We start from the raw sequence: 72,089 nt of genomic DNA, 5'->3' as shown, positions 1-72,089 counted from the left end.
AATTTTTGTATTGAATGAGCTCGACGTAACGAACTTCTAAGCACATTCAATATAAAAAAAGATATTTCATTTCAGTTTTCTTCATGCTTGAGATTTCAATTTGTTCATTGAAGCCAACTTTCATTACTTTCCATGTCTTCGTTGACATTTAAGAATTTGGCCAAACTAACAGGAAAGAGGCTACAAGCAAATGAGACACGGGGAAAACTAAGGTACAATCATTTTCGTAGCTCGAAATCCTGCTGCTTAGTGTGACGAGTAGCATTAGTACAAAGCGTTGGTTGTGACTTTCGAATGTATGTCACTCCATGCTAAAAAAAAGAAGAAGAATGATCTCGAAACTGTTCCAGATTTGACCAACATAAGAAACAAACATAGAAATGAGTGACAACATAGATTTCAAAACATATAAGAGGCTTGATCAGCCTCTTAATTTTGTTTCGTACATAGAAACCGTGTTGATCTCGTCATATCCTCAGCAAAAAGCTCTTGTGTTGGACCACCAATAACGGATGTCAACTAAATGAAAGGTTATCATCCCCACCTCCAATTTCAAAATCACTCTCTTCTCCAAGCTTTCGAACCACCAAGTGACGCTTCTATGCCTAATGAATCAAGTTCATATATCCATCATGGAGTTCATCTCTGTTCCAACTCCTGGTAGCAATATTCACCATGACAGTCTTAACCGAAACCCAAAATCCTACAACATCCATTTGTAGATTAATTAATTCGTTTGATAACATTATCTAAAATGAACAAAATGGAAAGAAAAATAATTTTTCATAAGAACCTAACCATAAAATCAGAAAAAACTAATGAACTCCATTCATTCTTGAGGTTTACATATCATAAGGTATGAAAATCTTCTGTTTATAACCAAGACAAGAGTGTACAACAACCCAAAAAAACAAAAAAAAACAAAAAAAAATTCATGGCTATAAGTGCAGGCAGAATTACGAAACCCTTGAGACTTCATTGTTATGGCTAGTTTGGTATTGATGTGCTTTGAAAAAAAAATTACTTCTGCTGTGCTGTGGAAATAAGTAGCTGTGAAATAATGCAGTAATGTATTTGGTAAACAATAGTTATAAAAGTACTTTTGGCAAAAAAAAAAAAAACAATGTTATAGTGTTTGGTAAATCTTTATGTAAAACAGTTGTGAAATGACCAAAAGGACATAGTACTAGATGTGCTATTAATTTAATTGCTTGATAGTTTTTTGGGTCAACACAAACAAAGATCAATTATTAAACATACTTTGCTGTTTTAAAAAAATTCATATCTTAATCTAAATCTATTCTAAAACTAATTAGTACCACAAATTACTTAAAAATATCAAAATCTTTTAAATTGAATATGATAAGATCTTCACAACTAATTTTTTGCTACTTCAGCTAGCCAAATGCCAAAAACTCCAATAACTAATCAATTTATCGTTGGCATCTCCAAAATACCCATCTTTTTATGTTTTATTATCACAATTAAAAGGGAGCCAACCCACTATCTTTCCAGAAGTACCTCTCAAACTCTTTTTCTCTCACGTGTCGCTTTTTCCTTTCCCCTTCTCGTTGTTTCCGCCTTCTTCCCATTTCACATTTTCTTTCTCAATCTTCCTCTCTCCATGTGATCTCTTTCTTAATTGAAATCCTAAAAAATTTCCGTCCGTGCTAGATGGTTCATTGGCGGGTCAGATTGCAGGCTTGAAACCAGGTTGATAATGAAGGAGGAGGGGCTTAGGATAGCTTTGCTTGGTCTTGAAGTATGGCCTCACAATCTTGAATGACCTCAAAAAAATATCCAGTCTCAGCATGGAAGGTGAGTGTTCGAGCTTCAGATTGTTGGGTATTCCATCTAGGTTTTTTGTTAATTCAATTGGGTTGTGGGAATATTACCATCGAAGGTAAATGGGATATACCATAGAGAAAGGCATTTGGAGCTGCTGTGGACATAGAGGGTTGGTATAACTTGCTCGCTACATCACCGCCTCGACTTCGACTGATTCTGAAACAGCTCACCGAAAATAATGGAAGATGATAAAAGCATGTTGTATGATTGTAAATTATTTAATTGCTTAAGGTCATTTTGGGTACGTAAAAGTTTCATTAAGGGCTCAACGTCTCTGGGAAAAGAGATTTGCGCAGAAGCTGAAAAATAGGTTTTTCAAAGCTAGCTTTTGCTGCTTTGAACTTTTAGCTTTTTATTTTTTTCACAAAAAACTGTGAAAAGAAGTTAGTTATAAGACGTTACCAAACGCTGGAAAGATCCCAACTTTTTTTTATAGCCCTTTTTTTTTTTTTTTTTTAAATTTGAGCAGTACCAAACTAGTACTTAGTTTAAAGAAATGAAAGACTTGGGTCCACAGAGCCTAACAAAGCATAATTTAAAGGGAGTTTTAACGAAACACTCTCGGTACTGTTCACTTTTAACGAAAACCCATATTTTTACCTTTCCCTGATACTATTCACTACACCTTTATTTGTCATTTTTCATTAAAACTAAAGTTTTTTTTGGACTTTTCCTTAGTTTTCCTTACTTTAAAAGCCAAAACACCAATATCACTTTTCTCAAGTACCCCAAATAAAGTAACTAGAACTAATAATTCAGTTACGTCGAAAACACATCCAAAATACACCAGAAATCCAAAATTACTTAATAAAAAACATAAACTCTGAATTCTCAGATAAGAATCAAGAAACCCATAAACCAAAAATGCTACAAAATTTTAATTCCAATCATCCCTAACTCATTTTTCAAAATTCAACAACACTCGCACGTTAATTCTCAATTTGAACAGAACCCAGAATTCAGAAACAAAAAAGAGTATTGAGTATGAGAGGGTTGTATTTGTATAGGTGGGGGTTATGGCTGATGGGATGAAGCGTGAAGTAGTATAAGAGGGAGTGGAAGGGACAAGCTCTGTTGGAAAAGATTGATGGGCAATTTAGGGGATAATAGTTGCAATCGGAGGTGGTGAAAGGAAGATTCGATGCTTCAGGAAGCTTAAACACTGGAATGAATTCCTACTTGTGCTCCACCACCAATGTCGTCGAAACTAGGGAGTGAGTGAACCTCTGGTTCCCACGACGGAGGAAGTGCGAGGTCGGCACCGTACCGCTAACCCAATCGGATTATCCATCTCATCTTCAATGGCAAGACACAAGTTCTTTGTAGCTTCTAAAAACAGTGATTTTGTTTAGGCACGCCACTGTTGGCCAAGACCAACAAATTGTTTTTTTGTTTTTTTTTTAAGTTGTTTAATATGCCATTTGCATGTGCGGGTTAAATTCATACTTAGGTTCTTTTATATGCCTTGAAGACAAGGACTTAGTAGAGGCCTAGACGCATCTCCAACTAGTAGTAACCCGATTACCCACTCATACTATGACCCGAACTTATTGACCCATTAAGACCAACTGCAACCACCCAACCTCAAATATTTAAGTACATTAAAAGTTGAAAAAAAGAAAAGTACATTAAAAGAAAGAATTTCTTCTAAAAACAAAGATCAAATTTTAATCTGTGAATAGTGATGTCACTCATCTCTCTAGACCTAAATTTCAAGATTTAAAATATGTTAATTGTTGTGCAATTGCTTTAACACTAACCTTTTTTGTCTGGCTAAATTGGATTAATGGTTCTCGTGGTGAGATGATAATCGGAAGATAGCCCCGTAGTGAAAAAATTCGGATTTAAACCCTCGTGGTGAACTCCGTTAGGATTTAAACCCAAAATTAACATCTTCCTCATCTGTCTGTTAACCCATTCAATCTTCATAACCAAAAGAAAAAAAAAAACTCATTCATCTAGGCTATGAATTCGTTGCCCTTGGCTCCGTCTCCCGCAACCCCCAACTCTGCCAATCTCCACCCCGAAATGGATGCTGATAACTCCTTGCTTCCTGATTTACAGTTTGAGATCTTATTCAAAATACATGAATTCGAATTTCAATGAATCTGCCCTTTTGTTTGCTTTGTTTATTGTTCAACATAATTCAATGAGGAAATTCAAATCATTGATCACATTGGATATATGATTTATGGGCTTTCCAAATTGCTTAGTGATAAGTACATAATCGGCCACATTGTTCATTATATTTAACCCAATGATTTGAAATCTTGTGTAAATGGACTGGATTTGAACAATCAATCTTTTAAGTTGCCATAGATAATAAAGTTAGTGGTTGTAATCCTCCTGCGAACTATTTGTATCGTTATAAGTTGAACATTCTCGTTTTGTATTATTGTGCTGAACGAATTCATAGCCTTAGATGAATGAGTGTTTTTTCTCTTTTGGTTATGAAAGTTAAATGAGTTAACAAACAGATGAGTAATATGTTAATTTTGGGCTTATCTCCTAATCTTCTGATTACCCTCTCACCACAGGGACCATTAATCCAATTTAGATTTTTTTTTTTTTTGTAAGAATTTTTTTACTTTGAATTATGTTATCCTAATTTAATTTTATGAATGTTTTCACCTAAAAATATTTAAATTTCGACAAAATTTTCAAAACCGAACAAATTACACTAACCAATCACTCAACCAACAAAACTTCATCATGCACACCAACCAACCAACCAAACTTCAAAACACATACCAACCAAACTTCAACATACAAACCAACCAACCAACTTCAATATACACCAACCAAACTTCAACATACAAACCAACCAACCAACTTCAATATACACCAACCAAACTTCAAAATTCACCAGTGAAAACTGCCTAAACAATGACAAACTCAACAAAGCAAACTTCAATATACATCAACCAATTCACTAGTGAAAACTACCTAAACAATAACCAACTTAACCAACCAAACTTCAATACACCCATGAACTAAACTTTAATATATAGAAACTAACCAACCAAACTTCAATATTTATTATTCAGAACTACCTAAACAATCACCAAAGAACAAAAAAAAATTTCATTTGAGAAATTGCAACACCAAACCTCACATATAGCTTGATCTTTTTTTCTCCCATTTTGACCACTTGCATTTTGTCCTAAAGACAACTAAAAAAGACGAAGAATAAAAGGATATGAAAATTATGTGAGGAAGAAATTGATTTTGTATAGATAAACGACAAATAAATGAGTATTTATAGAGTTTATGATAATTTTTTTAAAATGAATCTGTTTTAAAATAATTACTTTATTATTTTTGTCGTTGGATTTAAATTTCAGCGTTGAGTTTTCATTTTATCGTTATATAAAAAAGAAGTGTAAGTAGACAATCTCAAAGAATAATAGAATTTGAGTATTACCCTCCACAAAGGGCGAGTTTCGTAGTAAGCAATTATCTACACGAATGGAATCAATGATTTAGTCCCATTTGATTAACTCTTGAGTTCTTCTTACCCACCATATCAATATGCTGTGATATACAAACATATGCACGTATAGAACGCATAATGTCAAAGAAGCTCGAATAAACCGAATAGGCTGAATTGGTCAAGCAAAACAAGAACAAAAAGCCTAACCTGAATACAAAACTAATGTACATACGAGTTAAGTGCTACTTACGGTTATACTGGGCGCACGGGCACGGCAAACTACGAACGCTCTCTCAACGCGACATGAGTTCAGCAAGAGGACTCTGTTGTGCTGTTTTCAACATTTAGCTTCCTAGTCACACCCTCGGGCCCGAAGGAAGGCACGAAAATATTCACAACACTCGTACAAAAAATTAAAATAAGTGCAACAAGATAATATTAGTAGTTAGAGAAATAAAAATCAAACCACACTAACCGTTAAGTTTAAAGTTATCGGTAACAAAATTACGAAACATGATTATGCAGCAGTTTATGTATTGTAAATACTCCTAAAAAGTAAGTATCTAAATTCTTTTAAATAATAGTTACCAACACCACATCACTGGCAACACAATGTTAGCTATTTATATACGATCACAGTATTTTGCTCAAATTATTCCTTATTCATCAAATATAGGAGTAATCCAAACATATACACTACTGAGCTTATCTGTTGGGCTGGGAAGACTAACTTCAAAGCTTATACAAATTCAAGAATGAATTTAAAGTTTCTCATGTTAATAAGGGTTAGTTTGGTATTGCTATACTTTTTAAAAAAATTGTTTCTGCTGTGCTATGAGAATAAACAGTTGTAAAATAAAGTTCTCGAGTGTTTGGTAAACTTTTTTTTTTTTTGGTATAAGTGCTTTTAACAAAAAAATAATGTCCCGAGTGTTAGGTAAACTTTTATATAAATGGCTGTGAATATGTTAAATGCCTAAAAAAAATATAGTAATTAATGTGTTATAATAATGTTCAAACAAAATAATGTAGGGGCAATCATTATAATTTTGTAAAATATAGGGGGGGTATACTTGCTATTTGAAAATTTCATAAATGGCATTGATTACTATGCGTTGAAAAAAAAAAAAAAACACTTTTATTAGAAGCATGGTAGACATGCTTTTGCTTTTCTATTGTCATTGACAACAATTTAAAAAAAAAAATTTTTTTGTTTTACCAAACACATTTGATGTTCCAAATTTTTTAAAAGCCTCTAGCACGATAAATGCAAGCATATATTTTTAATACGATAAGAGTTATTGGCTCAGCCTACCGAGAATGTTAAGCTAAGCTAAACATAGTACATTTTTGTTTTTGAGAATTCCAATTTGTTCATTGCATGTAGCCTGTCACATCCCGGCTCGGGGCAAATCACTTCCCAGGCCCGCTCCACCACCGTAGCACGATATTGTCCGCTTTGGGCTTACCATTCCTTCACGGTTTTGTTTTTGGGAACTCACGAGCAAGTTCCCAGTGGGTCACCCATCATGGGATTGCTCTAGCCCCCTTCTCGCTTAACTTCGGAGTTCCTACCGAACCCGAAGCCAGTGAGCTCCCAAAAGGCCTCGTGCTAGGTAGGGATGAGAATATACATTTAAGGATCAGTCCCCTGGGCGATGTGGGATGTTACAATCCACCCCCCTTAGGGGCCCGACGTCCTCGTCGGCACATTTTCGGCCAGGGATAGGCTCTGATACCAAATTGTCACATCCCGACCCGGGGCGGATCACTTCCCGGGCCCACTCCACCACCGTAGCACGATATTGTCCGCTTTGAGCTTACCATTCCCTCATGGTTTTGTTTTTGGGAACTCACGAGCAACTTCCCAGTGGGTCACCCATCATGGGATTGCTCTAGCCCCCTTCTTGCTTAACTTCGGAGTTCCTACCGAACCCGAAGCCAGTGAGCTCCCAAAAGGCCTCGTGCTAGGTAAGGATGGGAATATACATTTAAGGATCACTCCCCTGGGCGATGTGGGATGTTACATAGCCAACTTCCACGGCTTCATCGCTATTCAAAACTTTAGCGTCATTAACAACAAAGAGGCTACAAGGGAAGGAGACCTTGAAGAAAACTCAAGATACAGTCAATTCTATCACTCAGAATGCTAATGTTAGGCATAACTTGGACTATCAGCCCATGAAATGGGCCATTTATTTGGCCCATGTGAAAAGCCACAGGTGTGGCTAGGGTTTTTAATGGGCAGATGCCTTCTATTGAGAGCAAGAGAGACGTAGGCCTCGTTTGGCAACTCGTATAATGAATCAGATAGGATTAATTTATACAGATTCGGATGTTTGGTGCACTTTGGTATAAAATAGTTGGAGGGATTAATAACACGGTCCAACCTCTTTTGTACGGTCAACACCCGCTTACTAATACTCTCGAAAGGCGAAGGATAATTAGTCCAAACGCTGAATCAAAAACATGATGCTCATTCTCTCTTCCCTCTTTCAATCAGAAACACGCTGTCATTTGGTTCTTCATCTTCTTCTTCAACCCAACAACCTCTTTCTAGGTTCTCAAAGCTTCTCTGTCTCTCTCCTCTTGATCTGAAAATTTCAACAAATTTAGAAATTCTCAACAATTGTCTAACTCCTTGGAAATCCTCTCAAACCATAATCTCTCTCTCCCCACTCGATCTGGAAATTTCTATAAATTAGGACAAATTTCATCTTATTTTATGGTCTCAAGGGATTAAAAGCCATGGAGATGATGGTTTGTAGTCGGTGGTGAAAAGCACAATGGTGGCGATGCTATGCTGTTCTTTTTTTTTTCTGATTTTTTTTTAATTTTTCTTATGTGTAGTTTCCTTTTTTCTTCATTTTACCATCAATCATTATTTAAAAATTATTAAAATAATAATAATTACTTTAGTCTAAAGTAGAAGGGGGAACGACACTGTGCAATTTTACCTCAATTTCATTTTATTTACGAAAGTGCCATCAAGTCTCTCTACCCATTGATTTAATGTTATTTGCAAAATTGCCACTGGGCTTCAGATAGGGTTTTAGGCCTTTTTGGCACTGGGCTTCAGAAAAGCTTTTGGGTCTTTGGGCTGGTATGATAGGAGCCTATTTACGTGACTTTATTATCTTATTTCTTTGCATTTACTTTGTTAATTTCCATTTATTTTGGTAGTTTATGTTATTTTCTTATTATTGCAGGTTCAATTGGTAAAGATGACAATAAATGGTGAAATAGAGCAATTTGGAGCAGTTTTGGACTTTGATTGGATAACAGGCGTGGATAGCATATAGGCTGGACCTTTTTGGTGTTTAAATGGTGCTAGACATGTGCTAAAATTTGGAGAAATTAAAGTTAAGGCTTGGAAAACAAAGAATTACACAAGAAAGAGGAATCCTAATTGGAGAGGAACATTATTTAATCCTATCTTATCTTATCTTATCCTATCTTATCCAATATTATCTTATCTTATCTCCAACTGCAAGGAGGAATCCCAATCACATTCCAACACTTTCTACCTGATTTTTAGAGTCCTAAAATAACTCAAGAAACGCCAAAACCTTTTCCTCCTTGGATTTAGCCATTCCCCTTATATGTATGAAATTCCTACAGAGATTTAGAAAGTGCCATGCCTAGCATTCATCCATTGAAGTTGCTGGAATTTTCAGAGTTCTTTCTATCTTTGTTTTAAGTTTCAATGTTTATTTTAAATTGCTTTTCAGTTATGATGAACATGTGTAACTAAGTTTCTTTTTAGCTAGAGATGAATTCGAAGCTATGATCATATGTTTTATATAAATTGATTACATCCAGTTATTGTTTCATAAAACATGAATGCAATTTACTTATCTACTTTATAGAGAACTTATTCTTAGGGTGCACACTTAGTTTGCATGCCGGGATTTGATGCTAGAATATAAAGGAATTTCACCTAATCGTTATGAACTTATATTTGTAAGTAGTAAAAGTCACTAGTCATGATTGAGTTAAGTAAGTTCTTGGCAGAAGTATCATGCTTTTCATAGTTACGAATGCTTTGTCAATGCTTATGATTTTCACAGAACTTAATGATATTTGAGATGTATCTCTATCATGCTTTTTATAGTTAGGGAACTTGAGAAGAATAATTTGGTTGCGTCGCTGAGTCCAATTCAATGAACTTAGGAAAATCTGAGAGTTAATTAGTGATGTTCACAATTAATTTGGGGCATTGTCATTCATGGTTTATATGCATATGTTTCATGTATGGAGACGAATCCTTTAGCTATCATTTCATTTATATTTCATTCACAACTTAATTTACTTGTTGCATTTTACTTTTGTTTTAATTAAATTCGTCCAAAATCCCCCAGTCATTGTTTTGTTTTTAGTTTAACTTAGTTTTTAGTTTTATAAGTTTACTTTGTGTTGATTAGCATCCCTTCTAATCCCCGGAATAGAACGATCCCTACTTACTCATACTACAATTGTATAATTTATAGGGTTTAATTTATGTGTCAGTTTTTATCACACCAGGATATGGCCTTTCACTCAGGGAGAGAGACGAAAATGGGAACATGAGGGTTGATGTGTTAGAGGGAGAGGATCGCCTGGAATTTTGGCTGGGGGGTTGGTGGGTGTGGCTATAGGTGATGCATCCGTCAGAGGGTCGTTGGGGGAGGAGAAGAGGGGGACAGAGGGACTGACGGGTTGGAGAGAGATGGGAGTTAGGGGTTTCGACTAGGTGTGAGATAGATTTAGGGATTTTGTTGAATTTTTGAGACAAGGATGGAGAGTGAGAGAAATAGGGCATAAAGCATGGTTTTGACTGAGTAGGAGAGATATTTAGAGCTTTTTTCCCACTTTTTGAGGGACAAATGGACAAAGTAAGAAAGAGAGGGCAGAGAACATGCTGTGCATTTTTTGGGGTTAACGGGTTACCCCACTGGGTTGGTGAGCAGAGGATGTCTTGAGGGAGGTATGGGAAAGGAGAAGGTTTTCAGTTTTGTCCTCTGATTCAATAGGCAAAACATTGTTCAGAAATCATTGTTTATTGTTTGGTTTTCCATTTGCTTTGTTAAAACTGATTGACATTTTTTTTTCGTTTTAATAAAATTGTAATGGATGTTTATAACCTGTTTAGTTGGGTGTTAGAAAGATAGGTCTGTTTAGTGCACTGTTTCGTACACTGTTAGAGTCAGATTTATGTCTTTTTAATTTAGGGGGTTGCATTGTGTTCATTTCTGTGTTTCTTCATGCTTTGCTGCTGTTTCCTTCTCAACAAATCAAATTGAGGTTCCTTTTCTGCTTTACATCCTTTGAATATCCCTCTGTTGCTAGGTTGTTTCTCCATGTTTTGTTGCTTCTGTATTAGTGTAATAAGGGTGTTAGAAGGCTGTGTTTTGCTCCTCTATTGCTAGGTAGTATAATTTTGAAACAAGTTTCTTCTCTATGTCGTCAAATGCATCATTGTTTTTCGTTCTTCAATTTCTTTTTCACCATTAGCTATCTTCTGATCGTTGATAGTTTAATAGCACTTGGGAATTCAGCACAAAGAAATTATCTACTCTATTTATTTCTACTGAGCAATATTTCTTTGCCTACTAATATAGTTACCCGTTTCTCTGTTTCTATTATTTTATTTGAGTAAGAACTCATAAGTTGCCTATGTTTGAATGAGTAATTCTCTTTTGATTCTGTGGAGATATAACATCTAATTTAAACTCATATCAAGTTAGCTGTGTTTGTCATCGGTTTTTGAAAATGGTTAGGCTGATTAGAGGTTTTGATGACTTTTGCATGGTTTTGTACAAGCCTCATCGACTTGAGAGCACATCTTCTTTTTCCATTTCCATAACTGATGCATGCTTTTTATCTCGTGAAGTATTGACTTCAGGTGGTTCCACCTTTAGGGCTTGGGTTAGCAATGAAATAGATGAATAATAGCTTGAGTAACTACAAGAAGTAATCTTACGGGTTAACATGTAAATGTGAACGAGTAATAGCTTCTGCTCTTATGATCCAATCGTGCAATTTATAGAAGATATTTATCATAGAATATATCAAATTGAATAAGTTTGGTAGTGAAGGCAAATATAGGTGCTGAGGGAAGATGGTACTGATTAATAGGCCAGTTTTTTCTCCTCAATGAGCTCTTTCACAGTTGCATCTAGCTTTCCCCTTGAGAACTAATCAATCTTGAGTCTTGATTCTTGCAAAAGAGTTGTAAATATGTTGTAAATATGTGTCAGTGGAGTTGTGCAACTGAGATAGGAAATTAACTTTAAATAGATGAAGGAAACAAAATTAAAAATTTCCAATCTTTACAAATGTGAGATTTTTCAGTAGGTGTCTTTTGTAACAAGGTTTTAATCTTTCTCAGAAATATAGCTTTCTCAGTTTTGCAATACTTTGAATGGGTGTATTTTTATCTTTCCTGATTGCTAATTTAATTTGGGTTTTATTAAGAGTTTAGTTTGGAGTTTAATTGAAGGTTTAATTCGGGTTTGTAGTTGGGGTTTAATTGAGGGTTTTACTTTACTTAGCTTAAATTGTAGAATGTGGTTTTTACATTATTTTATGGAATTTCCACTAGGAAGAAATGACATTGAATGTAAGCATATAACTCATGAACAACTAAATCACGATACCAATTTAACCACTCACCAGATGAAGACATTACTGTTTGAGTTAAAGGTTTCTTCTGCAACTCTGCACTACTGGATAGAAGGCTCAATCAATGGGGCTTGAGTATCTGAAAGCTTATGTATTTGTGAGAGCACTGGGACCCTAGCTTTATACCATAAATGATGAAGTTCAATAAGGACACTTCCCATTATGTAATCCTTATCAAACTATCTTTATCACCGTGAAAACTCTAATAAACATATCAGATAATAAAGTCCTAGTTCTATCGAGATTGCTTGAACCTATCATCCTTATTATACAATTTCTGATAAGCCATTCCACATAGCTAATGTTAGTCTCCTTATTATTCCAAAACACTTTCACACGATAAACAAGTGTTTGATCTCTATAGAACTTACATTGAACACATTTAATTGACTGAATGCTAAAATTCTTCCTTAGGCACCAAATTGGATTAGTAAACAGAATCTCATTTTGATGTTCTATTCACTAGTTATTTATTACAAGATGGAACAAAATTAATTTGCCTTTATATCTGAATGTATTCAAGTCATTGTGAGTTGTATGTCATTACTGTTCAATTATGGCCTTGGCCGAGGCCCCTTGCAGTTTACTCAACATTTCACCTAGGCCTTAAGCTTTCGTATTCTTCATTGAACCAAATTAGTTGTGCTGGATTCAAAATATTTGTAAATTTTTTATTTTTTTATTTGTCTGTTTTTGGTCATTTAGCTAAAATTTCTTTAGATTTGCTCTTTAAATTTGAAAGTCTCTAAGTTCCTAACGGATCTACTTTGTTTGCAAATTTCAATAAGTTGGATCGTTCGAGGAAGAAGTTGGTTCCATGCCGTTTTGAGGTATATAATTACACACCATCATTTTTGTTCAAAGCCTATTTAGCTATCTACCTTTTTTTTTATTTATATTTGTGAAGCTTTCATGCTTGGATTTTAAATATATAATTCAATTTTTGTCGTTTGAGCTTATATTAGAATTGAGTTTCTTTCTATTTAGTGTGCGTATCTGTATCTATCCATTTATGTCAAGGTTGAGATAACTAAGCATCCATTTGGTCGTTTGAGCTTAGAATGGAAGTGGGCTTCTTTCTATTTTGTGCACGTATTTGTATCTCACTATTTATGTAAAGCTTCAGATAACTGAGCATGTATTTGTACCAAACCCCGTTCCAATTGAATGGTTGGTGTATTTGTTCCAAAAGCCATTCGAATTGGATGATTGGTTTATTTGTTCTAAACCCCATTAGAATTGTATTTGCTTGGATGGGCTGTTAGTATAGGGATAGTTAGATTAGGAATTTTGTTTGGGCATTTTGTGATTGGGATCTAATTACAGGTTTTGTGTTGCATGTTTTGGTGTCTGTCCTGTTTGTGTAGTTAGTTAGGGCTATTTTTAGATTATTAAATAGTGCTGCTTAATATTGTTTGTAAGGTTATTTTTTCGACTGGGGGAGCAGGGGTACTGTAGCAACTAAACTTAGAGTTGTGAACATAACTGAATTGAAAAGTAAGAAAAGTAGTGGGAGTACTTTCATGGGTAAGAATAAGATCGCCATTTTTTGCATCCTCTTAGCTCAATTTGGTAGTTAGATGTCCATTGAAGACACAATCAAGGTTCAGATTCAATGTGTTTTCTATAATTTTGTTTCTTAGTATTAAACAAGCAAGAAGCCACCTTTCAAGGACTGAAGCATATGTAGGAGAATAAGTAAGGCTGAAAGTCATTTATAATTAAAAAAAGGGACTGATTTACAGGCCCCATGAGATTTTGACGTTCTGATCAAATATGTCATTAATTGTAAATTCATACAAAGCGTACCGTTTATAATTCGGTTTAACTCAAATGTAAAGATAAGGAAATGATATGTACTTGTGAGTTTGAATATCTTTTCCTTGAGTTGCTTTGTACAAGCCTCACAATGCATGTTTTCGAGTTCTGCAGTTACAACTTTACTAACCTAAAGCAAAAATAAACCACCTTTATAAGTCCATTGCTTTAACAAATGTAATTTTCTTGCCTCAGCCACTTGAATTGTGTTCATTTGGTGTAATTGTTAGTCTTCTTTTGTTTACCATAGAGTATTAATTTCATGGATACTTTCTTATCAGACAAGTCGCAAGAATACTTTCAACAAATATGAAGTTTAACACTTTTTATGATCCAGCATCATTTTCCACTGCATAAAGTCCATTTTTAATCTGTGTGTGCATGGGTAAATGGAATGGAAATGCATTTTCAGATTAGCTAGATTTGTATGCAAAAGAAAAATATTTCAGTTAGTCTTAAGAATTATTCTCATGATGCCCTGAGAAAGCACTGTAGCATTTGTTTGTTTCATTGGCATTCGTACATTTTTTGGGAAATGAGTGTTTAACTCTTTATGCACATGGCTCTGTTCAACCAAGGCCTGAAGGGATTCTTGCCGATTGACATATCCAAATTACGTCATCTTCAAAACATGTGAGTTCCTCTCTAAGATTTGCTTTGATTTGCTTTGAACAAATATTAAGTTTGTTAGCTTATGTTTGGCATCTTTGTTTTTTATTCAGTGTGACTTGCTAAACGAAATGGTACTCATTGCATAAAAGAGATTAGAACGAAATCATTCCAATTTTTTGGTGCATTTTTAAGTGAGGTTTGGGATATGGTATATATTTGGCCTGTGTGGGTGACACGCTGCCTAAGGTTTAATTAGCTTATAAATCTCTTTAACCTCCTTAGTCTGTATAAATTTTGATTTAAATAAGGCATTTAGGATTGTTTTTTTAATAATTTTTTTTAAAAAAATTTAGCATATTACTTCCTATGCCCAAAACTTCTTTATTCCAAGTTGTTTGCTTTCAAAGAATCTGTTGTAGAACCAACTACCAAGGAAAAGTATGAAGCAGTATCTACAAACTCATTAGTACCTAAACAAGAGAATAAGCAATCCATCACCATAGAGTATAGTTGCATTCACCCGTAACTTAGTTAACTATACTGCTAGGGCAAAGGAAGCTTGATAGGCTTTCCAGTTTCCATTTACTCACCAAATTTTAAAGGTAGTGGATTGAATTAAAGGCTGGTTTATTTTCCATTGGCTATCAATCAGGCTAAGAAAAACATTTAATTGGGTCATTACACAACGCTGATATAGAACGCTATACCAAATGAGCTCGAAGAGGACTCAACAATCATAGCCTGATCAAATTTGATGATAGGTATTTGAAACTTAGGAAGAGTATTTACGAAACGATACCGAGATATACAATGGAAAATTAACTACAAAAAAGTTGAAAAAAATATCTACTCCATATATAATGTCACATCCTGGCCTGGGCGGGATCACTTTCCGGGCCCGACTCCATCGTAGCACGATATTGTCCGCTTTAGGACCCCTGCACACCCTCATGGTTTTGTTTCTGGGAACTTACACGAGAACTTCCCAGTGGGTCATCCATTATGGGAGTGCTCTCGCACGCTACTCGCTTAACTTCGGAGTTCCAACAGAACCAGAAGGCAGTGAGCTCCCAAAAGGTCTCGTGCTAGGTAGAAATGAGAATATACATATAAGGATCACTCCCATAGGCGATGTGGGATGTCAAAATCCACCCCCCTTAGGGGCCCAACGTCCTCGTCGGAACACCACGGCTAGGGTTAGGCTATGACACCAAATTGTCACATCCCGGCTCGGGCGAGACCACTTCCCGGGCCCGACTCCACCGTAGCACGATATTGTCCGCTTTAGGCCCCCAGCACACCCTCACGGTTTTGTTTTTGGGAACTCACACGAGAACTTCCTAGTAGGTCATCCATCATGGGAGTGCTCTCGCGCACTACTCGTTTAACTTCGGAGTTCCAACGGAACCCGAAGCCAGTGAGCTCCTAAAAGGCCTCGTGCTAGGTAGAGATGGAAATATACATATAAGGATCACTCCACTGGGTAATGTGGGATGTCACATATAATGTATGACAATGATTAAGGAACCCCTAGAAGATAAAACTTATATAAAAACTAATGATGTTCCAGATTGGTTTTTTTTTTTCTTTTTCTTTTTTCCACTACATTTCATGTCACGGGCTCAATACATTTTATGGGTGGGGATGAGTGGTATAAATGTTTGGTTTTAGCACATTTTTGTGTTTGTTGGAAGGTTTCAATAACTTTTTGAAAGATAATCTATCATCTCAGATGGAACAGTTGAATGCAAATACAGTCATGCTAACAAATGATACATTCCCGTGATTAGTTACTTTCCTTTTGTGAAATGTGATTCTGTCGTACATTAAGTCTGTTGCACTGTTACAGATTGAGTCCATTGCATTGTTACAGATTGAGTTACTTTTCCTACGTTTCTTTGTTTGCACTTCGAATTCTTACTCTAAATCTCGCTGTTTTTCTTGCAGATTAGATCAGACTATCATCACAACATCGTGATCAACTGTTGCTACTGCCATTAAAACTAAGGGTTATGAGGCATTGCATTTGAATCAAGGCTTCGGTATGTCACTTGAACTTCAATGAGTTCTTTTCTGGTGCTTTTCGTTTCAGACAACGCAACTTGACGAATTTTTTATTTATTGTTCAATTCGATTGCCTTATATTATTCATTTGGTTTCTGCTTTGTTTCTTTTTATTGTTGTCTCTATGATCCTCTGATTGTCCAGAGGTTGGCTGGTTTGTTTGTTTGTTTTTTATTTTTTTATTTTTATTTTTAATTATGTATGTGCGATTCTGTTAAGGTTGAAGGTCCCTTACTATCTTTGTGATCCTAGTTTACGCCAGTGTTCTTGATTCTTTATTAATGTTGTTAGACATTTTATCTTTGTGATTCTGTTATTGGTTGGTTGGTGTTTTCATTAGGTTTCTCCGATAGTTAAATGTCTCATCCTCCCCGAAGTGCTTTAACATATGCTATTCATAATTGCACTTTCCCAACAAATCAATTTTTTTTTTTAATATAAAAAAAAAAACCTGTGTTTATGAAAATGAGTGGCCTTTTAACAGTGCATGAATGCATCTTAGATGTTCAGAAAAATTCATGGATATTTACATTCAAACTGCAAGATGCATCAACTTATAAATAATTAGGTTATCTATCTTCTTTGTCGGCTATCACTTCAAAATTTGATCTACAACACTATTGAAATGCTTTTTGATTGTGTTTTCTTCAATAATTATCTAACTTTCGCAAGCTCTTATACACTTACTTTATTAATTTGAGTTTTAAACATTTATGATAATGTTATTCTTTAACCTACAAGCTACAAGATATTTCAAAAAAACATCAATATTGATGCTATACTTAATTTCTGATTTAGGGTAAATAAAATGGTGAATGAGCTTGATCGAAAAGAACAACAGATTCTAGGAGGAGTTTTGGTAAAAAATTTAAGGGAACTGGTTAAGGCTCGAAACGATGAATGAAATCGAGGGACATTAGTGAGGTATTTTGACACTGGCCCAAGACCTAGTACAAAGAAAGCAGTTAAAATAGAAAAAAAGGATGGGTTTGAGTGCTTATGGTAAGGGTGCAAACCAAAACAAGTTGGTGGTCCATAAGTTCTGTTGAATGAAAATGTTTTGCGACGATTTTTGGGGTTTTTCAGTGGGATCTACAAGTTTGGTAGCTGGAAGAAGGTTGAAGTTTTGTTGCTCTTGCTTGCCTCCACTGCAACAGCCTTTTGGGTTTTAAATGTCTAGAGACGGGATGGGTCTTAGATAAGATAAGGGCAGTGTAAACTTTTTTGTTTGGTCATAAGGGTAATAATGTAAACAATGAACCCTTTAACCATTGTAAACATCAAGTGTTGTTAATACTCTTTTTTGCACCTTTTTGGTACACTTCTATCTTGCTAATTAATGTTTTTTAGTGAAACATATCTCGGTGGAATTAAATATATGACGAGGTTACCCGATATTGTAATAATTGTTGATCAGCAAGAAGAATATATAGCTCTTCGAGAAAAATGGGCTTGTTGGGAAGAAAGATGGGGTGCGGCCTGTAGAGCACATGTAACAGATAGTCGGGTTGCTCGCACAGCAGATCTCTCTCTCTATCTAAAGATATCTAGAGAGAGATGTGAAAGTTTTACTTGAATCTTCGTCCATAATGGTACGGAACAATAGCTAAATAATTTCTTCTTCTTTTTTTCCTATTATTTTTTAGGACAACCAAAACAACTTAATAAATCAAAGAAAATAAAACATGAGTGGTTTTGTGTGATAGGAGCATATTTATGTGACTTTGTTAGCTTGTTTTATGCAACTTAATAAATCAAAGAAAATAAAATGGGGCAAATCGCAGAATTCATGGGGCAAATTCAAGAACAAAGTGAACTCTCCAACTCAACTATTGTAAATTCAATGGGAGATTGTGAAATCACTGAAACTATCACCTTGGGAAGTAGTATAGAGGTTGGAGCTGACCCAAAAACATCCAAACATAGCTTGAACGTGGATGAAAAGTTGCTGCTCGAGGAAGAGGAGGATGCCAAAGCCATGGCAAGGGTAGCACCACCCTTGCCGCAACCTTCTAAGGCTCATACGCCATCCAATTCAGGTAAGGTTGTTCCAAGTTCAATTCTTCCTAACCCCATTCCACCAAATGTCCCTATTCTGTGCAGGTTCATGATTTCCAGGGAAGAAGAGAGTGAAAAAGACATCTTGGAAGCCCTTCCAAAGGTGCAAAGAAATCAAGTTCCAGAATGTGTTGAATTGTCCAAAGAACTTTGTACAACAAGAAGAATAATTCAAGAGAAAGAAGTGGCTGGGGAATGTCTAGAATTCATCAAAGAAGATATACTTGAGACAACAATTCCCAAAGAAGTTGGATTTTATGACACGGGACAAGTCATAACTGTCAAAACACCAAATCAGGCTAAATTTTCTAGTCCTACAACTTTCGAAGGGGTGTTTATTCTTGAGTTCATGTCGGAGCACACAAGTAAGCCACCTCCCCGAATTTCAATTTTGTTTTATACTAATATGTTGTTAATGATTTAGTCACCCACTCTAGAATTTAAACAATTACTGGATCATTTCAAGTATCACCTCCCATTCAAAGATCAATTCCATGCCGTGGGCACTAATGGAGCTTAAAAGGAGGTATCGTCCAACTGGAAGATGTTAAAGCAAGCGCTTTTTGGGAGGCAACCCATTTATTCAAATAAAGAAGACCTAGGAATCTTTGGCTCCAAAACCAGATTTGCTCTCTTTTACCCTACTCTTTATTGCTTTTACTTTGCCATAATTGTCATGTTTGTTAGTTGTGTGTTTGATTGTTTGCATGTGAGTCTATGTTTGAAACATTGAGGACAATGCTTGATTTAAATGTGGGGGGTAAACAAATGATTTTCATTGATTTTCGTGGAATTTTATCACCTATCACTTCTAAAGTTGTTACTCATTATTTTTAAGTGTTTTTAGTGTGTTTGAAGTGTTTTAATGTTTCCTATAACAGAAAATCTGAAAATTTGAAAAACAAAAATTGAAAAAGAGTGTTTGAAAAACACAAAAAGAGTTGTTTTTAGAGTCGTTTTTGTTTTTGTGTGTTGTGTCTTAGGATACCTTACAACACAATGATGAAGATTTGGTTTTTGTGTGTTGTGTCTTAGAACCCTTTAACTAAACATCAAGTGTTGTTAATACTCTTTTTTGCAACTTTTCGGTACACTTCTATCTTGCTAATTAATGTTTTTTAGTGAAACATATCTCGGTGGAATTAAATATATGACGGGGTTACCCAATATTGTAATAATCGTTGATCAGCAAGAAGAATATACAACTCTTTGAGAAAAATGGGCTCGTTGGGAAGAAAGATGGAGTGCGGCATGTCGAGCACATGTAACGCACAATAGGGTTTCTTGTGCAGCGGATCTCTCTCTCTCTCTCTCTCTCTCTCTCTCTCTCTCTATCTAAAGATATCTAGAGAGAGATGTGAAAGTTTTACCCGAGTCTTCGTCCATAATGGTACGGAACAATAGCTAAATAATTTCTGCTTCTTTTTTTCCTATTCTTTTTTAGGACAACCAAAACAACTTAATAAATCAAAGAAAATAAAACATGAGCGCTTTTGTGTACACCCAATTTACTCTAGACATCCAAAATTATACATATACTGAAAGGCATCGGAAAATCACAGTTCATTTTGTGAGAGAGTGCACTGTTCATCAACAGTGAAATGGCGAATATGGCCCTGCTTGATCTCTTTCCACGTAGCATCGTCATCAGCGCTCCTTTTGCTTAGGTGTACACGTGTTGTCATCGTGGATTAGGAGGGAATGGAAAATAGCTTTTGCATCTGGTTCTAGAAAACACTGGCCATTGCCTGCACCAAAACCCGAAAACCACGAGATATTCAAGTTCTGCTGCCGATTCACTGTTGAAGTAAGCTATTTATTTCAATTTTTTGATCTGGTAATTTTGATAGGTATTACGGAATTAGAAGCAAGAAGTTGATGAATTTTTTGTTTTATTTTATTTGATTGATTTTATTAGGATGATTCGTGTGCGGCAAAGGGTAAGGCAGCTGTGGAATTTATAGGCAGTGGAAGATTCGTGGCTGCCATTCTATGATGATGTAGGTAAAAAGTTGATTTTCTATTTTTACAGGCTATAGCTACTGTTAACGCTTAAGCGAATAAGTATGGGGCTGGCATTCCAAGAAAAGGTATGTAGAGCTTCTTTTTTACTGTAAATACCCTTTTGGAATTGATTCAATACATGTAGTGTAGCAATATACAACTCTCTGTTGTCTTGCAGTGATCTATGAACAGCAGCAGGAGTCGTTGCTGCAACACGAAACCTAACTTTTGACCATCCGCTGACATCTCTCTGAAGGTTTGTGTATTGTCTTATGTGGAATTAGGATGGTATAAATTTGAATATTTATGATACATGGTAATAGGGAATGTGATTTATCTAGAAAATATAAAATGATCCGTTGTAATTTTGGGTGATTTGCTTCTGTTTTTCGTTTCAGCACATGTTGCTCTTCGTTTTTTGGAATTTTGTTTTTGTTGGAGAAAAGGCTCAAAGAAAAAAACTGTAATTATTTACCTTGAGCATAAAGCGCTTCAAAAGCGGCACACAAAAACCCATAAAAACGAAGAACAAATAGATGAGAAGAAGTAGAATTCATTTTCATTAAAGAAAGTGAGAAATTAACCTTGCTGAATTATACTTCTTGGTTGTTTTGATGAAGTTGGGAAATAAAGGGCATAATAATTTGATTTGGTTTCCCTCTGTACATTGTGTGTTTCTAATGGCAATTTCGAACCGTTTCTTTTCTGTTTCTAAATTTTTATGCTTTATAGGTTTTTTAATGGCACTTTTGAGGAAAAGCATACCAAAGGATACTACTACTGCAATGTCTGAGTGCCCTATCCTTAATATGGTCAAATGGGGGTGCAAATTTCATATTTTTCTTAATATGGTCAAATGGTATGCAAATGAGATTGGGTTAAGCTTTTGGGTTTAACTCTCTCACTCTCTTTGTGTTTGGGTTCCATTTATGGTTTTCGTTCTTCGTTTCTCTATTTCAGTTGTCCTTTGGTTGTAACCCATCTTTGTTATTTTGTTCATTCATCTTTAACTATTATTGGCATATCATGAGGTCTAGAGCAAACTGAGAAATTGAAAAACTTTTGAATACTCAAAGCTTGCCCTGTTAGACAAATAAGGAATATGGTTGGAGTCCTTGTGTAATTGTATATAATATTATTCACTAGCCGTCCTACAGCCGTCCTACCTTGTCCTACCTACACACTAGCCGTCCTACAGCCGTCAAGCCGTCCTACAGCCGTCAAGCCGTCCTACAGCCGTCCTACCTTGTCCTACCTACACACTAGGATGGCTACCTTGTCCTACCTACACACTTGTATCATGTATATATATCCTTGTAATCTTGTAGAGAAAGATAATGAGAAAAAAAGCATTCTCTTCCATTTTTCTACATTCACGTATTAATAACAAATATATTTTTTAGCCTACATACCTTTTTCTACATGGTATCAGAGCAGGTTTATAACCCTAGCCCTAATTTTTTTTTCGGCAGCTTTCTCTGCCGTTCCCATGGCTGACTCTTCTTCTTCCGATGGTGTTTTTTCCCTTCATCATTCCGACCACCCGAATCTTGTCCTTGTATCCAAGAAGTTGAATGGTGATACCTACACATCCTGGGCCCGTGGCATGCAGCTTTCCTTGAGTGCCAAGAATAAACTTGGTTTCATCACTGGCGATATCCAAGAACCTTCTTCCTCCGACGACCCTGATGCTCACGCGGCTTGGTGTCGTTGCAATGACATGATTCTCTCTTGGCTTCTGCATTCCTTGGAACCTGACTTTCAAGAATCTGTGCTTTTTTCCACCTCTGTCCAAGCTGTATGGGATGATCTTCGCGAACGCTTCTCTCAGAGTAATGCTCCACGCATCTTCCAACTCAACCGGGAACTTGCTACAATTTCTCAAGGTTCTTCTTCTATCTCCGCCTATTTTACTCGCCTGAAAGCTCTCTGGGATGAGCTTGCTTCTTATAATGATGGCTGCACGTGCTCTTGCAACGCGAAGCATGACCGTCAACAACTCATGCAATTTTTAATAGGCCTCAACGAATCCTTTGCTGCTGTTCGTGACCAAATTCTTTTAATGAATCCCCTTCCCACTGTTCGTCAGGCCTGTTTCTCGGTGTCTCAAGCTGAAAAACAACGCTCCTTGGGCGTCCTCCGCTCTGTCGATCAACCTGCTGCCATGGCTGTTCGTGGTGAAGGAAAAATTTTGTCCTAGCTAAGAACATGTAAGAACATTTGAATACATATGCAAACTAATAACACTTTAAAGTAGGCATGCATTAAAAAACAATTTATAAAACCCATGACTTTCAAAGCCTAGTATATGGTGAACCATAAGACTCTTTAACAAAATTAAAGAGAATAAGAATTTAGAGATTCTTTACCCTTGAAGCTCATCCTTGATTGCACAAGGGATTCACCCAAGTGGAGGGCCTTCAAGTCACCTCCTTGCTCCTTGGATCTTCCTTGTGATTTTCTCCCTTTTAGTGCTCCTTTTTCTTCTTTGAGGATTTGAGGATTTGTTCTCCAAAACACCAAAAGTTTGGTGTCTCTAAGTCTCCACACCAAAGATGTTGTGTGAAGATGAAATGGATGACTTAGGGAAGAAAGATTACTAGATGTTCCTCCCCTAAGGTGAAAATGAGAGAATAGGTTTCACCCAAATTCAATTAGAAACCCTTAGGGTGAAATGGCTATAAAGATGTCTTTATACCACCTCACAATGGAGTGGCAAACTTGCAATTAAGCCAAGTTCACTACCCTTGAAGCTTATGGCCGGCCATATGTTGTATTTGGGCTTAATTGCCCATTTTGTTTTAGTTGTCATACAACTTAAACATAATGGGCCTTGTGGACCAAAACGTTTTTATGCCCCGAAGCCCAAAACTAACTTAAACGCCCAATACGAACGTTTCGTATAATTAATTAACTATTTAATTAATCTTGACCATTCTTCAATTAAACCATTTAATTGCTTATCCATTTCATATAATTTCTTCACTTATATCTTTACTCGGTGTACGATCCATTAGGTTCCAATTAGCGAGGTAGTGGGCGATGTTACTCTTAACAATCGATTGTGAATTGAAACCACATTTCAATTCTCCCTTAAATTAGTGTTTGCTAATCTTTAGGGCTTCCACAAACCATGGGTGACGCCTAGCAGCATGTCATGGTTACCCAAGCTAAGTAGAAGTGGTTGGAGAACCTATCCAGTTACAACTACAATGCAATACGGTCATTCTCTAATACAATACTCTTAATCACATTGTTTAAGTGATAGTTTGTTTCATGTCTACTATCCAATGTGATACTTCTCTATATGATTCAATTGAATAAGATTTGGAACATCTTCCTTAGTTATATTCATATGCTTTGGCCAAAGACTCTCGAATCATATCTTAGAGTATTCTCCTTCCATCATGGAAGGTTAGAGATCCCTTGTTGTACATTCATATGCCTACATGACTAGATAGCTTGACCCCAACAATGCCGTGGACACTCCAATGGAATGCCGTTGACATAATCAAAGATCAAGGACCTAACCATTAGACATCAATGATCCTCAGGTCAAAGGACTACTTTGCATATTGCAACTATTGAGTTCTCACATGACATGTATGTTCGAACTCTTGTTTGATCGTTGTTCAGTGTACTCGATTACTCTTTCGAGCACCTATGTGTTTGCCTTAGTGTCCAACACCAAATGACTTGAGACTAGTTCATACTCACGCTTGAGTCGACATAACACATGCTAACCTTAGCGGATTGTCAATGCCCAATTGGCAATCCTATGGCTAGGAACGTTTTAGGAATGAACATAAGAGAAAGGTCTCGTTAATTTAACTAACTTAAATCACTTGTCTCTTAGATCAAATACATTCCTTGGATTCCCTTATTGCTTAAACACAAGATACTATAAATAGTGATTAACAATAAGCTTTGCCTTTCTATTAAACATATAAAAGTTTAACACAATAAGTATTCCAAAAAGCTATTACATCAAATGAGTGGCTTTGTGGGCATACTTCCAACACGTGGCCCATCCCGTCCCTCCTCTGCTCGTCCTCCCCTCCACTGCACCTACTACAATTTTGATTATCATACCCGAGACACCTGCCATAAACTTCATGGCTATCCTGTTGGCCATCCCCTCCATGGCCAACCGTGGCGACCACCGCGCCGTGCCACTGCTTCCAGTTCTTCCCACAGCCATGCACCTTCCAGTCCTCCCCGGCAGCCACGGTTTTCTGCTTCCCGGCCCCATAATTTCACCCAGGCCCATCACGTGCAAGGCACCCAGGCCCCCGCCTCCTCTTCTACTCCAGCGACCCACCAAGTGCACGGGGCCCAGCCCACTTTGCATGACTTGCAGCTTGCCATGCCTGACCTCTCTGCCGAGCAGCACTCCCGTGTTCTAGCTGCTCTACGTGACACCACCACCCCTCCTCAGGCCAATGCCGTGCCCACTACTGATTTTGCCCAAGGTTTGTTACCTGTCACCTCTCGTCATGGTCAATGGATTCTTGACAGTGGTGCTACGGATCATATTACTTCTTCCGCCTCATGTTTGGTTAATCGTTCTCCTTCACATTTGGCGCCTGTTTCTTTGCCTAGTGGTGCTTCCGCTCTCATTACTTTTACCGGCACTCTTGCTTTAAATTCATCAGTTACTTTGAAGGATGTTTTATGTGTCCCTAATTTCCGAGTGGACCTTTTATCGGTTGGTAAACATTCAGATGGATTATCGTGTTTCATAACCTTCTTTCCTTCTTGGTGTGTTTTGCAGGACTTGATTTCGAAGGCGATGATTGGTGTGGGTAAGCGATGTGGCGATCTGTATTACCTTGTGGCCCTTACCTCTTCTCTCCCCACCCGTCAACCTCTCTGCAACATCATTACCATCCCCTCCTCCCTCTGGCATAGGCGTCTTGGTCACCCCTCCTCCACTCGTTTGCAAGCTTTAGCATCTAGCTCTCTTAATTGTACTTTTGATTCTAGTCATATTTGTGATGTTTGTCCGTTGGCAAAACAAACTCGTCAACCTTTTCTTTTGAGTTCAATTTCATCAACTTTCCCTTTTGCTTTAATTCATTGTGATATTTGGGGCCCGAATCGTCAATCTTCTCTTTCTGGTGCTCATTATTTCTTAACCATTGTGGATGATTTTTCTCACTTTACGTGGGTGTTCCTCATGAAACATAAATCCGACACTCAACAATTAATTAAGGATTTTTTTGCTTATGTCACTACCCAATTCCGCACTACCATCCAATGCATTCGTACTGACAATGGTGGTGAATTTTTATCTCTTCATAGTTTTTTCTCTGATCATGGGGTGCTTTTACAAACTTCTTGTGTTTATACCCCCCAACAAAATGGCGTTGTTGAAAGAAAACATTGTCATCTTCTTGAAACCGCTCGCGCCCTTCGTTTTCAATCCCATCTTCGTATCAAGTTTTGGGGGGAATGTGTTCTTACCGCTACTTATCTCATCAATCGTCTCCCTACCCATCTTCTCCATCATAAATCCCCATTTGAGGTTCTCTTTTCGAAAACCCCATCTTATGACCACTTCCGCGTCTTTGGTTGTCTGGCATATGCTACCTCTGTCACTCCCACCACCAAATTTTCCCCTCGGGCTCATCGTTGCATTTTTCTCGGTTATCCTCATGGACAAAAGGCCTATACCCTTTACGATCTCGACAATCACCGCATTTTCACTAGTCGAGACGTCATCTTTCATGAAACTACTTTCCCTTATGCCGTTTCTCACCCTCCTATCCCATCCTCTTCGCCTACCCTACCCATCCCACCCCCTCTGGACTTTACATATAACCCACCTTTTCCTGCCCCGATGCCTCACCCTCCTCCACCTTCCTCCCCTTCCACGCCTCTCACAGATTCCCTTGCTGCCCCATTACCCGTTCCTCCCCATGCCCCTTTAGCCACGGACATCCCTATCCCCCCCACTACCTACCAATCCTCCCCTTCCCCGTACCTCTTCCTGTGCCCATAAACCTCCATCCTATTTAAAAGACTACGTTTGCTCGCAGGTGATTCTGCCATCCCACCCATCTTCGACTTCGCAACCCGGTTCTACACAAGGTACGCGATATCCACTTTGTAATTTTCTCTCTTATCACCGTTACTCTCCCAGACATTTTTCTTACATTAACTCTGTCAGTCGGACTGTGGAGCCTTCCTCTTTTGCCGAGGCTGCCACTGATCTCAATTGGCAACGTGCTATGACTGAGGAGCTTCAAGCTTTACATGCTAATGGTACTTGGACTTTAACTTCCTTGCCCCCTGGCAAAATTCCCATTGGTTGTAAGTGGGTGTACAAACTCAAGCACAATTCCGACGGCTCTATTGACCGCTACAAAGCTCGTTTGGTTGCTAAAGGCTTCACTCAGGTTGAAGGTATTGATTATCATGACACTTTTTCTCCTACTGCTAAGATGATTACGGTGCGTTGTCTTCTTGCTCTTGCTGCTAGTCAGTCTTGGTCTCTTCATCAGCTTGATGTTAATAATGCTTTCTTACATGGTGACTTACATGAAGAAATCTATATGTCTCCTCCTCCTGGTCTTCGGCGACAGGGGGGAGAATCTTGTGTGTCGCCTTCACAAGTCACTTTATGGTCTTAAGCATGCTTCTCGCCAATGGTTTGCCAAATTCACTAGTGCCATCATTTCTGCCGGTTTTCAACAATCCAAAGCTGACTATTCATTGTTCACTAAAAAGTCTGGTATTTCTTTCACAGCTTTGCTCATTTATGTGGATGATATTGTGATTACAGGCAATGATGCTAGTGCCATTAATTCTCTGAAGTCTTTTCTCCGTGATCATTTTCGGATAAAAGACCTTGGTGATTTAAAATATTTTTTGAGTATTGAGGTTTCGCGTTCCAAACAAGGGATTTATATTTCTCAACGCAAGTATGCATTAGAGATTCTCAAGGACTATGGTTTTTTGGGAGCACGACCCATTGCTTTTCCTATGGATGACACAAAATTATCTGATAAAGGAGAACTTCTCAAGGATCCTGAAAAGTATCGACGATTAGTAGGTCGGTTAATATATCTCACTATCACTCGGCCGGATATCACCTATTATGTGCATGTTCTAAGCTGTTTTATGCACGAGCCAAGGATATCTCATATGGATGCTGCGCTTCGTATTGTTCGTTATTTGAAGGCTACTCCAGGTCAAGGTTTATTATTTCGTTCTGACAACCAGACCAAGTTAACTGCGTTTTGTGATTCTGATTGGGCAGGTTGCCCTATCACTCGCCGTTCGACTACTGGGTATTGTGTATTCTTGGGCGGTTCTTTGATTTCTTGGCGGATGAAACGACAGAAAACCGTTTCGCTCTCTTCAGCAGAGGCGGAATATAGGACCATGGCAGGTGCTTGTTGAAAGATAGTTTGGCTTCGTTTTTTGTTGAAGGATTTGAACATTCCTTTGGATGGTCCTTCCATTTTATTTTGTGATAATCAAGCAGCGTTACATATAGCTGCCAATCCTGTTTTTCATGAACGAACTCGTCACATTGAGATGGATTGTCACTTTATACGAGATAAGATTGTAGATGGCACAATAGAGACCAAGCATGTGGGTACGGCACAACAGTTGGCAGACTTGTTTACCAAACCTCTTGGGAAAGAAAAGTTTTCGGGTATGTTACGCAAGTTGGGAGTTCTTGACATCCACTCTCCAACTTGAGGGGGAGTGTTAGACAAATAAGGAATATGGTTGGAGTCCTTGTGTAATTGTATATAATATTATTCACTAGCCGTCCTACCGCCGTCAAGTCGTCCTACCTTGTCCTACCTACACACTAGCCGTCCTACAGCCGTCAAGTCGTCCTACAGCCGTCCTACCTTAGCCGTCCTACAGCTGTCAAGTCGTCCTACAGCCGTCCTACCTTGTCCTACCTACACACTAGCCGTCCTACAGCCGTCAAGTCGTCCTACAGCCATCCTACCTTGTCCTACCTACACACTAGGACGGCTACCTTGTCCTACCTACACACTTGTATCATGTATATATATCCTTGTAATCTTGTAGAGAAAGATAATGAGAAAAAAAGCATTCTCTTCCATTTTTCCACATTCACGTATCAATAACAAATATATTTTTTAGCCTACATACCTTTTTCTACATGCCCTTCTGTCTAATGCGCTCATCAAAAAGTCTCATGGCCACGAGGGGAGTATATAAGACTAATGAGGGTCAAGTATCCATATATAAAGCTATAAAAGGATTGTGTATCCAATTATTCGGAATATTAAAAAAGAACAATAATTTACTATTATGAAAGGTTTTGACAATTAGTTTTGAGCCGTGATCCAGATTAGTAGTTTTGGACAAGTAACATATTCTCTTTATTAGAATGATGATTGATATAATATTGTTTAAACCATTATCTGCTTATCACAAAATATTTGAGTGCAATACTAATAATTTCACTGTGAATGAGAACTTTATCTGGGATTTTCTCTTGTGTTATCACTTCTGATTTTACTGATTGATGTATTTCTTGAAGGTGGTGATGTAAGCATAAGAAAAAAAATCAAGTTCTTTAGTTCATTGCAAGTCGGCCCATTGCCAGGTATCTCTCTCTCTCAAGATATTACCAATTAGGTGTATTTATACTCTTATTGGATGTGAATTTTAGTGTAACGGCATGATAACCTATGCATCGTTTGGAGTTTAAATATAACACTTAAATTGTGGGCAAATGTAAATGTGAAAGTGATAAACTTAATCTCATCCATCATTTATTTGAGAGATCACTCAAGTTGTGAAGAAATGTAACTAGCCTTTTTATGAAGATTATTAGCACTTCATGTGCATTTGTATTGCATAATTTTTGTGAAGAATATATTTATCAGCTGAATGTGCTTTAAAGATAAAAAAAAAAAAAAACCAGTTTGTAAAGTAGGAGAAACAGCCAAGTGCCACTGTGTAAGATTCTAGGGACTGCTGAAGGAGAAACGATATTCATCGGGATCACTAATAATGTTTTTTTTGTGTGTATGTATCTCATATGTTGAAGGCACCCTAATATTAGCGGTCAAAATGGAGCAATTTGTCTGGATATTTTGAAAGACCAATGGAACCCAACTCTAACATTTAATTGCAGAGATTGTTGGGATCTGAAAATAAGAAAATGGAGAATGTAGCACCACACTACTACTCGAAATTGGCTTTGGGTAAGCTTCCACTCTCTTCTATTTATAATCTCTTTGAGAAGTGATTTTGGTTGCTGGTTTTGAAAGAGATAATGTCAAATTCATGTATGAACTAAGAAAATAATATGCATGTATAATGAAGTGGAAATTTTCCTAGTATTATTTACATGCATGTTATAAATTTAGTTGTTGATCTTGACTTGGCATGAAGAATGGCATGAAAAAAACTGAAAAACTAGAGCTACTCTACTGTTTATGCATCGAGCAAAGGGAAGGAAAGGAAAAACAGTTAATTTAGTGCTCCCTTTTCTCAGTCACTCCCCATATTTTCTGCAAGCTGAATCGTTCATATCTTGCAAACTAAATAGTTTTTACTTTTTTCTGTATATATTCTGTCTTGCATTCTTTTATTAGTTTTGAAACTATAACCGAGTATATCTTAGCACTACAACTTTCCATAAAGTGGTTCCAATAATATAGTTTCATATAATATACTCTTACACTCTCTTTTACTAATTTTTGTTACACTATCAATCACTTACAGGTCATGCTATTCATAGAATGGTTCGAGGGATTCCAAGAGTTTCATTCATCCAATTTTTGCTCTTTATGTAAAAATTCTTTCAAAAAGCTCAAACATTTTTCAATGTAAATACACGTGAACCTTCTTTAATAATCTCTTATAGCTTTGAAATATATATATATTTTTTTCCATATGGTTACTAATCCTGCAGCAACGCGTGGGCCATATTTCTAGTAATTTACTAAACTTCCAAGTATACCCTTCTTTTACTTTTTATGAATTTATTTTTCTCTCAAGCACCTATTTTTCATTTTCTTTAGACACCCATTTTCCTTGTATTATTAAGAAGGCTTTCTCTTCAACTTGACAATTTTCGCCGATGGCATAATTCTTTGTTCTACATGTGACTACATGGTTGTTTCATTTCATGAACCAAAAATTGCACTGTAATCACACTATAAGTAACAGTCCCGAAGTTTAGATAAGCACGGTAAAGTGAAATTCAACAGTCACATATATGGTGAGTTTCGTACTTAATTATTATAAATGATCCATTACAAGACTTGTACACATTGTCAATTATGTGCATCGTGTCAATGATTTTGTCTTATTTGATTAACTCTTTGAGTTCCACTGTATGTTATGATATGATATATAAATATACAAGCTCTTTATGCAAAAGGATTCTCATTTTTTTTCAAAAAATGGGAATTAGGTGTGGGATCCACACCACAATTGATATTTAACGATCCGAAACATTTATTTTGTAAGTTTCGATTCATAGATCATTTTTGCAAAAATTCAATTTAATACGAATCCCTTTACCTATATAATTATCAAGATAAAATTTCATTGTTTCTTTTATAACAAAGTATTCGTTAATTTCTTTTAACTCAATTTGATGTCTTAAACATTTCTGATTTGGCTAATATTTTGTAAGGATGATCTATGAGGTGCAACTTGAAAAATAGATTGTTAAAGTTCGATGTGGAGTGGACCCTACAACTAATCCATCCCTTTTCTTAAAGGTTTCATACAAATATATGCACATGAAGCACAATGTCAAGAAGCCCGAATAAACTGAATAGGCTGAACTAATCAGGCAAAACAAGAACAGAAAGCTTGACCTGAATACAAAACTAATGTACATACGAGTTTAAGTGCTATTTACGTGTATACTGGTTGCGCGGGCACGGCAAAACTGCGAACATGCTCTCAACGTGACATGAGTTAAGCAAGAGGACTCTGTTGTGCTGTTTTCAACATCTAGCTTCCTAATCACACCCTCGGGCCTGAAAGACGAGGTTTCAGTCCTCCATGTATGAGATTGCAAAGTCCTTAATGCGTTGCTTAATGCGCTGCAGGAAGACACGAAAATATTCACAACACTCGCACAAAAAGTTTAAAACTTAAATGGTAAGTGCAACGTAGATAATTTCTATGACAAACTCCAACTACGACGAGGAAAGAACGAATCACCTTCAATTCTTCATGAAGTACCACAAATATTCTTTTCAGCCTCTTATGTTTCTGCAAGCGACGATATTATTTGACTCAAACCGAAAAGCTCAACAAGATAACATTAGTTATTAGAGAAAGAAAAATTAAACAAAATCAAGAAAAAAAAATTCTGAAACATTTTATGTATTGTTAATACTCCTGAAAATCAAAACACAATGAAAAATAATATAAGAATCTAAATTCTTTTTTCAAATAATAGTTACCACATCACTAGCAACACAATGTTAGCTATTTATATATGATTATAGTATTTGTCCCAAAATTTTCCTTATTCATCAAATACAGATTAATCCAAACACATGCACTACTGAGCTTATCGGTTGGGCTGGGTAGACCGAACTTCAAAGCGCACCGTTCATCTATAAAATTTTCACTTGTATGTTTATTCAAGCCAAATTGGAATGCATGCAAAACAACACTGGGCAAGGGGAATCATGAAAACAAAAGTAAGTACAACTGAAATTGCATAATCAAACTATTACATCTGACCAAGAAGACAGTGAGACAATGTCTCGCTGAATTACTTCACAGTTCAATCATCTACAGACTTTATAAGAATCGAGAACAGAGCATACCTTTTCACATCCACGATATGATTCCTTGACCTGCCCCAATATGTTATAATATTTCTCCGTGCCTTGAGTAACATAATCAAGGTCCTTTCCTAGCTTTTCAAACTCATTCCTACATTAGAAGGAATAAATTGTTTTGAGACACAATTCTGGATAAAATCAACACAAAGCAATTAATCAAACAAGTATTAAAAAGTGAAACAGCATTGCCTTCAAAGAAGTGAAAGGAATCTTCAAATTACCTGTAACTCTCTAGGGTTTTGTTCAACGAGCAATAGCTATCATACTTATCACGATATTCTTGCACATACTCTTCGTACCTAAGATAAGAAAAGGAAAAAGTATAATGTAATTCAGACGTCAAAAACCAGGATTAAATACAACACGGCCAAAGCCTGGTCAGATGGTTTTCACTATTGTAAAAGCTTGAATATGTTCACTTACTGAGAGAGATTATTTATTGGTCCCTTGAGCTCGGGCTCATTCTTCTCATACTTAGAATAGGAACAACTATTCTCATCTGAAGAAGAATCCCTCTTTTTTCTATCAGTGTCATTGCAGTCTGCCACCATTGATTTCTTTCGTACATCAGTCGAATCCACAATTATATTGGATGCATGTCTTTTACTTTCTTGTATGGGGTGGGAAACTAGCCCTCGTTTTGAGTCATGCTGCTGAGGAGCACTTGGGATTGCTTTCTTATTGCTTTCTCCCTGTCCAGCCACACCAATTGCTTGTCTGCCTCCAGCTTCATTCTGTCTAGATTTACTACTAAGACCCACTGTTTTGCTAAACGAACGCCCCAAATCAGGATGATCTACTCGTGATGGGTGTTGCGACTCAGACTGCACAGCTCTCTGTTGAGACCTTGTTAAATCCTCAATGCGATCTTCGTAGTTCCTCTTTTTATTCAAGCCTTCCTGATTACTTGGAAACTTAGAGTTTAAATCTGGAGAGGATGGCCTTCCCGAATCAAAATTTTCCTTTCCTGCACGTTTCACTTTACTGAATTCAGAAACCTGGTTCTCTGAAATGCTCTTTTTGTCATCTGACTGCTTAAAAGAACCTTTTCTCTCAAATTGCTTATTAACTGTTGTTTCCTCAGGCAAGGGCTCACGAAGTTCGCCCAACTCCAAGTCTGAAAACTCTCTTTGGAGTATACTGCCTTTGCCATTAACGACATGGGATGCGGCTGCACCATTTCTGCTATTATCCTTTGGTGAAGAACCCAGTAACAGGCTGGAAACTTGTGCACTTCCCTTGATCTTTCCAGCCATATCACCATCTTTCTGGTAGTGGGGATCCAAGGGCACTGACTGTTTGCCTCGGGTACCACCTTCCTTAGAATTTCTTGGAACCTTTCTCTCATTAGCATAACCGTCCTCATTTTGAGTATCTCTATGAAATTTATCTTTTTGCAAGAGGAAACCGTCATGCATTTGAGAGCTCTTTTCAGAGTACTTCCTGCCGTGCCCTAAACTCTCTGCATATCTATCTGGTCTTTCTGCTGAATCAGGAACCTTTGTCTGTAAATTATGATAAAAAAACTGCTGACTTGATTGTTTAAACTCTGAAGTGTATCTGCCAGAAAATGCTTGGTTGCACGCCTTGAGTGATCCAGATTCAATATTCCCATCCCTATCATCTCTATCCATCATTTGAGAGACAGGGTCCTTATGAGAGCCTTCAACAAGTCTATCAGGAGACAAATTGTGAGAAGCCTCTGAAAGATGGACACCTTTACCCGCAGAAATAGAAGATTGCCGTGATATTTCTGTTTTTAATCTTTTATTGTGTTCAGATTTCTCATCAGTGTGCTTTACCTCAGAACCTCGTTTGGATGTACCTTTAGATATCTTCTCAGAACTGTCAGACTGCTCATCCCTGAAGTCATCCTTGGCTAAACTCTCCCCTCCATACACAGGGTCTACCAAACTTTGGCGGCCTTGCAGCTCACCATGCTCAGGTGAAAAGGGTTTTGTTTCTTCAAGAGGTTCACTTTTATTACGATTAGAGTTACTAACTACAGCCAATTCAGCAACCTGATCAGCATCAAGCAACTGTTTTTCAATCTCAACTGCGTCAACTTCAAGATCATCTTGCTTCTCATCAATCCCACTCTGCACATGCTTGCCGTCAGGAGTTCTCCATGGGACGGGCAAAGTAGAAAACCCTCGTTCAGAGCCTTGCAATTTATGTTTCAGTTCTTTCTCATCGTCACTTGCCATAATATCCACATCCTCATCAAAACCTTCCTTGCTATTAGAAGATGCATCACTTTCACTATCACTACTACTTCCACTCCCATTTCGTGCTGAACTTTTGCTTCTGCTATGACTTCCACTGTCACTTCCGGTATCACTGCTGTCACTATCACTGTCACTGGCACTCCCAGTATCGCTAGAGCTTCCTCCTCGTGCTTCATTATCGTCGGGGCCCCTTTTTTCACCACAAAAATCAGGGGAATGCTGTTGGTAATCAATTTTAATCAATGCACTTGAATCCTGACCTACTGTAGCATCCAATCGTTCGTGAACCTGCTCCTCCAACTCATTAGGAGAAACTTTCTCCTCAAAGTGTGGTGCTTGAACAGGCAATTCACGGTTACCACCAGGAGCAGGTTTCTGGCAAAGTTTATCCTCGGGAGAACTGAGAATAAACAAATGCACATTATGACAGACAGAGACCAACAAGAGTGATCAAAATATAATACACCGTGATATAACTTGCATCAATATATATAGTAGAAAACCCTTGCTCAATCCACTGTTAATCAGTTTTTACAAAAGCAGATACAAGTACAAGTACAACAGACTATAATCAAAAACCATAGTTCGTGGATCTTTATTGGTAATGATTGAGCCATCAAAGTAAATAAAAAACATGTACTTTTGAGATATTCTAAATGATCCTAGGTAAAGTAGTTTGGGATCAGAATATCTCGAACAAATTGTACAAAATTTGAAGGCACCAAAATCCTTAAATAGAGAAAAAAAAAAAAAAAAAAAAAAAGAGATGGCATAAGGATATAAAATTCAAAACCCTCAACTACAACTTTCAGATTAAGAATTGAAAACCATTCAGACAGAAAAACCAAAGATTCATAAAACTTAGAATACAGATCAGAATGATTGGAGTTAGCATGCAACACGATATAAATAAATTCTGTGTGACAAACCAAGGAGATAACTTGTAAAGCATCTCCAATGATATTATGCATGCTCAAAGAGAATTTGAACGGCCTAAAGGATGCCCATTTTCCTTCTATATTTCTACAAATTAACTTTAATACTATTGTGTATCAGGAATATATTTATTCCTTCTATATTCTTAGATATTTTGGCTTATTATTGTGTCAAGTCATCTATTTCCTGAGGACCAAGATTCCATACAAGCTAAAAGACAGAGTAACCGGACAACATGTTTGCCACCAATTGACTTGATCATGCAGAGTAAGCCTTTAGTTAAAGCATGAGTAACGGGAAAACTTGTTTGCCACTATTTGACTTGATCATACAGAGTACGCCTTTGGACAAAAAGTAGATTACCTTCCACTTTCAGACACAGGTTTCTTTAAGCTTTCTAACTCCACTCCTGATTTCAAGACGTATCTCCCTGGAGCTTGATAATTAGCAATCTGATGTCCAAATTGAATGAGAAGATATAATATCACTTAATGTTATTAGAATAATAGCATCAAGGATTTCCATCACTTACCTTCTTTATAATGGGCTCAATTTTCTTTATAGAGTTGGGATATGAATCTGCAATAGCTTTCTCTAAATCCTATTAAAAAAGCAAGATCCAGAGAGATAAGTACCAGAAGTAGAAACCAAGACATTGTATGAATTTATAACAGAGTTGCATTTTTTAGAATTCCAGATGCACTATCATAATATCCAAAGTTGTTTGATTGTTTCCCTCACCATTTCTATTTAACATAATTTAGCTTGGAGAAAAAAGTTTTAAATTCCGTCTCTCCTAGCTGCACTCTTACACCCTCCCAACAACTGGCATTCATTTTTATGCTCCACTCAAAGGATTCCTTTAAGCTCAATACTTAGTCTATCATTTACCTTTTATAATGTCTGTAACACCATCAGACCTATAGAACTTTAATCACACCAAACCTTATAAGCAAGGGATGAATATAAAATAATGTATCAGCTTTTAGTACGCCCTGTTAAAACAGTAACAAATGCTGTAGGAAACTAACATGCTGCACAGTTGGCAATAGGAGAATAACTACAGCGTGCTTTGATGAAAATGCTTTTCGAATCAAAGTAGGGGAACACACACTCACACTCGCTCTTAGATATTAGTTTCATTATATGATTGCCTATTATTATGCATGAAAAACAATAGTTCATGTACGACACTGTTGATGTATGCTGGTTTTTTCTCTTGAAAAAGATTTTAAAGTGGTTTTTATGTTTTTTTTTTTCTTTTGAAAAAGATTTTAAAGTGGTTTTCTATTGTTCAAACGGATTGAGAAATAACTTGTTTGTCATAAGAATAAAACTATTTTAGTTATAGTTTGGAATGAAATAAGCATGCAGAGCATAGTCAAATTTATGAAAATCCGATGGTTTCAGAACTGTTTAGGCAAAACTGATTTTCCATATATTGAGATAAATTTGGGTTTTAGGGTACTTAAAAACAGCGACTGCATAAAAATATATATGATATATGAATCTATGATGCAGCTTTTATGGCAAAGCCCAGGGGTTCCCTTAGATATCCTGCATCAGGTTAACTAGAACTCTCTTCCACTCATATTATGTGAAGTGGTGGGATGAGTTATATGTCCTGTTTGGGAATATATCATTTACAGAGTGGAATTTGTCCACTTGGAATAATGTCATGTCTAAAATATATCAACATAATACGACCTTATAAGATTGGACGATTTAACAGTAGACATAAGGCTATTATCAAATATATTAAATGTCATTTATTAGTTCATACCTTTATTCTCATGCCTTTGGGATTCTCCGTGAGCAAAGCAATCAACATACTCAGCAAATCTGTAGCGTTAGCTCCACTATTGCCCTTGCCCACTGTTTCTCGTGGTGCAATACTGGTCCTGATTTGGATTTCTTTATCAGAGCTTGGAGCAGGTTTGTCTTTTTTAATCACTTGAAAGGGTATAATATCTTCCGCACTTGCATGACTCTTCAAATTATTTCTAGTTCTTAACGGAGATGATAGAGCACCGGATTGCTCAGGTGGAGTTTGAAGAGGTGATGATGAGTACTTACCCTTTGCAGTAGTTGTTGATGACACTCCAGTTTTAAATGTAGATTTAGGGGGAGCTGAAAATTCAAATAAATAGACGATTCAATAAAAAATTTAAACTCAAATAAAACAACTTCAAAGCTGTAAGCCTGGAAGAAGAAAGAATTTAAAATAGTGAAAAGGAGGGAAGAGGGATAGTGATGAGGATTACTTTGGCTGGGGATAGTGACAAGGTTAAATAGATGGGGCAATTGTAAGAGAACTTTTATGTAAAAGCTTATTGTAATGAGCTTGGGGAAGTATAAGAGGAAACCTAGAAGCTTGATATTAGGGTGTTCCAACGAAATAGTTTTTCTTGTATGGACAGTGGCACAAGATAAGTGTCTAATTGTGGATCATTTAGGTAGTAGAGGTATGGGTCTAGAGAATCACAGCATCATGTGCAAAAAGGCACAAGAAACAGCCGACCACCACCCCAAAAGAAAAAAAGGTTAGAAAATAAAAGCTTCTACAAGGCTCCACTCACCTTGAGGCGGTTCAACTTTCTGCTTCTTAAAGGGGGGCTCTTTCTTTCGTTTGAAATTCCTCCAAGGTTGATTAGCTGGAAACAAATGAGGTATCAGATACGTTAGTTATGTAGTTCATGTTGTGAATATCACGTTTAAGAATGGGAAAAACAGAAAAAATTCGGAAATGGAAAACAAAAAAAAACAAAGATAAATAACACCAAGAATTTACGTGGTTCAGCTATGCGCCTACATCCTCGGAGCAGCAACAACAAACTTTCACTATATCAATAATGAGTACAATGAATAATCTTGTCAACCCTCTAGTGTTAAGACTTGGAAGAGAACCTGAAAGAACAAGAACAAGAACAAAAAAATGCACTCTTACCTTTTTTTCTTTTCTCTTGCACACATTTTGCCCTTACATTATTCTCTCATTCAAACTCCTTGAGTGGTATACAACTTATTGTTTTGCACAATAAAGGTGTTCTTTAATAAGGATTACTAATCCTAATTGGAACCTAGTTATGAATCCTTCTCCAATTGAGAAACCAACTCCAATTGGGAAAACAACTCCAACTGGGTAAACAATTTAATCCTCTAAGACTATAATTCCTAATAGACTTAGGGCAACTCATCACGGGGTGGAAAAACCCAACAGTTCAGTAGTTTTAGTTGTAATCTTTCAATAAAAATAAAAAAGTAGCAAACAGTAGTTAACTGAACATATACGAACAGCAGCCGTTTAAACAAAACCAGAAGAAAAAAACAATTAAAAATTTTCATTGACATATAACACATTAATGTTTTTCAATTTAGACTATGCGCTAAAATTTATCGATCCTCATGTGCATTTCTAGCTAGTTCAATCTGATTTTCTTATAAGGCAATGTAGACTATAGTGGAAAACTTTACATTAATTACACATTTCAAGTTCAGTGTTTTCCTACTTCGCACTAAACTACTAACTTCTAGGCAAGTAAGAAATTGACTGTATTATACTGAAAATATGAAAATATATGAAACTCAGATTGAAAACCTTACCAGTTGTAGTATCATATTGCTTTAACTGATTCTTCGTCTCTGTACATTGTTCTAACACAATGGCCCTGTTTTCAGAAACAAAAAACAAATTAAATGGATAAGATAACAGTCGGAACAACTCAAAGGCATAACACAGTTGACGGTTGCAACACAACAGACTTCAACCTTCTGATAATTGTACTAAAAAAAAAGTCTTGAAACTAGTCATGAAATAAAAAGCATCAAATTAATTTTAGTAAAAATAATGCAACTAATGGGCAACCAGAACTACACAAGAATGATGGCAATTGAAGATACTATTAGCAACTAAGTACCACCAAAAATAGTGTTCTATATTGCAACCTCCCTGAAGCAGCCAATGCAAATGCAGTTAAAAATATTTAATTGTGCCAAAGCAAAAGAAACTGAAGAAAGAATATGCCTATAGCTATTGAATAATGAAAAAGCGAGGGAACTCCACAGTGACAATCAGACTACTTACTTGCGGGATTTATTCTTGTGCTCAGCTTCCTCTGACCACTGTTTAAAACGGTTCTTAGTTGACTCATCTAAGATCCGATGCACATTAACTTTGCGCCATGCAAATCCTGATTCAACCAGCAAACCATTTCCACCTTCACCACTTTCATGCTCTTCATAAATGTCACAGAGATCACCAACTTCCTGGTCCCATGTAAATGTAAACTCCTTCCCACCCAGATCAATAACCTGAAGCAATATTGGACCATTCAAAACAATGATAACATTAAGATTAATCTCTGCATCTAGATTAACTAGTATTAACAAAATTTCCAAATGTTCCAATGGAGAGACTTAAAAGAACTCAAATTTTATTATCTGGGCAGGTAAACTATAGCAAAAACTCCGAAAACATCAACCTTGCCAAAAGAATAACTTCAAAGAAACCAAATTAGTGGACAAAGTAATAATTCTGCATAAGAGTAACAAATTGCCCCAAAAAGGAACAAAATTTCAACTATACAAGCAACACCAAACCGACGGTTGAAAAAATATAGGAACAACTTCAAATTAAAAACAAGCCACAATACTCCCAAGTGAAAAAATACCCCTGAAAATTAAGAGAAATATAAAGAACCTGGTGAAAAGTTGAAGGAGATGAGCAAAGTCCAAAATTTCTTCTCCATGAAAAACCATACCGAAAAACTTGAGCAATGCGTAATTGAAACACAACCCAGAGCCGCACACAAGCAAATCACAAACACTACGAAATCCAAAACCCAACGAAATTAGCAAAATTTAAGCAATCCCCAGTTCAAATAACCCCAAGACACTCACATTGCCGAGGGAGTTATTAGGCGACGGACCGAACTTGATGCGGGGCGCACCACCTTGGTCTTCGACGCGCTTGATCTCTTCCACCAAGTCCGGCGCCATACGAATGATCACAGAGAAAGCAAGTGGGTTACGCCCGGCGACTAAACTTAACTGCTCTTCCACGGCCGGCGGCGCGGCGGCTGCTGACGTATTGGAGCCTGAGTTGCGGCCTCTGGGATTGGAGCCTCCTAGGGAGAGGCGGCTGGTTTGGGCGGAGGAGCGGAGGGGCGGAGGGAAGGAGGCTCGGCCAGGCTTGGCGGCTCCGGCTCTGCGTCCTGAGCCGCCGCCGCCGCCAACTCGGCCGGACTTGGATGAGTACATTGGCGAGAGTTTTAGGGGCGTGACGGAATTGGCGTGGAATTGGAATTGGCCTTGAATTGGGGTTCGTGTGAATTTGCTTGAGTCACAAACAGAGTTCACCAAGGGAAAAGAAATTAAAAATTAAATTGGAAATATGTTCCTTTGGACTCGTGTTTATGTGCCTAAGTCGTCTTTCCCTTTTCGAATCACAGCAACTTACATAAGAAGAGTTAATCTTATGATAACATTTCGATTGGATAATATATTGCTATATAAAAATAAACTTGCACGTAATGATACGTTATTGATCAAAAAAAGTTCATGGGTTGGTGCACTCGTTCCAAAAAAACCATAATAAGTCGACCATATATTTTCAAATAAATATGTATTAATCACATATAAAATAAGGGGTTTTATCATAAATGGTTTTTGAAATTGACCGATCTTATTAAGATAGTGTCTAAAATTAAAAATCGATCAATATAGTCTCTGAAAATGGCTCTTGCAAATCAATGTTGTCCACAATTCCGTTAAAAATTCTGTTAAGTATTTATGTGGCACATAAATGGGTCCCAGAAATTTAATTAAATATTATTATGTGAATAAAAAACATTTTTTTATTTTTTATAATTAAAAACTTAAAAAATAAAAAATAAAAAAGAGTAAATTATGGCAATGGTTCCTTAACTTTCACTTAATTTGAGCAATGATCCCTCAACTAAAAATTCATTATCATTGGTCTCTCAACTCTTTAAAACGTGCAGTTATGGTCTCTCAACTAATAATTTATTACCATTTGTCCATCAACTTTAATTCAATTAGAGAAATGATCCCTCAACTGTAATCCAATTGTAGCAACGATCATTCCAACATAACTCATTTTGACAAAATTTGACGAAGTTGATGAAAATAACCATAGCTACACTTTTTGATAGGATGAGGGACCCCAGTTGTAAAAATGATCCTTCTAATATAACTCATTTTAACAAAATTTTGACTAAGCATAGCTACACATTTTGATGAGTTGAGAGACCAATTGTAATAGATTTTTAGTTGAGGGATCATTGCTCCAATTTGATTAAAGTTGAGGGACCATTGCTACAATTTACTCAATAAACAAAGGAAAGTGTTATTGGCACTCCAAAAATCTCATTATACACTCCTCATAAGTGTATTTTTCTTTCCTAATATTAGACCAGACAATTTCTTACACGACTCGTTAACACGACACGAAAATAATGGGTTTTGAGTCAACATGATAACTAATCGGGTCATACAATAATAACCCGTTAATAACGGGTCCTTAACAGGTTTACACAAGAGTGACACGCAGGTAACCTGTTTCGACACGATAAGAAAAAAGTTATTTTGATGATTTTAATTTTTTTAACTACTAAAAAAAACTTATTATAAAATACAATAGATATAATGAATATGTATATATTGTTTATTAATTATTATTCTATATAAATTTTAAATTTTAAGTTTTATTTATTTATTTTTATAGTATATTATAGATAAAGATTGAGATTAAAAATCATAAAACACATTAAAAATAAAAATATTAAGTAATTTAAAAATACCAAACACATTAAAAAAAATTATAATAATTAATTTACATGTGTGAAAAATATGAAAAAATATACAAACGCTCGTAGTCGCATCATCTACGCTTTGAGGATGGGTATATGATTGTTTGAATTTTTAAAACCATACAAACTCTCATGAATAGTATTTTTAAGGGAATTCAAAATAAACAAAATTCATAATCATTAATGGATAAGTTTGAAATATGTGAAAGCATAATAAATGTTCATAATTGTATCATCAATGCTTAGAAGATGGTTACATGGTTATTTAGATTTTTAAAACTGTCCAAATCTCATGAATAGTGTTTTTTATTTGAGCGCAAAATTAATAATAATTATTGTAGAAGTGTGAAAAATGTAATCACTTGTAATGAAAAGCTTTACAATTTTCATGAAGGGGTCAACTCCAAAATTTAGTATGTATTTACTAATTTAGTATTATGTTTTACATTTTTTTGGGTCAAATTATGTTTTTCATTTTCATTTGTATTGATTTAAAATATATTTTTCTTAACGGATAATGGGTCGGATCATATTATTTGATAATGTTAACGGGTTGATTTTGGGTCGGGTCATATTACCCGTTTACTTTAATGGGTATTACACTACACGACTGTTAAGCTATCGAGTATGACACGAAAATGACACGAACACAAGAAACACGACACGAATGCCAAGTCTACCTAATATAAAAAGTTTGGAGTGTAGAATGAGATTTTTCAAGTGCTAATAACAATTCCCTAAAAAAAACAAAAAAAAAAAAAACAAAAACAAAAGAAGATGATTGAACATTCTTCATCATCTTCTTCCCTTCCCACCCTCCCACTACAAGTCTACAACCACTATCCAGCCCCTCCCATTCCCCTGTGAAGTTGTGAGTATCTTTAGAGTGACGTCGTCATGAAGGAAGGTAGTAGCTGATTGTTTAAGCTCTCCAAGATTCGCAAAACGTGTTTGGTTTCGATTGCTGTTGTCTCCCTTGTTTTTTCACACCATTGAAAAAAAATAGAGCAACTAGGTTATCTTTTACAGAGTAGGATCTTCTCCCCTCCTAGTCTCATTTCCTTCCAAGCCTTCCCTCTTCTCCCTTACCACTTTACTTTTTTTCTTATTGTCTCTGAAAAAAAGAAAAAAAAAATTCAATATGAGATGTTAACGTGGCTTATTCATAATCGTTCAAGTAGGAGCAGAGGAAAGATAAGAGAGATTAAGAAGGAAGAGAATCTTCCTCCATTTTTTACTACTGAAAATCTGTACACTTCCACAAATTTTGAGACTTTAAGTTTTTTTCCCACAACCATTTCTCATACACCCTTAAACCAAAAACCCAGAAGAACAAAAAACATAAACAGTAAGCAGAGGAGAGAAAGAGAGAAAGACCTGAAATAGAAGGACGACTGGGTTTGTTGAAGTTGCTTTGAAGCTCTCCATTTTTTTTTTACTGATTGGGTGGTGATTATTTTATTTTTTTTATTTTTTAGCTTTTAATCTATACTATTATTAAGAGAACCCTTCTTGTCAACTTTTTGTCACTTTTTTTCCAATTTTGCCCTCACTTTTGATATACAATACTTACATAAGGAGGGCAAAATAGTAATTTTGTATCTTTTGCCCTTTTTTTTCTATTTTGCCCTCACTTTTGATACACAATACTTACATAAGGAGGGCAAAATAGTAATTATGTATCTTTTGCCCTTTTTTTTTTCTATTTTGCCCTCACTTTTAATACACAATACTTACATAAGGAGGGCAAAATAGTAATTTTGTATCTTTTGATAAAATGACAATCATATCCTTATTTTTCCTATTTGACCCTCACTTTTGATATACAGTATTTACATAAGGGGGACAAAACATTAATTATGTAATATTAAGATAAAATATGCACTTATTAAGAGAAATTATCCCACCATCATTTTTTCATACTCTTTTTAAAATTTTTGAAAACTAATCATACTCCTTAATAAAAAAACAAAAAAAAAAATGAAATTGTTCACACACACAGAGTGTGTGTTAATCAGCTAGTTATAAAAATAAAAATTGTATTATTTAAATATTATTAATTCACATAATAATATTTAATTAAATTTGTAGGACCCATGTATGTGTCATATCAGCACATAACATAATTTTTTACGGAATTGTGACGGAAGTACCACATTGATTTGAGACACCCAATTTCGAGGACTACATTTATCGATTTTCAATTTTAGGAACCATTTTGATAGAGTGAGTTAATTTCAAAAATCATTTATGATAATGTTGACCCTAAAAATTACAAAACGTACGCGGCACGCAGGTCGAGTAACTAATAAGCTAACTAAGTCATTCGGTTGAATGCGGGGCGTGCCAACTCGTCGGCCAAGTTCGGTCGAGGAGTAGAATTTGTTGATGTTGCGTTGAGCGCGTTGCTGACTTCTTTACCTTGCGACTGCGACCGAGGAAGGAACACTCTCAGTCTTCGGGTTCTAGAGCCTGAAGACAAGGCTGCTAGTTCTGCGAGTTCACAAATCGTTGGCGCCCGATTCGGTCACCGTGATTATATTTGTAAGAGTATAAGCACGTCGAATCGACACCAAACTATACGGATGATAGGAGCATATTCATGCGACTTAAATGGCTTGTTCTCGTGCATTTACGTTATGTTTCTCTAGTTATTTTAGTCCTTTATGCTTCTTTTGTGTGTTTTCAGGTTCTAAGGGCAAGGTATGCAAAAGGATGCCTTTTGGAGCATTTTGGAGCAAAATCGGACTTGGATTGGATAGCTTATATTTGGAGCAAAAGGAATGGACGAAATTAAAAACCAAACTATCATAACCACCTATCATTACTTATCATCACTTAACATATCACTCATTTATCACTTAGCATATCATTCATTTATCAATTATCAAACCAATCACTTATCACTTCCATTCACTTATCACTCACTTAGCATATCATTCACTTATCACTCACCACATACCATTCACTTATCACTTATCACTTATCACACCTTTTCTCCAACCTTGACATACATCACATGCATTTCCAACACACTCAACCCCTTTAACATCTCCTTTGCCGTGAGTCCCCTTAGTGATTTCCTTTACACATTTTCAACCATCACACTTCATCATTGCAGCCACCTTCATCCCTTTAATTCACATGATTTCCCAACACTCAAATCAGCCACTCACATGCACTTCCCCCTCTAACAATCCCACACCTTGACATTATTCTTTCATCCACCCACCACAAATCCAATCAATGCCGTGGCTCTCCATCACAATTTCAGCTTTCCCTTTTACACATCACATGCATTTCCACCTTGTTCATGCTTTCCTATTTCAATATTCATTCACTTTGCATTCTTTAATTTAGCCACATAATCATTCACCCTTTCCTTTCCACAATCCCATTCATCAACACATGCAAACACATGCACAACAACACACTACACAACACAAAGACCCATCCTGAAAATCAATGCCGTGTACACCTTATGCATTTTCAGCTTTCTTCTTTGTTGTTGCACATGCATTTTCAGCCACATATCCACTCACATGCACCCTTTAAACATTCAACCATAAAGCCACATGCAATCTCATTCATCCACCATACATTGCACATGCTTTCACAAGCTTTAACCAACACACAAAACAGCCAACACATGCACCAAAAACTCCTTTACCGTGGGTTCTCTTTGCTTCCCTTGTGCAATTTCAGTTTTCACATGTGTCCTAGCTGTTTTTCCATCATTCCTCCACACAAATGCTTAAACAAATAGCCATATGTTCCCTCCACTACTCCTATAAATACCCTTGCATTCATTCATTCATGCATCTCATCTCATTCACAACACAACACTCTTCAAAATCATCCATTCTTCCCCCTATTGGCCGTGAGTTTCCCTTCCATCTCTCCTCCATTTCTTCCATTTCCATAATCCCCCAATCCATTCAACACACCAACAACATCCCTTAGTCCTTGTGCCACAATAAAGAGGAAGATAAGAGGGCCTAAACGTTCATACAATTCGAGTTTGAGTTGTTGGAATGTTTACGCGTTTCTTTGATTTCAATGTTGTAAATTCAATTCTCTTTGTTTTGTAATATGAGGAATGGAAGAGAAGAGTGCCTAAACGTTCATACAATTCGAGTTTGAGTTGTTGGAATGTTTAGGTGTTTCTTTGATTTCAAAGTTATGAGGAACTAAACCCCCCTTAGCTAGGGGTGATTTCAATACCATGATTGTTTATGTAATATGAATTGATGAATTCCAGTTATGAACTCTTGATTCGTGAATGCAATTGGCTTAACTATTTGATGATTAACTTATTTGTGTTTGTTGATTGAGGGTCGACACTTAATTACATGCATGAATATGTGGCTAAAGTTTAAGAAGGTTTCACATAATCGTTACTAACTTATACTTGAAAGTAGTGAAGGTCGCTTGTCACGATCGCGTTAAGTTTAAATTCTTAGCATGAGTAACATGATGTCATAGTTGCAAGTGCTTTGTCAATGCTTATGGTTTTCATTATTCTTAATGATCTTCGATTGTATCTCTATTATGATGACATGTAGGGAACTTTTGAGAATGTTTTGGGTTGTCGAATGATGCCATCCAATCCAATAATATAAGGAAAATCTGAGGGTTAACTAGTGATGTCACGGTTAATTTGGGGCATTGTCGTTCATAATTCAATGAAGGAATAACTGGAAATTGATTCATATGCATAAATATCATGTGTGGAGAAAGAACCTCTAGCTAATTCACCAACCATCTAATTTCACAACACTTGTTTGCAATCTATCCATATTTACAATTTGTTTTGTTTCCAAGTATCCATTTTAGTTTAAATTCGTCCAAATCCAATTCCCCCTATTTCGTTGAAGTCTTAGTCTTAATCTTTCTTATTTTTAGTTTTGCTTTCTTCGAGCATTAAATAGTGTTTTATATTGAGTTTTTATGTTTTTAAGTCAATTTAGAAGGTTTTAGCAAGCCCTCCTAATCCCCGGTCTAGAACGATCCCTCACTTATCCATTCTACTACAATTGTCAAACGAGGGTTTAATTTGAGTGTCAAGTAATTCTCGCATCAAATTTTGGCGCCGTTGCCGGGGATTAGCAACTTTGCTAATCTCTTGGATTGTTTTATTTTCTTTTATTTTATTCCAGATTCTTGATCTTGTTTTATTTCTTGTTTTAGGTACTAGTTTATGACTAGGAGTTCTCATCCGATTCGTGAACCTATCTCGGTCTTTGACGCAGATTTCGAGCGAGAATTGAGACGAAAAAGAAAGAACCCAGAACCTAGCGAATCAAGCGAAAGCTCCGAGTCCATTTCTGAATTTGAAGAGGAACCCAAGACAACAGCGGGTGAAGAAGACATGGCAGCAGACAACCGAACAATCAAAGAACTTTCCGCTTCGGGATTGGACAATGCCGCACCCCTATGTATTCAATATCCTAGGGCGGCTCTAGGCAAGACCGATGAGTTCGAATTGAAGTCAAGCTTGCTGCATCATATTCCTAAGTACCATGGGCTGTCCATGGAAGATCCCAACAAACACTTGAAGGAGTTCGAGGTGGTTTGTTCGAGCATGACCCCCGTCATTGTGGATGGGAGTATATTGAAGATGAAGGCCTTTCCATTTTCACTTATGGACAAGGCCAAAGATTGGCTCTACGAACTAGCCCCGGGAACTGTGACTTCGTGGGAAAGTATGAAGCGTGCTTTTTTGGAGAAATTCTTCCCTACTTCGAGAGTGATTCTCCTACGGAAGAAAATTAGTGGTATTCAACAGAACCATGGTGAGACATTCCCGGCTTATTATGAGCGCTTCAAGGGCCTGGTAGCTTCATGTCCTCAACATCAAATGAAGGAGGAACTTCTCCTTCAATATTTCTATGAGGGCCTCCTTCCTATCGAACGTCAAATGCTTGATGCATCAGCGGGAGGAGCATTGGTGGACAAAACACCAAGGGATGCCAAGATTCTCATAGCCAACCGAGCGCTCAACGCTCAACAATATGAAGGAGTGGGCCAAAGGGAAGCCCCACGGCAACAAAGTGTAAATGAGGTGAGTGCTATTTCTGAAATTCAATCACAACTTGCTAATCTTACTTCTCTTGTTTCTCAGGTTGTGATTGGTCCAAAAGCACAAGAACACCAAGTTTGTGGCGTGTGCTCAATTCAAGGGCATCCATCTGACAATTGCCCTCAACTAATCGAGAATGGTGGGTGGGAATCTGCCAATGCAATTGGTTTCCAAGGACAAAATCAAAACAACCCATATTCGAACACTTACAATGCCGGATGGAGGGACCATCCAAACTTCAAATGGAGGGAGCCACAACAAGCTGCCCAACAAGGAGGATTTAGGCCAAACCCCCCTGGTTTTTATTCCAAGCCGTATGCACCCCAACAACCCCAACAACCTTCGGCATCATCTCATTCAGGTACGTCCTTGGAAAGTAATCAAGCTATGCAATTACTAACCTCTATTTCGCAGGGGTTGCAAAATCAAAACAACCGGATAGAAAATAACGAGAAGGAGATGATGGATATGAAGAAACAAATAGGGCAGATTTCTGAGTTCCTTGGACAGATTAGAGAGCAAGGAAAGCTTCCTAGCTCAACCACAGTCAATCCAAAGGGAGGATTCGAATCCGCCAAGGCCATCACCCTAAGGAGTGGAAAAGAAGTTGGGACCGAGCCAAACAATCCCAAATCTGCCCAGAAAGTAGATGAAGAGACGACACAACCTGAGGAAGTGTCTAGCTCACCCACGGAAAGAGTGAAAAACCAAATGCCGCAGGCCCCCAATCACCCTAACTCGGCTAAATCAGGTAATTTAAGTTCAAATTCATATACTTCACGTCCTAATCTGCCCAATGTACCTTTTCCTCGCAGATTATTGCAAACAAAGAAGGAGGAGCATGAGAAGGACATTCTTGAAACGTTTAGGAAAGTTCAAGTCAATATCCCGCTCCTAGATGCCATAAAGCAAGTGCCCAAATACGCTAAGTTCTTGAAGGAATTGTGTACTACGAGGAAGAGGGCGTCACACAAAGAGGTAGTAAGGGTAAGTGAGAATGTTTCTGCTGTTTTACAAAGAAAGTTACCACCAAAGTGCAAAGATCCAGGTAGCTTTACAATCCCTTGTATTATTGGTCAAACTAAGTTCGAACATGCTATGTTAGATTTAGGAGCTTCAATTAACGTCATGCCATACTCTATCTATGCTTCAATGAACCTTGGTGAATTGAAAAATGATGGTGTGGTTATTCAGTTGGCCGATAGATCTAATGCATATCCAAAAGGAGTTTTGGAGGATGTGCTTGTGCAGGTGAACCATTTAATTTTTCCGGCTGATTTCTACATCCTAGACATGGAGGATTCAGCCCATTCTACATCTTTGCCGATTCTCCTTGGTAGGCCATTCATGAAGACGGCCCGAACGAAGATTGATGTATACAAAGGCACCTTGACAATGGAATTCGATGGGGGAAGTGATTGATTTTAATATTTCTGAAACTATGAGATATCCTGTTGATGACCATTCTTGTTTTTCCATTAATGTTATCGATTCTTTGGCGCAGGTATACCTTGAAGAATTGAACAAGGACGCCCTGGAAACAACCATCACTAAAGCCATAGAGTGCAAAAATGACGGATTTGGGCCAATGCAAGGTCACGGCAAGGAAGAGGAATTCTTTGCCATGGGTTCTAGTGAAGAAATAATTGAGGTTGTGGCAGCCCTTGAGTCATTGCCACAACAATATGGTAAGGTTCCACTCTCACTTTCAAATTCAGTTTCCACTAAGATGCTACCTTCTGTTGTTCAGGCACCATCACTTGAACTTAAGCCGTTGCCGGACCATTTGAAGTATGTGTTTTTGGGAGAAGGCGAAACATTGCCCGTCATCATTTCATCAAGTCTCACGGCAATGGAGGAGGAGAAGCTTGTGAGGGTGCTGCGAGAACACAAAACGGCCATAGGGTGGACTTTGGCCGACATTAAAGGAATAAGCCCTACCACATGCATGCACCGTATACTTCTTGAAGAGGGGACTAAGCCATCCCGAGAGGCTCAACGCCGTCTCAACCCTCCAATGATGGAAGTGGTGAAGAAGGAAATAATCAAGCTTTTGGATTGCGGAGTGATCTACCCTATCTCCGATAGCCGTTGGGTCTCTCCAGTTCAAGTCGTTCCCAAGAAGTCCGGAGTAACTGTTATCAAGAATGATGAGAATGAGCTCGTACCTACACGCATTCAGACTGGATGGCGAGTATGTATCGATTACCGGAAGCTAAATGCCATGACTAGGAAAGATCACTTTCCTTTGCCATTCATCGACCAGATGCTCGAAAGGTTAGCCGGTCATGCTTTTTACTGTTTTCTTGATGGATACTCTGGATATAACCAAATTGTGATAGCCCCGGATGATCAAGAGAAGACCACATTCACATGTCCCTTTGGAACATTTGCTTATCGTCGCATGCCATTTGGTTTATGCAATGCACCGGCCACTTTCCAACGATGCATGGTAAGTATCTTCTCTGATTATGTTGAAAAGATAATTGAAGTATTTATGGACGATTTTAGTGTGTTTGGAGACTCATTTGATGCTTGTTTGCATAATCTCACTTTAATCTTGAAAAGATGCATGGAAACTAACCTTGTTTTGAATTGGGAAAAATGTCATTTTATGGTTAAGCAAGGTATAGTTTTGGGTCATATCATCTCAGAAAAAGGGATTGAAGTTGATAAGTCTAAAATAGATCTTGTACGTCACTTACCCTCTCCTATTTCGGTTAGAGAGGTCCGTTCTTTTCTTGGCCATGCAGGATTCTATAGGCGATTTATCAAAGATTTCTCAAAAGTTGCACAACCTCTTTGCCGCCTCCTACAAAAAGACGTGGCATTTGAATTCACTAAGGAGTGCACGGCATCATTCAACCAACTCAAGGAGTTGTTGACCACGGCACCCATTATTGTTCCCCCAGAATGGAGCTTCCCGTTCGAGCTTATGTGCGATGCGTCCGATTATGCTTTAGGGGCTGTTTTGGGACAAAGAAAGGACAAGAGGCCGCATGTCATCTACTATGCCTCACGGACGTTGAACGATGCCCAGTTGAACTACTCCACTACGGAGAAAGAACTTCTTGCCGTTGTCTTTGCTTTAGATAAATTTCGATCATATCTAATTGGTACTAAAGTAATTGTTTTCACTGATCATGCAGCTCTAAAGTACTTGCTCACCAAAAAGGAGGCCAAGCCCCGGCTAATTCGGTGGATGTTGTTACTTCAAGAGTTCGACATCGAGATTCGTGACAAGAAGGGAAGTGAAAACGTGGTGGCTGACCACCTAAGCCGAATGGTGCATAATGAGGAGTCCCTACCCATTGCAGAGACATTCCCCGATGAGCAGCTGCTATCCATTGAGGTAAGTGAACCATGGTATGCAGATTTAGTGAATTACTTGGTGGCTAAACAAATTCCAAATGAGCTCAATAGGCACCAACGTGACAAACTTAGGCATGATGCACGGTTTTATGTATGGGATGATCCGTACTTATGGAAATTTTGTCCCGATCAAATTGTACGTAGATGTGTGCATGATTCTGAATTTCACTCAATTCTAAACTTTTGTCACACATATGCATGTGGTGGTCATTTTGGCACACAACGCACTGCCCTCAAGGTTCTAGAGTGTGGTTTTTATTGGCCGACTATATTTAGGGATGCTAGAACCTTTTGTATGTCTTGTGATCGTTGCCAACGAATGGGTAACATAGGTACCAAGGACCAAATGCCGCAAACCCCTGTCTTTAATGTTGAAATTTTTGATGTTTGGGGCATTGATTTCATGGGCCCTTTCCCTCCATCTTATGGTTTCACGTATATCTTGCTAGCCGTTGATTATGTTTCTAAATGGGTGGAAGCAAAAGCCACCCGTACTAACGATTCTAAAGTGGTTGCAGATTTCGTAAAAACTAACATTTTTGCTAGGTTTGGAATGCCGAGAGTAATCATAAGTGATGGAGGGTCTCACTTTTGCAATCGGACCATTGAGGCATTGCTAAGAAAGTACCATGTCAACCATAAGGTCTCCACACCTTACCATCCTCAAACAAATGGCCAAGCCGAGGTGTCTAACCGAGAAATCAAACAAATTTTGGAGAAGACCGTTGGACCAACAAGGAGGGATTGGAGCTTACGTTTAGATGATGCACTATGGGCATATCGTACGGCGTACAAAACACCCATTGGGATGTCACCTTTTCGGCTCGTCTATGGTAAGCCATGTCATTTGCCCGTAGAATTAGAGCACAAGGCACATTGGGCCGTGAAGACTTTCAACATGGACATAGATGCAGCGGGAGTTCATAGGAAGCTCCAATTGAATGAACTTGAGGAGATTCGGAATGAAGCCTATGAGAATGCCCGGATGTACAAAGCCAAGACCAAAGCATTCCATGATAAAATGATCCGAACCAAGACCTTCACAGTTGGGCAGAAAGTGTTGCTTTTCAACTCTCGCCTACGTTTGTTTCCTGGTAAGTTGCGTTCTAAATGGATTGGCCCGTTTGTTGTTACTAACGTTTTACCTTATGGTGCAGTCCACATAAAAAGCTTAAGGAATGGCGTAGAATTCAACGTGAACGGGCATCGGTTGAAGCCATATTACGAGCATGGTGTGGGGCAAGTGGTGGAAGACATTCCTTTCCATTCCGTGGGCTCAATTAAAGATTGAAGAGAGTACTCGTCCGGCTGCAAGACGTAAAAGAAAGCACTTCGTGGGAGGCAACCCATGCATCCGAATAGAGAAGAACTTATTTTTATTCCTTTCCTTTTCTTTACTGCCTTTACTTTGCTTTCTTTATCGTATTTGTTTATTTATTTGCTCTTTTGACTCTATGCTTAAAACATTGAGGACAATGTTTGATTTAAGTTGGGGGGGTAAACAATTTGTTTTTGCATGAATTTCGTGGGATTTATTCACCTATCACTTAGAATGTTGTTTCTTGCTGTTTTAAGCGTTTTTAGAGTGTTTTAGTGTGTTTTATAGTGTCTTGGAATAAAACTCCGAAAAATTGATAAAAATTTGAAAAAAAAAATATACTTTTGAAAACCCCAAAAAGATGTGTTTTTAGAGTCATTTGAGTCATTTTGGTGTTTGTTTGTGTCTTAGGCAACCCAATACAGTAAATAAAACTTTTGCTTGTTCATTGATTTTTTTCGATAAATTACAATTGTATCTAAACATGGCAGAAAGATGGAGCCTTTACAAAGGTTGTGTACGTGAGGCCCCACTACGTGGCAACACTCTCGGAGCAGAAGGCATCGGAACAGGAGGTATCGGAACAGGAGGTCTCGGAACAGAAGGCATTGGAGCAAGAGGCATCGGAGCGGAAGGCATCGGAGCGGGAGGCACCGAAGATAGATCATTCAAGGCCCCAAACCTTGGTGGAACGCTAGATGAACCAGGAAAGAGGTGCCTCTGGAAGAAAGCTGCAAGCCTTTGACGGTCATCAAGCTCGTCAAGTTTCCTCTTCATGCCTGACGAATAATTGTTGGCAAGCACGTGCAAACTTCGGTTCTCGTACTTAAGCTGTTTGATCTCCTGCTTAAGACTCTCCACCTCCGCCATCAAGGATTCAACCTGACGGGAGCGAGCAAGAAGGCGTTGGCCCATGTTGGACACAGAGCCAGCGCACTGAACACTCAGAGCCAGGGATTCTTGAACGGCCAACTCATCGGACCGTCCGGAAAGCAGCTGACTGTCTTTGGGAGTGAGGAGGTTCCGAGCCACTATCGTAGCCGTTGTGGGATCCGTCATCACAGAGTCCTCTTCTGTAAGAGGGCCATGGGAAGATAAGAAAGACGGGCACCATACCTTACCCTGACGAGGCGCGACCGGATCACTGCTTAGACTCAAATCTAAGCAAATGTTCGATGGGTTGGATGAGCTAGCCATTGTTCAAGAAGTTAAAAGAGAAAGGTTGAATCTCGACGGGCCGATGATGATTTTTGGGAAGTCTTCAAAGTGTGCAGATAGAGGTGATCGATCACCTCTATTAAAGGATAGGCGACACAATCACCAATTCAGAATTGAAGAGACACCGCTCTTCAAAACCGGAATTTCCGGCGTAAAAATCGCCAGCTCTTCAGACGCAATCCCGGCTTTTCAGAAAGCGTGTGTAACTTTGTCAAAAGCTCCCAGCTTTTCAGAAGACGCGTGGAAGGTGATGCGAGAATTATACGCACACAAATTAAACCCTCTTTTTGACAATTGTAGTATAAGTATAAGTAGGGATCGTTCTGGACCGGGGATTAGGAGGGATTGTTAACCACTTGGATTTGACTTCAAAAACGTAAAAACAAGATAAAACACTAAACTAGACTCAAAGAATGTGAAACTAAACGTTAAAACACTAAGACAAACCAAAAGACTCAAAATGCTTTAAAAACACAAACCAAATTGATTTCTAACTAAATTGAACAATAAAGTAAAGGGGGATTGGATTTGGACGAAAATTGAAATAAAATGGATACTTGGAAACAAAATAGATTGTAAAGATGAATGTGACGGAAATGAATGGATGGGAAGCTAGCTAAGGGGTTCATCTCCACACATGTTATACTTGCATACAAAATGATTTCTAATTGCTTTTCAATAAACCATGAATTCTCAACGCCCCGGGTTAATTAGGTCCGCTTAAATTAACCGTCAAGTTTTCCTTAAGTTAATGAATTGGATGATTGCATACGACAATCCAAAGCATTCCTCACAAGTTCCCTACATGAATTGCATAATAGAGATACAAGCAAGAATCATTAAGCATCATGAAAACTATAAGTGTTGACGAGGCATTCGTTACTATGATTGCATGAAACTTATGCCAAGAATATGTTTAACACGATTGTTTATAAGCAACCTCCACTACTTGTGAATATAAGTTCATAACTATTACGTGAAACTCACTTATATTCTAGCGTCAAATTCATGCATGAAAATTAAGCGTTCATTCTTAATAAACATACATAAATAGGTTATCAATTAAACAGTTAAACAAATTGAATTCACAACTTATGAAACGTAATTAAAAGTAATCAAATCATATTACAAACATAAACATAGTTTCGAATCACCCCCTAGCTAAAGGGGGTTTAGTTCCTCATAACTTTGAAATCAAAGAAACACCTAAACATTCCAACAACTCAAAACTTGAATTGTATGAACGTTTAAGCACTCTTCTCTTCCATTCCTTATACGTACAAAACAAAGAGAATTAAAATGAAACTTTGAAATCAAAGAAACACCTAAACATTCCAACAACTCAAACTTGAATTGTATGAACGTTTAGGCACTCTTCTCTTCCTCGTTGTTGTAGCACAAGGTTTAAGGATAGGTTGGTTGGGGGGATGGAAGTGTGGAATGGAGTGGAAATGGAGGAAATGGAGAAGGGGAAGTGTTTGTGGTGTGTTGTGTTGTGAATGAGATGATTTGGTGAATGGAATGAATGGGTATTTATAGGAAGAGAATGGGTGTTAATGGATGTTTGTTTAAGGTATTTGGTGGAAGGGAAAAGGTGTGGATGGTGGGAATTATGGTGGATGGATGGTTTAGTGGATGTAAATGATAATGGATGGTGTGGAATTAAAAGCTAAAAAAATGGGATAATGGGCATTTAAGTGTGAATGGTAGGTATATATGTGGAAGTGCATGGATTATGGAGAGGAAATGGAATGGTGGATGCATGGTTTAGTGGGAAGGAATAATGGGATGAAAGGTAATGGAATGAATGGCTTAGAATATTTTATTTAGGGTTAGTAGAATTGCACGGTTTATGGAGAGGAAATGGGAGATAATGGCTTAGGGAATAAGAATTAAAAATGGGATGGTGGTTGATTAGTGTTAGGGTTAATAAGGAGGAATTAGGGTGTGAATAAAATGCACGGATTGATGGGAAATTGAGGGAATTAATGGGGAATAATCTGTGATGGTGGCTGCACGGTTTAGGGTTTAGTTTTGGACGTCCATTCCTCGTGCTCCATTTGCATACACCACATTCCAGCTCAGTTTTGCTCCAAAAGCTCCAAATTGCATCATTTCATGTAATATGTCATTTAAACCTGAAAACACATGAAAGTAGCTTAAAAGACTACTTTAACGAAGAAAACATAACAAAAATGCATAAGAACTAGCTAACTAAGGTGCATAAATATGCTCCTATCAAATTCCCCCACACTTAACTTTTGCTAGTCCTCGAGCAAAACAAAACAACTAAAGTAAAGAAAACGAAACAAAACAAAGAAAACATAACCTAAACCTTCCAACGTTTGCCTCAGGGATTTCCAATAAAACATGACATGTCAAAAATCATTACTCACATAGCTTTTAGTCTTACTTCCCCTTAAGCACATACTTAATCATAGTCACCATTCACTAGTTCGCATTTAATCAATTAAAACATATTTTGAATGTAGTAACATGCCTTAGAGAATTCCCTCAATTCCTCACTCGTTATGCACTCAATTTTCACTCAAATTTTCTGACTACACACCCTACACTAGTTATATGTGAGAAGATTGATGTAAACATGAAAGACTAGTACTCACATACGTTATACAAAGAAAGCAATTTCGGGAGTAATTAAACGTGTATGGATATGATCTCATGAATGGGATGCTACTACTTAGATGCGAGAACGAGTGACACCATATGCTCATACCAAATTCAAACTCCACAATTGAAATGCACAACACTCAAGATAGAAGTCAAGGGTTGTAACGGGGCTTGGGGTATTGGCTAACAACGAAAGGTAGGGATAAACAAAAGTTCTTTAAGCAATAGCAAGCAAAGTAATGAAATTAAGACCTAGAATTCCCTTAGAATGCAGAAATCAACTTTTAAACAATTAGGGGAGATTCAAACAACTCGTAGGGCCTAATTCATTGTTTTGGGCCCTTACTTCAACAAACAATACTTTGGAACTCTTTTTCAAATTTTTTTTTTTTTTCTAGCCGTGCCTATGGCACATCAACTCACATCAATAAAAATTCCCCCACACTTATTTCCTGCAACACATTAATCAAAAGGAATTCCTTGCTTACTATGCTTCAAGAACAAGGGTAAGGATGGTCCTAATCTAGGCTAGGTGAGGATAATGCGGGTTAACAAAGAATATGGGCTAACACGGCTCAATGGGGTTAAACTTAAACACAAAATGAGTGAAAAAGGGAAATATGGCAATTTGGCTATGGTGGTGGTCACTACACAACTTCATCTTGAATATGTGGTATGCAAATCAATGACATGCTTTGAATGAAATGGGCATGAGTTCTAGCATTTGGAACTAAGTGATAAAACGCCTTCTAAGTAGCAACCAAGCAAAGAATAATGAGATCATGCAACGACTTTAGAAAACAAAGAATGCACAGATTTTAACTCTCCAAATAAACGTTTAAGCTCAAGTCTCACAGGGATGTAGCGTTTGTTTAAGTTCATTCCTTCAAGCATGTTACAAAAACTAATTTTTATCATTTGTGATTACATGTGAATTCGTAAACTATAACGACAACCAAGCATAAACCAAAGAGTATATCAAACGTCCTTCCATGTTTGTAACTTTCTTTAACCATCATGCAATTAAAAACCAAATCCTCATCATTGCGTTGGAAGGTGACCTACGACACAAACACACAAAAACAACTCTTTTTGGGTTTTTCAAAACAATTTTTCAAATTTTTATGGTATTTTCGGATTTTTAAGTCAACACACACTAAAACAGTTTAAAAACATTTTAAAACAGCAAGGAACAACACTTGAAGTTATGGGTGATAAAATCCAACAAATTTGCATCAACATACTTAGTTACCCCCCCACACTTAAATCAAACATTGTCCTCAATGTTTTAAGCTTAAAACACACCAATCAAAAGAAAACATATAAAACAACAACTAAACATACTAAACATGGCAGAATGTATCTATCAAAGAGAAGAGTTTTAGAGATGCAAATCTGGTTGTGGAGTGTAAATTCCATCTTCTCCTTGGTGATTGCAGTGAGGCTCCATCTTGAGTGATTCCACAGGCTTACTCTTGAAATGCGCTGCTCCCATCGTTGATTTTCCTTTGTGCTACTCTTGAACTGGGTAGCAGGCTTCCTTTGGTCTCCCCCGAGGGTCTGAGCTTCCTCCTTTTATCTGTTTCTTTGTTCAATCTCTCCAATTCGTATTGAAGAGGGTTAGAGGATAGCTCAGCAAAGCTAGGTAAGCAACCAGGGAATAGAGTCCAGATAGACTCCAAGTGCCGGCTGATTGCTTCTTTCACTTTGCCATGCAAGTAATATCAAGGACAAAAGAAAAGACAGGGAAAGAGCATGATATGATATACCTTTGCTTTTGCCCTTGATGATATGAGATACCTTTGCTTTTGAAGAAGCGGTGAATGAATCAGCACATGTATTTGTGGTGCTGTTTCCTCCTGGGTCATCTGTACTCCAGGCATCTGGTATCATCTTTGGGGAAGAAGAAAGAATGGAGTATTTCGAAAGGCTTTGCTGGGAATGCGCCCTCAGAGGTGAAAAAGAGTTGGGCATTTTCTTCAGTTCTGCTTTGCCAAAAATTGAAGGTCGACATATATAGGGAATTCAATAACAAGTGGTGGTACTGTTCTTTTACCGTTGTCGACAAACGTTTTGATCCCGCAAATCCGGCTTTTTGAAATAGTGACGACTCTTCGATCTTTGAATTTGCCTCTTCGATTTCTGAGCAGTCGCCCCTTCGATTTCTGAACGATGCCCTTCGCTTTCTGAACGACACGTAGCAGCGCGGATGCGGCTCTGTCTGAGATCTTTTGACAAGTGGCACGCGTTTTCTGCAAAGCCGGGAGTTTTCGACAAATATGTACACGCTTTCTGGAAAGCCGGGAGCTTTCGGCTTTGTCTCCCACATTTGTCAGCTAAAGTGTGCAGCTGATTTCTCGCCTTCCACGCGTCTTCTGAAAAGCTGGGATTGCGTCTGACGAGAAGAGTGGTGTCTCTTCATTCTGAATTGGTGAACGCCTCTCCTTTAATAGAGGTGATTGATCACCTTCTAGCATGCACACTTGAAAATTGCCCAGAAATCGTCTCCGGCCCGTTTGAAAATCTACTCCGTCTACCCCTTCTCTTTTAACTTCGTGAACAATGGCTAGCTCATCCAACCCATCGAACCTTTGCTTAGATTTGAGTCTAAGCAGTGATCCGGTCGCGTCTCGTCAGGGTAAGGTATGGTGCCCGTCTTTCTTATCTTCCCATGGCCCTCTTACAGATGAGGACTCTGTGATGACGGATCCCACAACGGCTACGATAGTGGCTCGGAACCTCCTCACTCCCAAAGACAGTCAGCTGCTTTCAGGACGGTCTGATGAGTTGGCCGTTCAAGAGTCCTTGGCTCTTAGCGTTCAGTGCGCTGGCTCTGTGTCCAACATGGGCCAACGCCTTCTTGCTCGCTCCCGTCAGGTTGAATCCTTGATGGCGGAGATGGAGAGTCTTAAGCAGGAGATCAAACAGCTTAAGTACGAGAACCGAAGTTTGCACGTGCTTGCCAACAATTATTCGTCAGGCATGAAGAGGAAGCTTGATGAGCTTGATGACCGTCAAAAGCTTGCGGCTTTCTTCCAGAGGCACCTCTTTCCTGGGTCATCCAGCGTTCCACCAAGGTTTGAGGCCTTGAATGATCTATCTTTGGTACCTCCCGCTCCGATGCCTTCCGCTCCGATGCCTCTTGCTCCGATACCTTCTGCTCCGAGACCTCCTGCTCCGAGAGTATTGCCATGTAGTGGGGCCTCATGTACACAACCCTTGTGAAGGCTCCATCTTTCTGCCATGTTTAGATACAATTGTAATTTCTCAAAAATAAATAAACAAGTTTTTTTTTTTCTTTCTTTTTTTTTTTTTTTTTTTTTAATTACAATCACTCGGAAATCAATGAACAAGGTTTATTCACTGTATTGGGTTGCCTCCCAAGTAGCGCTTTCTTTTACGTCTTGCAGCCGGACGAAACCTTCTTAAGCTCATTTAGGACTCATGACATGGAATTTATCTCTGAATAGGGGGTGATACTTGAGATGATCCGGTAATGGTTCAAATTCTAAAGTGGGTGCCTGGATCATTAACAACATATTAGTATAAAAGAAAATTGAAATTCGGGGAGGCGGCTTACCTGTGTGCTCCGACAAGAACTCAAGGATAAACACATCTTCTTTGAACGTTTCAGGGACTTTGCACTCGCCCAGATGTGGTGTGAGGATTGGTCCTTGTCCTGTGTCATAAAATTCAATTTCTTTGGGGTTGTTTGCCTTATGTATATCCTCTTCTAGACATTCCCCAGTCACATCTTGCTCTTGATTCTTTGGAAAGGATTCGAAGATGCCTTTCTCACCCTCTTCTTCCTTGGATTGCATGATCCTGCAAGGAATAGGGACATTCAGTGGAATGGGGTTAGAATTAATTAAATTTGGAACAACCTTTCTTGAATTAGATGGCGTGAGAGCAATAGGTGCCTGCGGCAAAGGTGTTTCCACCCTTGCCATAAGTTGCGTGTGTTCCTCTTCCTCAAATTGCAACCTTTCATCTTCCTTGTAATTTGATTTAAGGTCCGTTCCAACCTCCATAGCATTTCCCAAAGTTATAGCATTATGGATTTCAAAATCTTCCTTCGAGTTTTCAATAGTTGAGTTGGAGAGTTCACTTTGCTCTTGAATTTGTTTCATGAACCCCATAATCTGTTCAATTTGCTCCTCCAATTTACCCAACTTCTTGTCTTGATTTTGTTCGTCCTTGTTTTGAGTTTGGACTTCATTGCTTTGGGCAGGTTGTGGTGGCTGCATAGGTGCTGTATAGAACTCCTCATATGGTTGCCAATATGCTTCTTGTAGAGCCTCCGTGGCTTGATTTTGTGACCCCTGCACCAAAGAATTTAATTCATTAAGAATTTGAATATAATCTATTGACGAACTTGAATTTAATTGAACATATTGCATATCAAGTTGTGGTGGCTGCATAGGTCTTGAATAGAACTCCTCATATGGCTGCCAATATGCTTCACGTTGAACTTGTTGAGCTTCCCACCACATAGAGTTTGAATGATCCCTCCAATCTCTTTGTGGACATTGATTGGCTTGAAATCCTTGCCTATATGAAGCACCAAATGTAGGGATACTCTACATTGTGGTCCCTTCGGCATACGGCGACAATTGAGAAGTAAGATTTGCCAATTGAGCTTGAATGCTAGCAAAATCCATTTCTTACTTCTCTAGTACCTAACATCAAAGAAAGAGAACTAAATCAACTATCAAAAGTAGCAACAAACAAAGAAAACAACACTAAGTTAGAAACTAAAACGAAAACAACTAAACCAAAAAGAAAAGAACCAAGGGATTAGCAAAGTTGCTAATCCCCGGCAACGGCGCCAAAATTTGATGCGAGAATTATACGCACACAAATTAAACCCTCTTTTTGACAATTGTAGTATAAGTATAAGTAGGGATCGTTCTGGACCGGGGATTAGGAGGGATTGTTAACCACTTGGATTTGACTTCAAAAACGTAAAAACAAGATAAAACACTAAACTAGACTCAAAGAATGTGAAACTAAACGTTAAAACACTAAGACAAACCAAAAGACTCAAAATGCTTTAAAAACACAAACCAAATTGATTTCTAACTAAATTGAACAATAAAGTAAAGGGGGATTGAATTTGGACGAAAATTGAAATAAAATGGATACTTGGAAACAAAATAGATTGTAAAGATGAATGTGACGGAAATGAATGGATGGGAAGCTAGCTAAGGGGTTCATCTCCACACATGTTATACTTGCATACAAAATGATTTCTAATTGCTTTTCAATAAACCATGAATTCTCAACGCCCCGGGTTAATTAGGTCCGCTTAAATTAACCGTCAAGTTTTCCTTAAGTTAATGAATTGGATGATTGCATACGACAATCCAAAGCATTCCTCACAAGTTCCCTACATGAATTGCATAATAGAGATACAAGCAAGAATCATTAAGCATCATGAAAACTATAAGTGTTGACGAGGCATTCGTTACTATGATTGCATGAAACTTATGCCAAGAATATGTTTAACACGATTGTTTATAAGCAACCTCCACTACTTGTGAATATAAGTTCATAACTATTACGTGAAACTCACTTATATTCTAGCGTCAAATTCATGCATGAAAATTAAGCGTTCATTCTTAATAAACATACATAAATAGGTTATCAATTAAACAGTTAAACAAATTGAATTCACAACTTATGAAACGTAATTAAAAGTAATCAAATCATATTACAAACATAAACATAGTTTCGAATCACCCCCTAGCTAAAGGGGGTTTAGTTCCTCATAACTTTGAAATCAAAGAAACACCTAAACATTCCAACAACTCAAAACTTGAATTGTATGAACGTTTAAGCACTCTTCTCTTCCATTCCTTATACGTACAAAACAAAGAGAATTAAAATGAAACTTTGAAATCAAAGAAACACCTAAACATTCCAACAACTCAAACTTGAATTGTATGAACGTTTAGGCACTCTTCTCTTCCTCGTTGTTGTAGCACAAGGTTTAAGGATAGGTTGGTTGGGGGGATGGAAGTGTGGAATGGAGTGGAAATGGAGGAAATGGAGAAGGGGAAGTGTTTGTGGTGTGTTGTGTTGTGAATGAGATGATTTGGTGAATGGAATGAATGGGTATTTATAGGAAGAGAATGGGTGTTAATGGATGTTTGTTTAAGGTATTTGGTGGAAGGGAAAAGGTGTGGATGGTGGGAATTATGGTGGATGGATGGTTTAGTGGATGTAAATGATAATGGGATGGTGTGGAATTAAAAGCTAAAAAAATGGGATAATGGGCATTTAAGTGTGAATGGTAGGTATATATGTGGAAGTGCATGGATTATGGAGAGGAAATGGAATGGTGGATGCATGGTTTAGTGGGAAGGAATAATGGGATGAAAGGTAATGGAATGAATGGCTTAGAATATTTTATTTAGGGTTAGTAGAATTGCACGGTTTATGGAGAGGAAATGGGAGATAATGGCTTAGGGAATAAGAATTAAAAATGGGATGGTGGTTGATTAGTGTTAGGGTTAATAAGGAGGAATTAGGGTGTGAATAAAATGCACGGATTGATGGGAAATTGAGGGAATTAATGGGGAATAATCTGTGATGGTGGCTGCACGGTTTAGGGTTTAGTTTTGGACGTCCATTCCTCGTGCTCCATTTGCATACACCACATTCCAGCTCAGTTTTGCTCCAAAAGCTCCAAATTGCATCATTTCATGTAATATGTCATTTAAACCTGAAAACACATGAAAGTAGCTTAAAAGACTACTTTAACGAAGAAAACATAACAAAAATGCATAAGAACTAGCTAACTAAGGTGCATAAATATGCTCCTATCAGAAGGCGAGAAATCAGCTGCACACTTTAGCCGACAAAAGTGGGTGACAAAGCCGAAAGCTCCCAGCTTTTCAGAAGACGCGTGCCACTTTGTCGAAAGCTCCCAGCTTTTCAGAAGACGCGTGCCACTTTGTCGAAAGCTCCCAGCTTTTCAGAAGACGCGTGGAGGTAATTTCCACATCCGCATTGCCACTTGCCATTACAATTGCTATATACATCAACATGCATGGCAAGGCTTACATCCACAAACGCATCACTTTCCTTCTCGGCCGAAAATGTAAGCTACAACCAACCCTCTCAAACATGCTCAGATTTCTCTTTCTCTTGAGAACACACTTTCAACCATGGATGTATCCCCCAAAGAAGATACCAAAGGCCCGGAGAACAAAGGAGGCAAGAGGAAACGGTGGATCAAAGCATGTCGATTCATTCGCTGCCTCTTCGAAAGCAAAGGTATCTCATATCATCAAGGGCGAAAGCAAAGGTATCTCATATCATGCTCTTTCCCTGTCTTTTCCTTTGTCCTTGATATTACTTGCATGGCAAAGTGAAAGAAGCAATCAGCCGGCACTTGGAGTCTATCTGGACTCTATTCCCTGGTTGCTTACCTAGCTTTGCTGAGCTATCCTCTAACCCTCTTCAATACGAATTGGAGAGATTGAACAAAGAAACAGATAAGAGGAGGAAGCTCAGACCTTCGGGGGAGACCAAAGGAAGCCTGTTGCCCAGTTCAAGAGTAGCACAAAGGAAAATCAACGATGAGAGCAGCGCAGTTCAAGAGTAAGCCTGTGGAATCACAAAGATCCAAGCCTCACTGCAATCACCAAGGAGAAGATGGAACGAACACTCCATAATCAGATTTGCATCTCTAAACTCTTCTCTTTGTTAGATACATTCTGCCATGTTTAGTTTGTTTAATTGTTGTTTATATGTTTGCTTGTGTGTAGTGTGGTTTTTAACATTGAGGACAATGTTTGATTTAAGTGTGGGGGAGTTACTAAAGTGTTTTGATGCAAATTCGTAGGGTTTTATCCACCATAACTTCAAATGTTGTTTCTTGCTGTTTTTAAGTGTGTTTAGTGTGTTTTGACTTCAAAATTCGAAAATCACATAAAAATTTGAAAAAAAACATGTTTTGAAAAGCCTAAAAAGAGTGTTTTGAGTCATTTTTGTGTCGTAGGTCACCTTCCAACACAATGATAAGGATTTGGTTTCTAATTGCATGACTGTTAAAAAGAGTTATAAACATGGAGAAAAGTTTGATTTACTCTTGGTATATGCTTGGTTATGGTTATAATGTATGACTTCACATGCAATCATAAAAGAAAAAAAAATTAGTTATGTAACATGCTTGAAGGAAGGAACTCAAACAAACGCTACAACCCTGAGAGACTTGAGCCTATAACGTTCTTTGGAGAGTATAATCTGTGATTTCTTGTTTTCCAAAGTTGTTGCATGATCTCATTATTCTTTGCTTGGTTACTACTTAGAAGGCGTTTCATCATATAGTTCCAAATGCTAGAACTCATGCCCATTTCATTCAAAGCATGTTATTGATTTGCATAACATATATCAAGATGAAGTTGTGTAGTTGCCACCATAGCCAAATAGCCTCACTTCCCATATTTCGTATTTGTTGTAAGTTTTAACCCCGTTGAGCCTTGTGTAGCCTTTATTCTTTGTTTACCCACATTTTCCTCACCTAGCCTAGTTTAGGACAATCCACACCCTTGTTCTTAAAAGATAGTGAGCATAACTTAAATGAATTCCTTTTGAGTTACATTATGCAAGAAAATGAGTGTGGGGGAGTAAAAGTTTGTTCTTACGTTTATATGTATGTTTTAAGATTCAAAAAAAAAAAAAAAAAAAAAAAAAAAAAAAAAAAAAAGAAGGGTGAAAATAAGTAAGGATGAACTCACGAGCGTTGATGGTTGAAGAAAGGGTCCAAAAAGTGAATATGGCCCTAAGTTTTGTGTGACTTTCCCTTGGGTGTTCAAAGTTGACTTCTGCGTTCTTAAGGGAATTCTAAGTGCCTGATTCAATACTTTGCTCACTATTGCTCTAAGAATGTTTGTTTATCCTTCACCTTCCATTGTTAGCCAATACCCCAAGCCCCGTTACAACCCTTGACTTCTATCTTGAGTGTTGTGTATTTCAATTGTGGAGTTTGAACTTGGTATGAGCATATGGTGTCACTGGTGCTCGCGTCTAAGTAGTAGCATTCCATTCATGAGATCATATTCATGTCATTATTAACTCCAGAAATTGCGTTCTTTGTGATACATATATGTGAGTGTCGTTTTCATGTTTACATCAATCTTCTCACATATGACTAAATTAGGGTGTGTAGTTAGAAATTCTGAGTGAAAATCGAGTGCATATCTTGTAAGGAATTGAGCAAATTCTCTAAGGCATGTTACTACATTCAAAACATGGTTTTAAATGCTTAATTGTGAACTAGTATATGGTGAGTATGATTAAGAATGTACTTAAGTGTGAAGATGACTAAAATCTGTGGGAATGATGATTTTTAACTTGTCATGTGCATTGGAAATCCCTAAGACGGTTGTTGGAAGGTTTAGGTGTGTTTTACTTGTTTTGTTTCGTTTCGTTTTGTTTTGTTTTTCTTTCTGTTTTGCTCGAGGACTAGCAAAAGATAAGTGTGGGGGTATTTGATAGGAGCATATTCATGCGACTTAAATGGCTTGTTCTCGTGCATTTACGTTATGTTTCTCTAGTTATTTTAGTCCTTTATGCTTCTTTTGTGTGTTTTCAGGTTCTAAGGGCAAGGTATGCAAAAGGATGCCTTTTGGAGCATTTTGGAGCAAAATCGGACTTGGATTGGATAGCTTATATTTGGAGCAAAAGGAATGGACGAAATTAAAAACCAAACTATCATAACCACCTATCATTACTTATCATCACTTAACATATCACTCATTTATCACTTAGCATATCATTCATTTATCAATTATCAAACCAATCACTTATCACTTCCATTCACTTATCACTCACTTAGCATATCATTCACTTATCACTCACCACATACCATTCACTTATCACTTATCACTTATCACACCTTTTCTCCAACCTTGACATACATCACATGCATTTCCAACACACTCAACCCCTTTAACATCTCCTTTGCCGTGAGTCCCCTTAGTGATTTCCCTTACACATTTTCAACCATCACACTTCATCATTGCAGCCACCTTCATCCCTTTAATTCACATGATTTCCCAACACTCAAATCAGCCACTCACATGCACTTCCCCCTCTAACAATCCCACACCTTGACATTATTCTTTCATCCACCCACCACAAATCCAATCAATGCCGTGGCTCTCCATCACAATTTCAGTTTTCCCTTTTACACATCACATGCATTTCCACCTTGTTCATGCTTTCCTATTTCAATATTCATTCACTTTGCATTCTTTAATTTAGCCACATAATCATTCACCCTTTCCTTTCCACAATCCCATTCATCAACACATGCAAACACATGCACAACAACACACTACACAACACAAAGACCCATCCTGAAAATCAATGCCGTGTACACCTTATGCATTTTCAGCTTTCTTCTTTGTTGTTGCACATGCATTTTCAGCCACATATCCACTCACATGCACCCTTTAAACATTCAACCATAAAGCCACATGCAATCTCATTCATCCACCATACATTGCACATGCTTTCACAAGCTTTAACCAACACACAAAACAGCCAACACATGCACCAAAAACTCCTTTACCGTGGGTTCTCTTTGCTTCCCTTGTGCAATTTCAGTTTTCACATGTGTCCTAGCTGTTTTTCCATCATTCCTCCACACAAATGCTTAAACAAATAGCCATATGTTCCCTCCACTACTCCTATAAATACCCTTGCATTCATTCATTCATGCATCTCATCTCATTCACAACACAACACTCTTCAAAATCATCCATTCTTCCCCCTATTGGCCGTGAGTTTCCCTTCCATCTCTCCTCCATTTCTTCCATTTCCATAATCCCCCAATCCATTCAACACACCAACAACATCCCTTAGTCCTTGTGCCACAATAAAGAGGAAGATAAGAGGGCCTAAACGTTCATACAATTCGAGTTTGAGTTGTTGGAATGTTTACGCGTTTCTTTGATTTCAATGTTGTAAATTCAATTCTCTTTGTTTTGTAATATGAGGAATGGAAGAGAAGAGTGCCTAAACGTTCATACAATTCGAGTTTGAGTTGTTGGAATGTTTAGGTGTTTCTTTGATTTCAAAGTTATGAGGAACTAAACCCCCCTTAGCTAGGGGTGATTTCAATACCATGATTGTTTATGTAATATGAATTGATGAATTCCAGTTATGAACTCTTGATTCGTGAATGCAATTGGCTTAACTATTTGATGATTAACTTATTTGTGTTTGTTGATTGAGGGTCGACACTTAATTACATGCATGAATATGTGGCTAAAGTTTAAGAAGGTTTCACATAATCGTTACTAACTTATACTTGAAAGTAGTGAAGGTCGCTTGTCACGATCGCGTTAAGTTTAAATTCTTAGCATGAGTAACATGATGTCATAGTTGCAAGTGCTTTGTCAATGCTTATGGTTTTCATTATTCTTAATGATCTTCGATTGTATCTCTATTATGATGACATGTAGGGAACTTTTGAGAATGTTTTGGGTTGTCGAATGATGCCATCCAATCCAATAATATAAGGAAAATCTGAGGGTTAACTAGTGATGTCACGGTTAATTTGGGGCATTGTCGTTCATAATTCAATGAAGGAATAACTGGAAATTGATTCATATGCATAAATATCATGTGTGGAGAAAGAACCTCTAGCTAATTCACCAACCATCTAATTTCACAACACTTGTTTGCAATCTATCCATATTTACAATTTGTTTTGTTTCCAAGTATCCATTTTAGTTTAAATTCGTCCAAATCCAATTCCCCCCTATTTCGTTGAAGTCTTAGTCTTAATCTTTCTTATTTTTAGTTTTGCTTTCTTCGAGCATTAAATAGTGTTTTATATTGAGTTTTTATGTTTTTAAGTCAATTTAGAAGGTTTTAGCAAGCCCTCCTAATCCCCGGTCTAGAACGATCCCTCACTTATCCATTCTACTACAATTGTCAAACGAGGGTTTAATTTGAGTGTCAAGTAATTCTCACATCAACGGACACAAATATTCAAAGGTGATGTATGTCTGGATGGTGAATGTGGTTCGGCTGTCAGAATGCCGAACTCTGAAACTCACTTGTGAGTATCCAATCATAAAATCACTCGGCTTTCAGTACGCCGAATGTCGTAGCTAGTAACACATTACTTTGCCGAGAAGGCTAATAAGATGACCTCTGCCAACAAGGATTTGAAAACCCTTCTCGGCCAAGACTTGGATAGGTAACCAGTCGGCCTCGACGTAGTGCTGCTTATCCAAACTGAAGGTGCTCCTCGGTCGGCTGATTCTACGACAATAGTGCTGCTCATCCAAACTGAAGGTGTTCGCCGGTTGCCTCCAAAGTGCTTTTTATCCAAACTGAAGGTGTGTCGGCGAGAAAAAGAAAATAAAAATCTCAAGCTGTTTGAGAGGTTTTGCGCAGGGCAATTGTGTGTTGAATTGAAGGTCCCTAATTGTTGCATGATTTTTTGTATTTATAGCATCAACTCCTTCTTGAGATCGAGTTAAACTCATATCTGGGTTGGGAGTTCTTATTTCCTTCCAACTTTGCTTCGAACAACCCTACTCCCACTAGGACTTTGAACTCACCCCTTTTTAGGGCTTTATTCATTGTCAGTCTAGAATCCTAATTACATTAGGATTTCCTTGACCCCTTTTCTCATCTGAACTACTTCTTGTGATAGGATTCGACTATCCCTGCTGAATGACTCGGAATCACCAGGCAGCCCATAGTACTTTTGACACGGCTTTGGGCCGAGCACAGACAAACACTCGGCCCAATGATATTATTTTAGGCCCAAACATTGCCCTCTCGCTTCTGAGGTCGTCGACTCCCAACCTTTGGTCGGATCTCGACCTTGAAGAAGCGAAATCACCTTTTGCCCTTAGACTTAACTATTCTCGATAACCACTACCATGTGCATTTATGGAATATGATTGCATGATCCTTGTTACTCCCGACGTACTGCCACGTGTCGATTCTCCGATAGACCTAACAACTCTCAATCATGGCCCTCGAAAACGTGCGCCCGTCGAAACGTCTTCTTTCTCATTAATGCATTAAAACCACCGTCGCACGCAATCGTGCATCCCAAATCCCCGAAAACCTCGATCCTACCTTTGATGATTCCCGAGATATCCAAAATGATTGGCCATTTCCCGGTTGATTTTCCCTTAAATTCAAAAATTTTCGAATATCAAACGTTTGATCTTCCTTTTGAAATGCCTATAAATACCTGACTTTCTTTCATTTGCATTCCACGCCTCTAGAAACTTTGAAACATCCTTTCGCCATTCTTGCTTTCTCAACCCAGAAGATCTTAAGCTTACCTCTCATAAACCCCTTTTAAACCCACACGAACCTTTGAATCCTCTCCAATGGCTTCCTTCATCTCAAAGTTGTCCGACGAGTGCAACAAATGCAAAGGTTTCATTGACCGGAACGCTATCAAAACGCTACGCTTCGAGAGCGACCTGAGCACCACTCATCAAATTCTGGGGCCACTTTTTAAAGATGCAGTGCCATCGTGCATCACTAATCTTCTCAAGGAACAGTGCTTAACACCCTTGCTGCAAGGGTTTGACTGGTGGAAATGGTGCTTACCGTGGCCCCAAGGAGCTTGGCCTTCGACCACTACAGCCTGGGCAGCCTAGGTTGAGCGAATGGAAACATTCTTCGGCAAAGAATGGGAAGTTCTTGGCATTTACGACACCATCAAGCTCTTGACCATGGAGATCACCATGGATAAGGAGTTGCTCATGGCGGCTTTGAGTTTATGGTGTTTGACCACCAACACCATGGTCTTCCTTTTGGCCCTCTCGGCCATACCGTGCTTGATATTTCAGCTATCCTCAGGACTTCCCCATCTGGTTTCCCGACAGATGCTGCCCTATCCGGGTTCCCGTCGAACCTTGACCTGAAAGCGTTGTTCGACGAACGGGCCGTCGAGACACTCAACCGAGGAGATTAAGAGCCTTCAAAAGAAAAAGTTCAGAAGCTACACAAGAACTTCTTCAACTACAACATCTTCATCTTCCACTTCGTTGGCCGAGGCGATGAGAGTCTTGGGAAAGGAGAACATAAAGCCTTCCTATTCTACTGGTACAACAAATTCATCAATTATACCTGGTAGAACAAGTGTTTGGTCGAGAACATGTCGGTGGCTCAAGCCCTGGCTAGCGGTCACTCTTTGGTGCTCAGTCTGGCCATCCTCGCCAATCTCTTCCGTTGTTTGGCCGAAACAACCATCAACAAGATCGACCTGTACTAGAACGGACCTCTCTGGGTATTCCAAATCTGGTTGTAGGTTTATTTCTCCACTCTTCGGCCTGAAGTCCCCATTTTCCAACCTACCGCAGCGCTTGGTCCTCAACTGGCCTCTCGACCGGTGCCTCCTCACCGGGCCAACGAAGTCTTAAAACATTTCTTCGGCCTGGATGTCCTTTCTGACGACGAGTTCTTAGTCCATCGGCGTCAGGAATACCCTGCCTCGATCAATCTTCCAAAGACGGCATGGGATGAGACCGAAGATGCTGATCTTCGTCAACACTGGGGTTCGTTCGTATTAACACGCGACCTTTCCCTAAATTGCGATGCCCGCCAAGCCAGTTGGGAGGTCTATCATCCCCATTTCGACGCTCGGTAGCTTAGCTATCTCTAGGGTTGCCCAGTACCCCTACTCGCTTCTCGCTCCCTCCTAAGTCGAGGACACCTTTCTAGTTCCTCCGAGAGGGAGTGTAAATCGACAGAACAAAAGTTTCAGGACAAGTGTAAAAAATTTCGGCTCCGACTGACCGTTCCTGAATCTCTGGGTACTGACACCTTTGGTGACTGGTGGGAAGAGTACACCCGCGACTTCTTCGGCGTTTCGACCGAAGACGTGGTCACCAAAATCTTCGGCGACCGACCCAAACAAGCTCCTGCAGCCCAATCCAAAGAAATAACCCAAGGTATATTGTCGGTTTTCCCTTTGTACTTCACCTACTTGCATAATGTTATTGACTCGACTCTGCTCTCTCAGGTGGTCGTGTGTTGAAACGAGCGGATGTGGTCACTGTGACGGTGGCCAAGAAAAATTTGGTCCCCTTCTCGAAGAAAACCACAACTACCGGTCGCATTCCACCGACTAAGCAGCCCTATCGGGACACCGA

General features: G+C 38.0%; 1 protein-coding gene and 1 long non-coding RNA gene across 5 annotated transcripts; one reads left to right on the top strand and one right to left on the bottom strand.

The window, feature by feature from the left end:
* The first annotated feature begins 20,124 nt into the window (after positions 1–20,124).
* Positions 20,125–30,394, top strand: LOC125473747. Of its 4 annotated transcripts, XR_007255561.1 has the most exons (7): positions 20,125–20,303; positions 20,415–20,586; positions 20,679–20,756; positions 21,233–21,323; positions 29,037–29,102; positions 29,550–29,706; positions 30,230–30,394. It is a non-coding gene; the product is annotated as an uncharacterized LOC125473747 (long non-coding RNA). The 4 variants fall into 4 exon arrangements; XR_007255560.1 differs by lacking the exon at positions 20,125–20,303 and having other exon boundaries at positions 20,359–20,586; XR_007255562.1 differs by lacking the exon at positions 20,125–20,303 and having other exon boundaries at positions 20,359–20,586; positions 21,233–21,359.
* A 763-nt stretch (positions 30,395–31,157) lies between these two features.
* Positions 31,158–40,746, bottom strand: LOC125473746 (dentin sialophosphoprotein-like). Its single transcript, XM_048577005.1, has 12 exons — positions 40,386–40,746; positions 39,571–39,797; positions 39,090–39,154; positions 38,066–38,140; positions 37,270–37,616; positions 36,019–36,087; positions 35,850–35,938; positions 32,746–34,950; positions 32,544–32,621; positions 32,305–32,413; positions 31,688–31,738; positions 31,158–31,566 (listed from the first exon to the last, which is right to left on the bottom strand). Exons 1-12 carry the CDS (start codon positions 40,743–40,745, stop codon positions 31,516–31,518), a joined length of 3,726 nt encoding a protein of 1,241 aa, XP_048432962.1. The 5' UTR covers position 40,746; the 3' UTR covers positions 31,158–31,515.
* Between the last annotated feature and the right edge of the window lie 31,343 nt (positions 40,747–72,089).

The sequence above is a fragment of a genome, unplaced genomic scaffold (assembly GCF_019419815.1).
Source record: "Pyrus x bretschneideri cultivar Hongxiangsu unplaced genomic scaffold, Pyrus_bretschneideri_v1 Contig95, whole genome shotgun sequence".
Classification (NCBI taxonomy): Eukaryota; Viridiplantae; Streptophyta; class Magnoliopsida; order Rosales; family Rosaceae; genus Pyrus; species Pyrus x bretschneideri.
This window is presented reverse-complemented; position numbering and strand designations above follow the sequence as displayed.

Coding starts and splice junctions, on each gene's coding strand:
- LOC125473746 (XM_048577005.1), bottom strand. CDS start 40,745: ATGTACTCATCCAAGTCCGGCCGAGTTGGCGGCGGCGGCGGCTCAGGA. Junction 36,088..37,269: donor CCAAAGGCATGAGAATAAAG/GTATGAACTAAT, acceptor CTTTTTTAATAG/GATTTAGAGAAAGCTATTGC. Junction 32,622..32,745: donor CCAATAAATAATCTCTCTCA/GTAAGTGAACAT, acceptor TTCTTATCTTAG/GTACGAAGAGTATGTGCAAG.